Raw genomic sequence first — 72,089 nt, forward strand, 5'->3', positions numbered from 1 at the left:
TTTGACATTATTTTCATTATAAAAGTAGGTAGGGAATTGAACTAAAAACTTGCTCTTCTTTGACGAACTCGATTTCCTGACGTTATGCTGACGGAGAGGACGGTGACACTGCTTGACAGCTGTTATCCTGTATCTTTGAGAGACTGAATTGCGGCCTAACTTTACTGAATAAAGATTTTTTCCCGACCTGACGGACTTAGAGGACGACTTTTAGCCAGATTAGGTAAATATGATGCTCTGCAATGCTGATGATGATTTCTAACGATTTTTGCAATATTTCTTAGATAAAGAATATTTGAATAATTGACAAATGTGTTGTGTCAATTATTTGAAGAAGAGAATTCGGATAAGATGTAGTGTATAGATAGATGAGTTAATCACTAAAATCATAGAGAACAACTAAATGATTCATCTCCTTATGAGAGGAATATCTTAGGGTTGAAGTCAATGTATTCAGAGTAAGGTAAATGTATTCCTTTCATGTCAGCGTTTGGAAGCTTATTTCTCTAGGGAAGCAGATCAACAGAGTGTGAGTATTGGTGTTATGGGCCCCACCAATGAATGTATATGAGTGAATTTGCTGTTGAGGTATTTGGTCTGTGACGAAGGGGGAATTTGATGTTCCACGCTGCAACAATGGCCTCCCCATTGATAACTATGCCACCATTAGCACTACACTTTCAATAAAACTCTTGAAAGATTACAACGGGGCAAGAACCAAAGAGCAAATTCCAGTCACTGATAGTGGTACTCCCTAAACCAGGCCGCGACTCACTAGATGTACGCTCCTAAAGGCTATTATCACTTTTAAACCTGACTATAAGATACTGGGGAAGGCACTAGCCAATAGACTGCTCCCCATGATTAACACACTGATACAAACTGACCAAAATGGATTCATACCTGAACGCAAAACCTTTTGACACATCCGCTGGTTACTCAGCTTGATAAGTGAAGTTGAAAGTAACACGGGTGAACAAGTGGTGGTGTCACTGGACATAGAAAAAGAATCCAACTCTTTACGATGACAATGTCTTCTAGTGATATTAGAGGAGGTGGGCAAATGCCCGGGATGTCTCAGCTGGATACGCACCCTATATGGGTGCCCGGTAGTGAGAGCTAAGACAGGGCAGCTGATTTCCAACAGATTTCCCATATCAAGGGGCACCAGACAGGGATGTTCACTGTCACCACTGATATTTGCCTTTGCCATGTAGCCTCTGGCCTGCAGGCTACGATTGCAGGCACACCAATGGGGAGTAGTGGCCCATCGTGGGTGCCATATAATCTCCCTATAAACAGGCAACACCCTCACCTACCGAGACTAGTACTACACTCCAAGCTCTAATGGAGACGCTAGCTGAATTTGGTACCATGTCAGGCCTCAGAGTGAACTGGACTAAGTCCTGCCTGTTTCCCTTGCACCCAGTGCCAGACCACAACAGGAGGACTTTAGCTTGAGTGGCATCACGATACATGAAAGTATCTGGGCATCCCAGTTTATCATTCAGACAGGAATTTACTGGAGGGAAACATCTATAAGATGGTCGGGCCGATTTGCATCTCACTACCATTGTGGAGGTTGCTTTCCCTATACCCTCTGGGTCAGGTAGCTATCTCCAAAATGCTAATTCTCCCCAGACTACTGTACTTCTTTGCAGTAACACTCACATTCCCCGCAAGTTTCCTCAGAGACCTCTATGGGGTATTGGCGAAGTTAATGTGTGGCATGGGCAGACACCGGTTGGTGCTCTACAGTGCAGCGACCACTCATTAAGGAAGGCCTTGGTGCCCCCAACTATGAGTTATGCTATGCAGTGATTCAATTAAAATGGCCCTTGAGCTGGTTGGGGACAGAGTTCTGTGCAGAACGATCAGATAGCCAACTACTATTCAAGGGGAGCATATATAGACTTGGTTATCAAACCCCTATGTGTAGCCACCACACAAGACTACCACTATGAGAATAGCATGCCAATGTTGGCAGAAGTAAATAGTTGGAAACAGTGCACACCTCTCGTACTCGCCACTGATCCCTATTTGTTGACAGAAATTACCCTTCATCAAAATGTAGAGAAGTAGAAAGAGGCAAAAATAGAATTGATGGGCAACTTCTACCAGGAGGGCATGCTATGGACATTTCAAGACATTAGGGATATCTATGATATCGCAGGACAGTTTCTGACATACAATGCCATACACCATGTGGTCACCAAGAAATGGCGACTGGGACGAACTGAACCACTGTGGCACTGCCGGTGCACACTGCACTCTGACATGGAAACACACAGAAACGTATACCAGCTTTGCACATTTTCCACCATCCCAAGACCACAAGCTGGTCGCAAAAAGCAGGGAACATTTGGGAGGCAGACCTCCAACACAAGTCACTAATAAACAGTGGGCCCGAGCCCTGCAACAAGTGAAGGAGGTGTCATGTAATCCATGATTCCGTTACACACAATTTAATTATCTACACCAAACATATCTCACATGGAGGTGCACAAAACACATATTCTGAGGAACAGCCCCTGAGTGCAGTGTATAAAGAAGGTACCCCCTAAGGAACTTTTTAGGTCCAGGAACAAGGGGGGGAAAACAATAAAAAACAAAACTGACTCCCACTAGACCTGTCTTACTTCTCTACTGGCTTTTGTAAGCTCTATGGGCTAACCGCAAATTAATTTAATACATGCAAATCAAATTCATAAACATACTTGTATTTCACTTATTGCTTTATATTTAATCTTTTTGTTCACTTTGTTGTATTAAAAACCTTTCTGTACATACAAATAATTATCATCAATTCAAAGTACTTAATTCTTATACAATGCAATACATCGAATACAAACCTTTTTTTACAAAAAGAATTTGAAACTATACAACAATGTAGAGACATTTTATGGCCAGTGGCGGCTCGCCGAAGGAGTGCTGCGGGGTGGTGGGTGGGGGAGGAGCAGGGCGGGAGGGTAATAGACTCCGACATACGACGGAACGGAGTAAACCAAGTAAATAAATAAATAAATAAAACAATTTACCTTGCGTGCGCTGCATCGCCGAGTTGGTGATGCAGAGTGCGCAGGGTAAATTGCTCACCGCCCACAGCACTCCCTCGGCGAGCCGCCACTGTTTATGGCACATATCTTGATCTGTCCCCCAACCAGCAACCTCACATGTCCATTCTCTTCTTCCACACATCAGCACACATTCACATACACATCTCATTCATGACCTTCCCAGCCACAAATTACATACACAGGCAAATACCAAAGAGAGAAATCTTCAAATGTAGGCGTTGTTGTGTTGTTCGTTGGCATCTTGTGACAGTTGGTCAACGCATTTTTCGGTGAAGTTTATTGATAGGATCCACCTTCATTAGGACCACCTATTTACATATTTCAAGGCTGGTGGATATTTTGAGGGATATCTACAATATGATAGAAGAACACTCAAAGTGTTTAGCCAAAACTTTTATTTTGTTAGAATTAAAAAAAATGATGAACTCCTAGGTTTATCCTAAACAGAATAGAGGCCACCACCTGCAGATGAAAAGACTTTAAAATAGAAAAACTGACACCAAGGTGTAAATGAAATGCACTATCCGTGATGTACCCTATATCCAGTCATAGAGCTTACATAAGCCAGTAGAGAAGTAATACAGGTCTAGTGGGAGTCAGTTTTGTATTTAATTGCATCCTCCGAGGGCCCTATGTGTAAAACACATGACGCAAATTTCATTCACATGGTTTGAGATTGCCGCGGGATACGCAGGCCTGAGGGGATGGCGGGAATCATCTCTGGCTTGGTTGTGCATGTGATTCCACATACGTCACAATCCTCTCTGCTAAGTATGAGACCCATAGCCAAGTGAGACAAGTACCTACACAGATTCCTTGAACTAGCCTTTGTCCTCTTCAAACGACAAATAGAAAAGGACTGGATGTCCCAGGCACCCACCAACACGCACTGCTGGCTCGACAGCCTGCTGAAATGGGTATGAGACGGATGTCCAAGCCACAGCTCAGACATAGAGTGGAGAGGGAGCCGGAGTCACAACATGAGACATGTACATTAGGAATCTGGGGGCAAAAAATGCCATGAGACCACCCATAATGCATATATAAACACACCTCATCATGTAAATTACTGCTGTCTCACCTGACGAGGATCACCATGGCGACTAACGAATCCCAGACGCAGCCTCAATACCACTAAAACAAGTGGGAGACTCCCCTAGCAGGTATGGATTAGCGCGGTGCACCCCAGCATATAATACACACCTAGCGCTCTACCCCTGAGTTCCCCTTACACAGCCAGCCACATAATGTAATCTTCCTACAACGGGTGGAATGTACTACGTATGGAGGGCAAAACACCCGAGATCCTTCTGTTAATTAGTAGTCCCTCCACACCATACTGGTAGCACTCCAAACATCCTCTCTGTGTGCAGGGACACACCTAAAAATGGCATGATAATGAACCACAGATCGCAGGCAATCAATCACATGATAGGATTTATTGTAACTCCAACGTGTATGTTTCCGGCACCGGGCAGCACCCGGAGATGTTAATGTTACTGTTTTGTGTTGCGAAATTCAATAAAGATATGCAAAAAAATGTATATAAACAGAGGTATACAGATAAAGATGTGTTCATTGTGGCATGGTAGCCATGATATTTAGCCTGAAAGAATGTATAGACAAAAAATGCATATTGATTATTAGATTGCACATCGTTTAAAGGAAGCTATAATGTAGATGTCCAATTTCTCATTGATGAATAAAAAAAATAATCATTTGTAATTAAAAAACAAAAAAACACGTTATGAATAGTTGGCATAACACTCTATTTCTAATAGCTGGGAAGACAAGATCTTAGCACAGCAATATTTTTTAAATGTTATTTTTGGGGTGAAAATGACACATTTTTCCATAGAGCTTTTTCTCTATTTTTGCTGCAAAGAAAGAACACTTTTAGGCCCATTTTAGCTAATTCCTCCAATGTGAGGAAAAAAATAACGGCCATTTGCCCTGGTAAACCTCTGCAAGGAAAACATCGGTTCTTAAAGGGTTAAAGGAACACATCGTTTTAACAAATTTTAGTCAATTATTACGCAGGCACACAGCACAGGGTCACTAATGTTAGATATTCAATACAAGTCCTGTCAAAAGAAGACAGGTGAAGAGGGATTTTGTTGGTTTTCAATGTCGTACCAGAGCTTGACTCAATACACCACCACATATTGTTACAGAGACGGTGGTCAACAGTACGGCACCAATAAAACCATTCGAAAGGAAAACATCATGGCGCTCCTATTTACGTCACAAATGCAGAGCTGTGTTAAGGCAAAACCAAAGTGATCAAAGTGAACACTCGCCCAGGGCCGCCACCTTACAAGGGAAGGGCACTGGCAAAATGATAACAATGTAGAAAACAAACAGATTGTTTACTTTGACAGCCAGGCATGACAAGACTGCCCGTCCTGAACCCTAATTCTTAAAGGCTTTAAGCAATACACACAAATAAAAAAATCTGTCTTTCTGCTTTCGGCTCCTCGCCTCTTCCTTTACCATCCTCTCTCTACATGTTGCCACATATCTGATCATCAACCCACTGTCTCAACTCTCTCTACCTCACCACTCCACAAGCACCTCTCTCTACGACAACCCTTTTTAGTTCCTTGTCACAACTTCACATCTCGCTCTACCACTGTCAATTTTTAACTCTACCTCTGCCTATTTACCTGACTTCTCTACCTCAACTGTCACTTCACCTGATACCTCTCTCTGCACCTCTTTGCTTTGTTTCAATATAATCTCTCTGGAGCGACCCTAAATGTATTTTATCTCTTTCTCAACTCTTCTATTGACCGCACTTCTCTTTCCCTATGTCTCCATCTCACTAGAAATCACTTAACACCTCTTCCTTACCTCACCACTGTCTTTCTTATTTCTCTCTCACTATGTAATCGCCTCCTACCCAAACTCTTCCTCTACCCCGCTTCTTTTGCTCTATCATTACCTTCTCTCAATGCATGCACTTTTCTTGCTGCCTCTTCTCTCAGCCTGTCTACCCTTACCTCTTCAAAACACTCCATTCTTTCTACCTTACCACTTTTTATACCTCAATTTCCAGTGCAACCCAGCTGTCTCCATCTGTCTACATTTCCTTCTCCCTATTTATTCATCTCTCTACCTCATTTTAATACCGTGCCTATCTCTCTCCCTGTCTTTCTTTACCCACCTTTTCCTAATTCTAATTCTCTTTTTTTTTTTAAATACTTCACCGTTCTCTCTTTACCTTTCATCTCTCCCCACCTCACTTACCTCTCCACCTCATCTCTATCTCTTCCTCGTTTCTCCTTCCATATTCTGGGATCATGTGTGTCAACGGAAGTTTTGTAAATTTTCCCACTTGATGTCAGATAGACCTTTGCAGTTATCAAACCATATTGCTAAAGCACAATGTTCAGCATGTCCACAAACAGCCCCTGCTCAGGTCTATTTTTCAACACACTTTTAGTCTAGAAGGTAAATTGTAGTGTTCATATTATCTATGGTCACTCAGCCAATTTTAATACAAAAATATTACTGAGTGCGAATTCTCCATCGGTGATTCGCACACCTTTCTAGAGGAAAAAAAAAATAACCATAACAAGTTATGCATAGTAAATTCCGTGATATGTACATCTGTGCTTTATATATTATTTAGAAAAAGCATAGCAAGGAAAGTTTACATATTTGCATTTCCTTTATATTTGCATTATTCTATTATTTTGTTTGTCATTATTGTGAAAATGTCAAATATTTTAGCACCTCCACATTTTTTGCCTTCTGCTGGGGAACCTAAGATGGAATGGGATTTATGGTATCCCATGTTTCTAGCCTACGTGGAAGTATTAGAGGAGGATGGTTGCTCTCAAAAAAGGAAATTAGACCTGCTGAGGCATTGCTTAGGGGGTCAAGGGATTAAAGAATACGATAATTTGCCTCCTCTCGAAAGCACAGAAGGAGTAAATGTGTTTGAAGTCGCTGTTAAAAAAATGAGTATCAGATTTGGGAAGAAAATAAATATAGTGATGGAGAGATTCAAATTGTATTCTCGCGCTCAGAGAGAAGATGAATCTATTGAGAACTATGTATCTGCCTTACGTTCCCTAGCTGGTTCATGTGCATTCGATACCATTAATTACGAACAGGTGCTCAGAGATCAAATAATGATGAAATCTAAGAGTAAAAAAATACAAGAAAGGTTATGGTTAGGCACTGAATCATCATTAAATGCTGTAATTAATATCGCTAAAGGCATTGAACAATCTGAGAAGTTTGTTAGTGAGATTAGAGGCCAACCCCAAACTATCAATGTGAAAGTACAAGATCCTGTAGCAGAGGTATCGCTTGTAAAAACTCAGTTCACACCAAAGAGAACATCTTTCTTTAGTAAGAAAGATTCAGGATTCAAAGACAATAAATTTGGTAATCGTAGAAATCCTGTGATCTGTTATAGATGTGGTAGTTTCAAACATGTTGGAAATTACAAAGGATGTCCAGCATGGAATAAAATTTGTGTTAAATGTAAGAAAGCAGGTCATTTTGGAAAGATGTGCAGATCCTTACAAAAAGTTATTTGTGTTACTTGTGAAGAAGATGAAATTTCTACAGAGTTTAATGAATTTAAATGTATTTCTTGTGTTTGCGAGAATAACTGTAAAGGTTTTCCATCGTGTTCTATATTGGTCGATCAATCAATCAATCAATCAAGCATTTATATAGCGCACTACTCACCCAGAGGGTCTCAAGGTGCTGGGGGAGGGGGGTCCGCTACTGCTCGAACAGCCAGGTCTTGAGCTGCTTCCTGAAGGCGAGGTGGTCCTGGGTCAGGCGGAGGTGGGTCGGGAGGGAGTTCCATGTCTTGGCGGCGAGGTAGGAGAAGGACCGTCCCCCTGTGGTGGCTCTTCGGATGCGGGGGACGGCGGCAAGGGCGTGGCCGGTCGATCGAAGCTGGCGTTTGGGAGCGTAGAAGTTGAGGCGGCTGTTGAGGTATCCTGGGCCTTGGTTTGTGTAGGGCTTTGTGTGTGTGGGTGAGGAGTCGGAAGGTGATTCTCTTGTTGACCGGGAGCCAGTGCAGGTCTCTTAGGTGTCCGGAGATGTGGCCGCGACGGGGGATGTCCAGGATGAGTCGTGCTGAGGCGTTCTGGATCCGCTGGAGTCTCTTCTGGAGTTTGGCGGCGGATCCGGCGTAGAGGGAGTTGCCGTAGTCCAGACGGCTGGTGACGATGGCCTGGGTGACCGTCTTCCTGGTCTCGGTGGGGATCCACCGGAAGATCTTATGTAGCATGCGCAGGATGTTGAAGCACGACGAGGAGACGGCGTTGACTTGTCTGGTCATGGAGAGGGAGGAGTCCAGGATGAAGCCCAGGTTGCGTGCGTGGTCTGTTGGTTTGGGTGCGCTGCCTAGGGCGGGGGGCCACCATGAGTCGTCCCAGGCGGAGGGTGAGGATCCCAGGATGAGGACTTCCATCTTGTCCGAGTTCAGTTTCAGGCGGCTGTTTTTCATCCATTCGGCTACCTCTTTCATCCCTTCGTGAAGGTTGGCTCTGGCGGTGGCGGGGTCGTTGGTGAGGGAGAGGATCAGCTGGGTGTTGTCGGCGTAGGAGATGATGTTGAGGTTGTGGTGGCGTGCGATGTCTGCGAGGGGGCTCATGTAGACGTTGAAGAGGGTTGGACTGAGCGAGGAGCCTTGAGGAACGCCGCAGATGACTTCGGTGGCTTCAGATCTGAACGGGGGGAGGCGGACTCTCTGTGTCCTTCCTGCGAGGAAGGAGGTGATCCACTCCAATGCCTTTTCCTGGATTCCGACGTTGCTGAGACGCTGCACTAGTGTACGGTGGCAGACAGTGTCGAAGGCCGCGGAGAGGTCTAGGAGGATGAGGGCTGCTGTTTCTCCGCTGTCAAGCAGTGTACGGATGTCATCGGTGGCTGCGATCAGGGCGGTCTCGGTGCTGTGGTTGGCCCGGAAGCCAGACTGCGAGAGGTCGAGGGAGCCGATCGTCTCGAGGAAGGCGGCCAGCTGTTTGTTGATGGTCTTCTCGATGACTTTTGCAGGAAACGGGAGCAGTGAGATGGGACGGTAGTTCTTGAGGTCGGTGGGGTCGGCTGATGGCTTCTTTAGTAGAGCGCTGAGTTCGGCGTGCTTCCAGCTCTCCGGGAAGGTAGCGGTGTCGAAGGAGGTGTTGATGATGTCCCGCAGGTGGGGTGCGATGACAGCGTCGGCCTTGTTGAAGACGTGGTGAGGGCAGGAGTCGGTGGGAGATCCGGAGTGGATGGAGTTCATCGTGCAGACGGTGTCTTCGGTGCTGATCGGGGTCCAGGTGCGGAGGGTGGTGGTGGGGGGCGGTGGTTCGGTCGTGGCGTGCATCGGTTGAGTGCTGAAGCTGTTGTGTATGTCAGCGATCTTGTTGTGGAAGTAGGAGGCGAGGGAGTTGCAGAGGTCTTGCGAAGGGGTGATGTCGTTGTTTCCGGCGTTGGGGTTGGAGAGCTCTTTGAGGATGGTGAAGAGTTCCTTGCTGTTGTGTGCGTTGTTGTCCAGTCGTTCCTTGAATGCGGTTTTCTTGGTGGCGTGGATGAGTTGGTGGTGTTTTCGGGTGGCGAGCTTGAGGGTGGTTATGTTGTCTGGTGTCGGGTCTCTGCGCCATGTTCTCTCGAGGGCTCGGCAGTTCTTCTTGGAGCTCTTGAGTTCGTCGGTGAAACATGGGGCTTTCTTGCTAGCGGGTCTGCTAGGCGGGGTCTTCAGAGGGGCGAGGTCGTCTGCACAGTTGCTGATCCACTTCGCGAGGTTGATGGCCGCCTGGCTTGGGTTCGTTGCGCTGGTGGGAGGGTTCATGCTCAGGGAGGTCGCGAGCTGGTCGGCTGTGATCTTGTTCCAGCTTCTGCGTGCAACCTGTTGCTGGTGGTGGTGGACCGTGGTCCTTCTGAAGCTGAAGTGGACGCAGCTGTGGTCCGTCCAGTGGAGTCCGGTGGCCTGGCTGAAGGCGATGTCCTTGCTGGATGAGAAGACGGGGTCGAGTGTGTGTCCGGCGTAGTGGGTGGGGGTGGTGACCAGCTGCTTGAGTCCCAGGTTTGCGAGGTTGTCCAGCAGGGTGGTGCTGTTGCGGTCGTTGTTGTTCTCCAGGTGGAAGTTGAGGTCCCCGAGGAGGATGTAGTCAGCAGAGGGGAGGGCGTGCGGGCTGATGAAGTCGGCGATGTCTTCGCTGAATTGTGTACGTGGTCCCGGGGGTCTGTAGATGAGGGTGCCTCTGAGGGTGGTCTTGGGGTTGATGTGGACCTGGAAGTGCAGGTGCTCGGTGGGTGCGAGGGTGTCATCGGTGTTGGTCGTGATGCGGATGGTGTTCCTGTGGATGATGGCGATGCCTCCTCCGGTCTGGTTGATGCGGCCCCTTCGGATGACCTTGTAGCCATCTGGGATGGCTATGGCAATGTCGGGCGGTCCAGGCGCGGACGGGCGCAGACGGGCTTACCTTTGGCGCACCTTCGGCGCTCAGTCGGCGCGCCCGCAGCGTGTCAACGCTGCGCGTCTGCACGGTCGCCATATATGGCGAAGTGTGAGGGAGGGAGGAGCTGGGAGGCGGGGAGCGGGGAGGGTACACAAAGGAAAGGGGCGTGGCCGCTGGCACGGCGGCGGGAAGCGGTGCGGGGGGCACAGGGGAAACACGGGGAGGAAAAGAGAATTAGATCGCAGGCACAAGGGGAGAAAACACGGGCAACAGTGGACAAAGCAGTGACAAAAAAGCAAGCACAGAAGAGAAATTAGCGTGGCAGCACACAGGTGGGGAGAGCGATCCCGTTGGGGCTGCAGAGGGCGGGGAAGAGGCGGCAGGCTCAGCGAGGCTGAGAGAGGCAGCGGGCAGGGGGCACACGCAGCAGCTGGTGGCCGTGCGGTGCGGGGGTGTCCTGGGAGCAGGTCGATAGGAAGGAAGTGACAATGATGAGAGATTCTTGTGCCTGGTATTCCATTATCGGCAAAGATGTATTCATGGAACTGTGGGATGATAGAAAATGACTACCACCTGGGGGCGTGGCTTGGACGCCGAGTAAGATGGCCGCCTGAGCTCAGAGCTCCGCTGCGCCGCGGCGGATTCTTCTTTCCATCTCGCCAATCTGCAGCCATTTCGTCAGGCTTCCTTTGGTCCCAGCGAGCGGAAGATTTCGTGTTGATGATGTGACCGCCAGACTTCTCATGCATACAGTTTTACCCCGTTTTCGTTGCTTCATGTAAGTGCCTCAGCGCGACCGCCATTTTACGATCGGCGCGACGCGCGCGCGAGGCTGAAATGGGCGCATGCATGTCTCCTCAGAGCGTGGGATAATGATAATGTTTGATGGCTTCTTCCTCCTGCCTCCAATGCTCCTGCCTTACCAATCCTTCAGCTTTTCTTCATTTCGACACCAGCACGGCTTTGTCTTCTGGTCTATGCTCTGAAGGAGCAGTTACCTCATGTTGGCCATACTAGTGGAATACTTCCCTTCTGCTCATCACTGCTGCCTCATGAGAAACCCCTACTTTCATATATCCCACACAAAACGTTGCTCCTAATGTGCTCTTTTTGAGGAATTATTCAGTATTTATTTTCTTTTTTCCTCCTCAAGGACTTTATACTTTTTGGTTTGTCCGGCAGAGTGAAGTTCACTCCATCCCTACTGCGTTTACTGTGATTATTCTTCCTCTATGGTTATGTCAAAGAGATATATCTTTATCTGGCAGCCAGTGACTTATCCTTTACAACCTTTTTTGAGCACTAGTGTTGGGATTTCGTCCGCAATATACAACTAAGATTTAGCGCATAAGAGCTCCGCGCTGACTGGTGGTCTCCCCGTCACTATTGGAGGAAGATTTTAATAACTAGTTGGAACTGCCTCTGAATCCTGGATTTCCATGGTTTTTACAGTTGTCTTTTACTGCTCCTGCTGGCCTCTTTGTTTCCTTACTAAGCATCTTGAAATCTTTGTATTCTGTATACGAAGTACATCGGTGCTTTAGTTATTAATCATTCCATCATCTGCACGTTCAGGTCTCTATGGGCAAACTACGTAACCCAAAGTTTGTCTTTGTACCTTCGAAGAACTCTCCTACAGCCACCTCTTCCTCAGTGGCAGATTGCTCTCCTACCACAGATCAAATGGCGGCAGCATCTTCCAGCCGTTCTTCTCCATCACAGTCTGCCTTAAACAAATCTTCTCCCTCTACTTCCTCGTCTAAGCGCTTGAAACAGGACTCCCCTCCTCCTCCACTTGAGAAGCCACCATCCCCTATATCAATGGAAATATTGCTGGAGGAGATACGCGCTTTACGTCCGTTTGTGGAAGAGACCAATACTAAGATGCAGCTTCTTGAGGCAAAATGGTCGACTATGGAAACTCGTGTATCCTCCATGGAACAGCAGGTTACAGAAATTCACACTAACTCTCAGCGTATTTCCTCCTTGGAAAAGTCTCTTCTCACCCTCCAACAACATACTGAGGACTTGGAAAATAGAAATAGGAGGAATAACTTGCGTATTTATGGCCTGCCGGAATCCTTGGAGGGAGATGATCCTGTTGCGTTCTTCTCCTCATTTCTTTTGAAACTTCTGGACATCCCTGCTACTACTTTTCTAAGTATCCAAAGAGCTTATAGACTTGGCCCTCGTTCCTCCTCTTCTTCTAAACCACGAGGTGTCATCATCCTCTTTCTAAAATTTACTGATCTCCTTCTGGTCCTTTCTGCAGCTCGATCCAAGCGCCATGTCTCCTGGATGGGTCAGAGAGTATTTCTCTCTCAAGATGTCTCTAATGCCACTGCTGCCAGAAGGAAGGAGTTTTTGTCTCTTCGAGCTCCTCTACGCTCTCTTGGGGCTAGATATGGTTTATTTCACCCTTGTACCTTCAAAGTGACTCACCAAAATAACACCTGGACTTTTCAAGACCCTGCTGAACTCAAGAATGTTATTCATATCCAGACTAATGCTGGCATGGACACCTCCAACTCTGCTAATGGTTGATTATTTAATCTCTCCGTTTTCTTACAGGTTTTACTGATATGTTCTTGTATTGGCATCTGCTTTGACTCCTTGATGTGGTTCTTCTTAATTGGTTGCTGGATTGTATTCCCCTTTTTCATGTGTCTTTTGCCCTTGTGTTGTTTTGTTTAACATAATTTTTGTATCATCTGTCTTTTTCCTCACCTAGATTGATCGTTGTGTTCCTTTCCATCCCATACGGTTCGTCTTATTCATCTTCCGTCCTGGTGCAGTCTGTTCTCCTGGCTTGGGAGGTCACTCTTGTCGAATCCTTCCAGAACCCCATTATCATCTTCTTCCCCCCCCCCTCAGGTATGTTTCTTTCAGTCATCCTATTTGGATATGTACTGTCTCTTCTTGTACTTCTTTTCTCTTGCCCTTTCCCCTCTTTCCTTTCTCTTTCTTTTAATGTATCTCTCGACTCTCTTTTTTCTCGTTCTTTTTTCTCATGTATCAATTGGCATTCTTTTCTTATTTCTTGTTTTCATGGCTTTTCTTTTTTGCTTACAATTTTACTGTTTTTACTTTCAAAGTTATTTCATGGAGTGTGAAAGGTTTTGTTAACCTATTAAGCGACAGAGAATCCTTTCCCACCTAGCTTCATATAATCCTGATTTAGTCCTTTTACAGGAAACCCATCTTTCTGAGGCTGAATCTCTTAAGCTGAAGAGAGGCTGAGTGGGAACGGTCTTATTCTCTCCTTCATCTAATAAAAAGAATGGTGTTGCTATTTTATGTCACAAGAAACTAAAATGTAAAGTTCTTTCCCAAGATACCGATACTGAAGGCCGATGGGTTCTAGTTAAGTTATTAATCAACTCTGTATCTCTGACTGTATTCAATGTCTATGGCCCTACCCACCCTGATTGCAACTTTTGGCCTTTAATTACTTCGAAATGTTTTCAGTGCAGTGATACCATGTTTATCTTAGGAGGTGATTGTAATCAAATTGTTGATCCGTTTCTTGACCGCAAATCTTCTGCCCGCTTTACACCTCACAAATCACATACACAATTTCTAGACACTATTTCTAAGTCACATCTCATTGACTCATGGAGACTTTCCCATCCTGACACTCTAGATTACTCCTTCTTTTCACCCCCATGCCTCTTTTTCTCGGATTGATTACATCTTCCTCTCTCAATCTCTCTCTCAAAATCTCCTATCTTCTTCTATTGAACCAATAGTTATCTCAGACCATGCTCCTATTGTCACAACCCTTGACCTTCTTCCTCCGCATCCCAAATCTTCCCGCTGGCGTTTTAATAACTCCCTTCTCATGGACCCTCTTTTTTCTTCTTCTTTTCTCTCCTTTGCTACAGAATTCTTTTTACTCAACTCTGATCCCTCTTTAGCCCCTCATGTTATCTGGGATTCTTTCAAGGCAACCGCACGTGGTTTTGTAATAGACTTTGTTTCCAAAAAAAAGAAGCACTTCCTTAATAAACAGAAAGACTTGTTGGCCCGTATTAAATCCCTAGAACACAAATTCTATACTTCCTCTAGCAACTCTGTTTTGCCAGACCTCATACGTGCCAAACTTGATTTCAACAAAACTACTACCGATAATGCCTCTTCAATCTTACTACGGAGCAGCGCTCGTTACTATGGAGGTCGCAATAAATCGGGTAAACTTTTAGCTAATTACCTCAAATCTCGTAAGGAGCGTAACTCTATAGATTCTATTTACTCTGCCGATAATCTTCTCTTACACAAAGTACAGGATATACTTACCCAATTCCAGATTTTCTACCAGTCTCTTTATACTCCTGAATCGCCTCCCTCTGTCTCTCTTATTCACTCCTATTTCGATAGACTCCCTACCCCCTCCACCTCTCATCTCAACTTTCTTGGTCTTGAGCATGATCTCTCCATTACCGAACTTGACAGCGCTTTAAAGACTCTTACTAAAGGTAAATCCCCGGGTCCTGATGGCTTCTCTGTGGAATTTTATGTGCATTTTTCTGACCTTCTGCTTCCTAAACTTCTCACACTCTTCCAATCCTTCTTTATCTCCAGCACTGCGGCTAGTACTTTCCACGAGGCTACGATCTGCCTTATACCCAAGGAAGGTCGTGACCCTCAATTCTGTAAGAATTACAGACCAATATCTTTAGTTAATGTGGACTATAAATTATTTGCTAAACTACTCGCTTTACGTTTAGATCCTCTTCTGCCCCATCTCATTGGCAAGGAACAGTGTGGTTTTGTTAAGGGCAGACTTACTTCGGATAACTCGCGCCTTTTCCTCAATGTCCTAAATAAAGTCCCATCTCTCTCCATCCCTTTAGCTGCTATCTCTGTCGATGCTGAGAAAGCGTTTGACAGAGTGGACTGGTCCTTTTTGTTCGCCGCCTTGCGGTGGCATGGCTTTGGCCCTAATTTCATTTCTCTCATTTCTTTACTTTATTCAGCCCCCAAAGCGTCTGTTTTAGTCAATGGTCATCTATCCCCTTATTTCCCCCTCCAACGTGGGGTTCGCCAAGGATGTCCTTTGTCTCCACTACTTTTTGTTCTTGCCCTTGAGCCATTTCTTACGTCTATCAGGAATAATATATCTATTTCTGGTTTTCCTTATGGCAAGACCCATTTGAAACTCTCTGCATATGCAGATGATATTCTCTTATTTATTTCTGATCCTGAAAAATCCATTCCCGCCCTATTACTTGAATTTAATTCCTTTTCGCAAGTCTCTGGTTACAAGATCAATTCTGATAAAACGGAGATTCTTCCTCTTACCAAATTTTGTCTCCCTCATCAGTTCCCTTCTACTGGTTTCGCATGGAATTCCTCCAAAATCAAATATCTCGGAACATGGTTCTCTAAGTCCATTTCTTCATCCATTCAGTTGAATATGTCTATTGTCTTATCCCGTATTGACAAATTGTTATCTTCTTGAAATCCTCTTTTTCTTTTGTGGTGGGGTTGGCTTGATTCGATTAAAATGATGATATCGCCCATTCTTATATACATTTTTTCCATGCTCCCCATAAATATTCCTGATATTTATTTTAAACGCATTGACTCCTGTCTTTCTAAGTTTCTATGGAATCATATAAAATCAAGAGTTGCTTTAGTTACTCTTCGCAAACCAAAATCTAATGGCGGAGTCAATTTTCCGGACTTTCGTCTCTATCATAAGTCTTTTTTCTCTCCGTCAGGCCTCTAATTGGCTCATTCCAGAACCTTCTCCTCTTGCCCCTCTTTGGCTCTCTATTGAACGTTCATTGCTTTCTCCGTTTTCTCTCCCTGAGGTCATACATTTCTCTGCTAAGAACTTATCCACTTCTCTCCCCTTATTCAAATACACGTCCTCTCTTCTACACGCTTTGGTCCGTCCTGATCCAATTACTCGTAAATCCTTTTTAGCCTCCCCCATTTGGTACAACTCGCTTATTCTCCTAAACAATCGACCTATTTGCTGGACTGCTTGGAGATCAAAAGGTCTGGTGTGGGTTAAGCAACTCTTTGATGGCCTTCTCCCGTGCTCATTTCCCCGATTCCGACTCTTGTTTCACTGCCCTCAATCCTTTTGATACAAATTCACTGTCCTCATAGCCCTTATCCTTGATGTTTATTATTCCCTTCCTTCGTCATCATCTCCCATATCCCATTCTCCTCTACTTCAGATTTTGTCTACTCTTCCCAAAGCTTCTCTTATTTATAGGTTTTTTTCCTCCCCTAATCCGAACCGTCCGAAATCTAAATTGGAGTGTGCTTGGGAGTCAGATCTGGGCTGTGATTGGTCTATAGCTCTTTGGGATAAAACTTGGTCCAGATCTTTAAAAATTTCTCGTTCTGCCTCCCTGACCCAGTCTATGTTTTTTCTATATCACAGATTGTATCTTTCTCCAGTTTCTATTTCTCGCTTTTCTCTTGTTAAGGACTCTAATTGTTGGACCTGTGGCTCCCCTAAAGCTGATCTTCTTCACCTTCTTTTTCTTTGTCCTCCTGTTGTTACACTGTGGGGTCAGGTGTGGTCCTATGTCTCTCGCCTATTTTCGATATCTACTCCCTACTCTACCCCTCTTCTCTTTTTAGGTAGTGTTTCTGATACTTTTGATATTCCTCCACACTCCTCTGGCCTATTAGATCTTATGCTCGCTCTGGCTTTCCAACACATATCTTTTAACTGGAAAGATCTTAACAAACTTTCTATACAATGCTGGTGGAATTCTCTCTGTCATTGCCATAGTCTTGATGTGCGCTTTGCTGCTGCCTCCACTCCTACTCTTAACAGAGATTTATTTTGGTTACCCCTCACAACATATCTCGACCGCATGGCTCTGAGACGTACCTCTCATTTATCCTCTGAGAACTTTAAACCTCCATGAGCGACTCTTTCTCTGTCCTTCTTCTTGTATTTTTCTATTTACATCTATTTTCTCCTGCATTCAAATATTCTCTATTCCAGACTTTCTACTCTTTCTACTTTACCTCTTCTATTTGTCTGATTTTCTCCCTATTCTCTCTATAATGCCTTCTGCCTATCCTTTTTGCTTTCCCTTCCTTTCTCTCTCCTTTTCTTTCTCTCTTTTTTCCCTTTTCTGTCTATACAAAATTTTTATAAAATGCTTTTTATGCTTCTTTTGTTAGCGAGCATTGATATACTGTTCTTTAATTCAAAATGGACAATGTTATTTGTATGATCAGTATCTCGTTGTTCTTTCCTAATTTTCTTAAATAAAGCATTTCAAACTAAAAAAAAAAGAAAATGACTACCTCCTGATATTAGACCTGGTAGTTACTCAGGGCATAAAATTGATTTGGAAGGTTTTGTGTGGGCAGATTTGACTTTCAAAGGAAAGAAAATTAAAGGCAAATTGTACGTAGCCACCAAAGGTGTATCTATACTTGGATGGCCTCACCAACAAGAGTTGGGTATAAAGTTGGATCCAAATGCTTCTCCACCTGTATACAGTGTGGAGCGGAATTTAATTATTCCACAATTGAAAGGGAATTACTTGCATGCACTTGGGCTGCTCAGCATTTTAGGCAATTTTTATGGGGGACAAAATTTCAAATGAGGACAGACCATAAACCACTTATAAATATGTTGGCAGCTGGGGGTGGTAGAACTCTTACAGCCCGCTTGGCTAGATTAGCTGCTAAATTGCAAGAATATCAATTTTCAGTTGTGTATATTCCTGGCCGTATGAATGTCCATGCTGATGGCATGTCTCGCTTATTATTATCTGATGGTCCAAACGTCATTAATAGTGCAGAGGAGTGCGATATAGCATATACCATAGAAGATGTTCATCATAGTATAAGCTCGGATGCTATCTCGGAGGAGATCTGGGCGAAGGCAATGTCTGAAGATTACATTTTACAAGATGTTGTAAAATATCTACAAGGTAGCTGGCCTGAAGAGAGGAAGTTGAGTGGAGAAATGAGTTCGTTCTGTAAAATCAAAGATGAGCTTATGTTTTCACACGGGTTCGTAATTAGAGGTGATAAAATTGTTCCGCCTCGGAAAATTAGAGAACAATTGATTAATTTGTCCCATGAAGGACACTTGGGTATGTCTTCCACTAAGCGACGTCTGAGAGAATTTTATTGGTGGCCTAGTATCGATAGTATGGTAGACAGGTGGGTCAGAGAATGTGTCCAATGCTCGAAGAGTGACAAATCTGTTAAACCTCTATCTGGGGAGGTTTCTCCCATTGAGTACTCACAAGGTCATTGGAGGAAGCTAGGCATTGACATTATTGGTCCTTTAAATCTTCCTTCTGCTAAACATGTTTTTGCTTTGGTGTTAGTGGATTATTTTTCAAAATGGCCAGAAGTCAAGGTGGTTGATAAAATCACTTCTAATCAAGTTATAGAATTTTTGGATAATATCTTTAGTCAAGAGGGTCTCCCTTCTGAGCTTGTTTCAGACAATGGGCCACAATTCATCAGTAATGAGCTTGAAATGTTCCTATATAAGTGGGGTATCACTCATAAAAGAGTCTCTAATTATAATCCAATGGCCAATGGCCAAGTTGAACGCTTTAACAGGGTTGTAAAGGAATCCATACAACTTGCTATCAAGAGCAATATTGATTGGAGAAAAGCTTTATGGGCGACTTTACGTACATATCGGATGTCTCCTAATTCAGTCACGGGTTGTTCTCCATTTGAAATGTTGAGAGGGAGGAGACCATGTTCGAAGCTTATGCCGTGGTGGTTGAAAAAGAACAACATTCATGATCCCATATTGGATCTTAAAATAGTCAGAGAGCGTGTTCAAAAATACCAAGATAAAATGCGGAGGGTCAATTGCAATAATCGTTCTGTGAACTGCAAAATCAAAGTGGGTGATTTTGTACGTGTTAAATTTGGTGGTCTGGACAAAAGATGGTCTAAATGGTCTGACCCAGTTAAAATAATTGAAGTATTCAGCAAAGCTGTTAGAGTACAAGGGGGAAAAATTTTGAATTTTAGACGAGTATCTATGTATAGATCCAAGGATGCTGGTGGTGAATCATATGTCCCTCCACGAAAGAGCCACTAGTTATTGATGAGAATGAAGAATTCCAGAGTTTTCTAGATACTTTGGGCTGTTCTAACTTTGAATCTGAGGTGTTGCTTCCAGCTCCTAATACTTACGTCCTTGATACTTGTGATAACATTACAAAACCTATTTTGACTCCGGGTGCTGCTATGACACCCAGTGATGTTCCTGTTGTGAACCAAGATGTTAGTCCTGTAGAAGGTGTATCTATTCAATGTGAAGAAATATCTGCTCAAAGGAAAAGTTCTCGTATTAGAAAACCACCTGTTAAAATGAATGATTTTGTTAGATTTTGAGTTCTATTCATAAGAAATTTATTTTGTAATATTATTGTACTTATTTATTTATTTATTTTTTTCAAAGGGGGAAGGTGTGTAGTGTTCATACTATCTATGGTCATGCATTAGTATGGAATGTTATTGGTCTTCCTGGGTTCTAGGTTCCATGGTGGGTCGTTGGGAATTGGCTGCTGGGAACTGACTTGAGTGGTTGTGTAAGCTGTCTTCTCTGTACAGAATAAAACCATCCTGGAATCCACTAAGCGTCTACCTGTGTTACTTCATAAATCTTTTGAAACAATGTCTCAGTGAGAGGACCACAACACTTCAGGCTCCTATGTGACCCTAATGCAAAAATCTAGCCTTTCGGCTGGCAAATGATACCACTACAGCTTTTGCTGTTTATTTTGTTAAACATTTATATTAACAATGGCAAAGCACAGTCAGGTAACATTAAAGAAATATACACAGGTGTTGGACTTGGCCTTTTCTGCAATGTCATTCCCAAACGTTTTGGTGAAATTGGTTTACACCCAATTGGTGCATTTAATTCCCTAGTAAAGTGGTAACCTCCAGAGCCTTCTCCTACTTCAAAGTGGGCACCAGGTTTACATTTTGGACCCTCAGACCCAATTCTTGAGCACACCTGTTAGAAGGTGGTTCTGACCATCTGAAACGATTTTTCGGTTTATGAACACCTAATTTTTGAGCTTTTACTGTGGGAGATCCTCAGAAGGTGGGACTCACCCTCAGTGAACTCATGTTGAAAGAGACTGCATGTGGAATTTACCGGTGTCCCCCTGGTGAGAGTGGGCTGCTGCACTGCAGCCGGAGTAAAGGGCAATGGACTGGTTACATGCAGACATGTGTGTACATGCATCTGCACACGTGTAGGGGCTGCTCGGGGGAGATTCCTGTTGTGCGCAACCCTAGAGCAGGTACAGATAGAATGGTGTGGCAGGAATTATGCAGAATTGGATGGTGACATGGAATAGGCTTTATACTATGGTAAGACACATTTGAGGGAGAGTCAGTGTGCTTTACTGTTTCCACTGAAGGGACACTCCATTATTCTCCCATGAAGATGGGGACCACATTGGGTAGTTTCACTTCCCTAAGGTCTACAAATTCCAGACACTGTAAGTGGTGTAAAAAGAAGTATTCTACTGAGTCCAATGCCATATCTGAACTGCTTATGGGTCATTCAGAAATGCCATATTCCTCTGACTCAGCTCATAACCAGAGCCTGGCTGGGTGTGACCCTGCCAGGCTGGATTAATGACCTTCCTCCCCAAGCTGTAGCCTCAGAGGCCTAGCCCTTCACTGCAAGCATTCCAAGGGCAAAGGTCTCCTCCCCAAAAGGGAGAGATAAGGGTCGAGCTGCAGGTTATCCATCAGCAGCTGTCACCTTGTGCCAGACACCAGACCTAGAGAGAAGGCAGCAAGGGGGGAAGGGGGCTATTCAGAGATAATGTTGCATGAGATCCCTGGACGACGCCATTTTGAACTATCCAAGAGGCCTGTGCAGGAAGAAGGGAGCAGGGGCCGAGAGGTGATGTGTCGCTGCAGGATAGGGCAGCAAAGCCTCCCTGCCCGCCCCCTTCAAATTCTTTTAAAAGGTCTTGGACAGGAAGAGGAGCTCTTTCTTGGGTGTGGTCTGCAGAGGAAGACTGGTGCTGGAGCCTGGTGCCATGGGAAGTTGGAAGGAGGAACCCCCTGACTGTCCCAGGACCCTGGTTGCACCTGTGGGGGAGTCCAGGACCAGTGAGCAGAAGCCTGGGCCTCTGCGCAAGGAGAAGAGAGACCCAGAAGGAGAGCCAGGTGAAAGGCTGGTGCAGGAAGCCAGTGAAGACGGCTCCCTGCTGAGTTCACCCTCTTGGAGGCCAGGAGGGTGAAGGAAAGTTCTACAGATGGTTAGAGCTGGTTATCCGGAGCAAGAAGAGGCCAAAATGGTGAAAATCAGCCGCCTGGGGGCTGAGATATGTCCCCCAGAAGGTAGGCGACATTTGACCTCTGAAGAGGACCAACGACGAAGCTCGTGGGGCTTCACTGCTGGTATTAGATGTACCTCCGGGGTCAGGTCCCGGAGGCAGCCCCACAAGAAGTCAAGTTGGAGAGCACCGTCGCATTCCCTGTGAAACTGCCCCAACAGGGGTGCCAGGAGCCCAACCTGGCCCCCAATAGCACTGGAGTTAGGGGGGCACGGCAGGGTGGAGCAGGAGAAGAGAAGCCGGGGAGTGCCATTGAGCTCCCAGTGTAGAATCCCCTGGGGCCCGGGACCCCCAACTCCTGTCCCCATCACCTAGACGAAGTCGTGGAGTGCCGTCGCGTGCCCCGTGAAGACGTCCCTGGGGCCCCAGAATCCCCAACTCCAGGCCCCGGAGTGCCCCGCGAGGGAGGAGGAGTGCCACCGCACTCCCCTGCTGCTGGAGGAAGAACAGGGGAGTGCCGTCGCAGGAGCGGGCAGACCACAATAGAGGTGCTGGCTCCCACAGCAGCATGTGAGGGTGCTGGCCAGTGAGGGAGCCGGCGGGAGCCTTCGGGGGTGAGATCCCTGAGCGGCTCTCCAACAAGCCTGCAATGCGAGGTGCCAGGGCTGGACCGGGCCCCCGAGGAGCAAAGCGGCAGGAGCAGCCGGGAGTGGGACCCTCATCTTCCATAAGGTATCCGGGTGGGACCGGGCCCCCCGACGTGATCAGGCAGCTGCGTGAGGCCACCCAAGATCGAAGTGCGACTCTCCCCAAGCTGTGGGGTAGCCGCTGCTATGTTATGCACACGCTGAGGAGAGCGCCCTATAATGCCTTGCAGGCCCGGACCGGCCTTCAAGGGAGAGCAGCTTGTTCTCCGCTTGTGGTGGCCCCAGAAGGACGGGGTCACCACCTGCTGTGTGCAAAGGTGCAGGGGGAGCTGCAGGACAGTGCAGTCTCCCCCAGCACGAAGATGTGAAATCCCTCCCCAAGTCTCGGGGGGACTTGAAAGAAACAACCTCTCAAGGGCTCAGCCATACATCAAGAGCATCCTGTGGCTGGAACAGCGCGTCTCAAGACTCAAGATGCGCTGACATCCACTGACTTTTTGCCTGGATTTACTTTGAATTATCTCCCGTTGCACTGATTAACTTCCAACTCTACACAGGACACGGGCCGGGTTGTTTCAACACTGTTATGTTGTTGTAAGGTGGATTTACTCATATAACCTAATCTCAGAGATTCCACTTACCTGAGCCTTCGTGACAAGTGCAGATCTTTCAGGCAGCCCCCACTCAGCGAGGGATGCCAAGGGATACCTCCCACTTGCTGGGCTGTCTTTTTGTTCTGAAGAAGACACACTATGACACCACACTAACACATTGTCAGGGTCGAAACGTCAATGACAACACATGGCTCAGTCTTAACAAATCTCTTGGTGTATACTATTGAGCGGTCCTGCCACAACCTGAGATATTGTTTCAGTTGTTGTTCTGACCATTCATCAACTTGTACATTCTTGTATATAGCTTCACTATTGTATATATGCACTGCACTACCAGCACTGAGCACCAATTGTCACTTTGAAACACTGGTCACTTTCCAATTGCGCCTCACCATGACAGCCCTTGAAATATATGTTTCTAAAAATGTTTTGTGGAAATTCAAAAGTATCAAATAATAATTGTTGCAAGCAATTTTGAGTCTTTTGTTGTATTGTTGTGTCCCAATATTTATGCTGTTGCGCGCTGTGATTTATCCCATTTGTACTCTCTGACATATTGGTTACGTAGAGAGTCACATTAAGTATTCTTAACAAGATTCGTCTTTATTAGCGATGCAATTGCTTTCTTCCCGACAGAGCCATTGTAGCTTTACCTATACCTAAATTGAGGCCTAGTTAACAAACATTAGAAAAGCACACTGCTAAACATCAAAGAGAATATGTTTCAAAAGCAACAATATTGTGTTAGTATATATATGTGCAATCAAGTGAGAAAATACATTCTACCTGTTAATAATAGTGTGCAAAATATATGCATATATAAATCTTTAACACAAGCCAGTAACATAAGAACAGAGAAAACAAAAGTAGAATATGTAGAATGTCCCTTCCACTCACCTGCATCACAAACAGTTACAATTAGGACTCAAATTAAAACGGTAGAGGCTCTGTGCCATCCAGTACCACCCGTAAGAAAACCTTAAAGAAGTTAAGCTTCAACGTTGCTGCTCTCAAATCCTACCAATGATGGTCTAGGATTGAGGTCTACTCACCCTCCACTCCGTATACTATTGCGAGCATCTCTCTTGCATGTGTTGCCTGAGTGCAATAGGTATGAGGGCAGAGACCAAGGAATCAATGTTTGACCCATCAAGCTGGGGCACTACAGCCTAAAATTAATCCCACGTGTTGAAATATTTTGAGATTGGGGATAGAAGGTTACATGGATTCAAAACAGATTTAAGACAGTGGGAGTTTTGAACATATCAACATCTCTGCCATATTTCGCATGGATTTCCTTCAAGGATTTAAGGCTTCCTTCAAATGCCAAGTCATGGATGCATCCATTGTCTGGTACAGATCAAGTCCCACAAAAGAACAAAAAGCCCATTTGAATGTACCTTCAGCAACTATTGTCTGGAAGAGTTTGGTACAAGGTTGCATGACCCACCTGAGCCCACGATGCGCCCATAAAGAATCCAAGAGATCACATGTTTTTCTATCGTCATTCAAGCAGAGACATGGCCCTCAAGATGGAATATTGAAAATAAAGTGGAAGCCTGGAATCCAAATAGTAAATGCACATATGATTTAACCTCAAACCACCAGATTTGTATGTGATGCAAAGCTTGGATATTTTACGTTTTGGTCTCATCCCATTACAAATAAATCTTTTCATAACAGAGTCTATTTCCTCAGTAGAGGTTTAGGAATCACCATAGCTAGCATTCCAAAAAAGATTATTGAATCGGGGCGCCACATGAATTTTTATCACCTGCACTTTCCCCAGAGCCACAAGCTAATAGATTATCATCTTTGAAGTTCACCAGTTACCTTGTATAGAAGTGTTTTGATATTATCATCAGACATATCTGGTAAACTTCTACTGACAAGAATTGATATGCCCCTATCGAATCCTTCACCATACATATGGCAGCATGTCACTTTTGTTTCAGTTGACTCTGTAACCTGAAAAGAGTGAAAAACCTATGACGGCCATCAAGGCTGATACAGAGGAGTGCGGATTCGACAACACAAGGCGAATATTGTTGATGTAGAGGGAACAGCTTTCAGACACCCGCTGCCATCGCAACGTTCTCCACCCTTGCAGCCTGTTGTATAGCCGCAGCCAGTAACTCCAAGGACAATAAAAATAGCCAGGGGGATGGGGCAACCCTGTCAACTACCTTGTTTGAACCCTTAACTGCTCTATTTTTGGGTATTTCTCACCTAAGCTATCATAACATGTTTTCCACAAACAATATACAAGCCAAATCTATGTCTTTATTTCCCTACATGGAATTCTAAAGGTATCCAGGGTTTGTGGATTCCCATGGAAAAATAGAACAAACATATCTCATATTCTTGGTTTTATTTTGAAAAATAGGAAAAAACTGCTGTGCAAGAATTGTGTGTTTGTATTTCAAAAAATGTCAACAACAAAAGAATTGATGTGCTATGAGCACTCTCCAGTTTTCAGGAATAGGTAGAGTTATAAAAAATTCATTTTTTAACACAGTTAGGATTTTTTTAAGTGGTTGTCCATTTTTTTCAAATGTGTGGGTTTTCTACCTACTTGCAGTTTGTTGTGGAAATGGGTGTAAAATTAGAGCTGGACAAGCCACTGAAGCTGGCACTGGCTCAACTTGATGCCCTGTTGGAACCTCAAGCCCATAACGAGCTGAGCTTTCATTTGGCTTCTGCCTTTCTCTTTGAATTTGGTGTTACACCCAGAGCTTCAGACTGTGGAACTTGTGAACCAGATTCGAGTCTCAGTGTTGTCTCAACATTCTGTGATTCTGGGCAAATCACTTAAGGTCTGATTATTAGTTTGGCGCTGCAGGAGCTGACGGCCTTGCCAGCGGCTGCCTCCCACACTGCCAAACTCGTGGGCGGGCCGCCTTCCAGATTACGAGTTTCACTGTCTCTGGAGGGCTGGTTTTGCCATTCCCACAGCGGTGCCTCTGTAAATGGGCACAGCAATGGGAATGTCAAAAACAGTTCCTACACAGCATGGACTGCAAAGTCCATGCCGTCTAGGAACTGGGGTGCATGCACACAGGGGAGCACAAGTTGTGCTCCCCTGAATGCGCCCCCATGAACATGGCCAACAAGGGGCCCTTTAGGGCCCCTTCTGTTTCCTCTCAGCCACAGTTTTCATGGAGGAGGAACCACCAAGAAAACCATGGTGGAGAGGAGGAGAGGAAACTCGTAATATGCTTGGCGGGATCACAGCAGTCCTTCCAAGCATACTGCTGCCTCTACACTGCCTCGCCACTGCCAGGTAGCGGCGGTTCCCTCGCAGCATCTGCACAACAATGGCGGTCCGACTGCCCTTGTTGTTATAGGGAGGTCGGAGCGGCAGTGGCTGGCAGGACTCATAATCAGGGCCTTAATGTCCCCATACCTATAAACAATGCATGTGACTGTGTGTAATGTAACTGATGCTCATGTAAAGCTGCAACTTATAGTATTGTGCATTGTGTACTGAATATGCAACAATTGATCTTGGAAAATCTATTGAATAAAAAATGGGCACGAACAAACCTAAGTATTTTTTAAATATGCCTAAAACACTTCGTTTTGAGATTGTGGTTATTTGTTTAAGTCTGAATTTGGAGATTACTCATAATATCATGTGATTCCGAGGGCATTTTGCAAAATGTGTTCATTCTTGCAAAATTGCTTACATCTGGAAACCATAAATGGAGCAAAATTAAATTGATAATCTCAAATATTTTTGTAATTAGTTTCTACATTTCTCCTGAAAAAAGCAGTATGTGTGGTTGGTCTGATTACCTGCAACAAGAAAGGCCCAAAAACTCAGGGGCAGATTTACTTAGCCTTTGTGCCGCCATTTACTTTACGCAAGGTTATCCTGAGCAATTTAAAGGCTTATTTGTGTTTAACAAAGCCGCCGAAAGCCTGATTGCATGGCCTTGAATGCCTTTGTAAAGAGTTTTAACGCAATGCAGCAACATGCGCTGCATTGTGTACATGTCTTATTGGTAGTCGTTCCATGGGTGTAGCATGGGCATCCCTGTGCATCCACCCATCAATTTCATGCAATTCCAGATTTACTAAGGATTGTAAATCTGGAATTGCATGAAATTGGTACACCGAAAATGCTGCATAATTTCCTCTTTGGTTTGTTTTATTCCCTGCAGAAAAACAATCCTGCATGCAAAACAGGCAAGGGTGGTGGTGTGGACGCTAGGCAGCCACTACTGGGCCAGTGAAGGGAGAAAACTGAAGAGCACCATATCTTAGTGTATATGGCAATATTCAGGTCTCCTCCATTCACACAATGCAGCACAGCAACTTGCCTTGCGTGTATTTTTAATAAATCTGCCTCACCATGCAAAGACATCAAGATTTGGCCTTGAAAATTGTTCTATTGTTGCAATGTGGGTATGAGTGATATTAGGGCCCAGGTTTAACTGCCCCCCCCAAGAAGTCTACTAAACCCAGATATTTCGGAAACCTAGACATCTAGAAGAGTCCAGAGTGGTGTGCCTCAGCTCAACAAAAGCTGCAAGCAACCTGGCACAGCAGAAGAAAAAACTCCCCCTTCCAAAGGCAGAGTTGCCCATTGTTTTTTGCAAAGTAATGCTTTGCTGCTAAATCCAATGTATCTTTGCTACTCGTGCAGTGTATATTAAATATTAATTTATTGATTAAATAAATCATTGTTTTATCATTGCTCAGCCAGCTGTCTGTTCTTCCACAGATGTAGAGTGCAGAGAATATGTACAGTGCTTTTTAAATTATTGAAAACATTAAAAGTAGGCAGTTAGTCTTAAATGAATGGGATTCTCACAAGAAGCCAAAGGAACAAGACCATAGTAAGAGAGATTCATAATTGTATTATTAGCGTTGGCTTTACCTGCCCTTGCCAGACTCAGGTAATCACACAAATCTAGGAGTAAAAAATACATACTTAGACAGGCTCCGGTTCAATCCTTTTAATACATTGGTCTGGTCAACTGACATTCCCATTTTACTTCCTCCCACCACAGCGCACCACATAGCGCAATGAGTTAGACCACATCATTGGTTCTCTTGCATCACAAGTGACTGATTTTTTCCTGGTCAAATGTGCACATCTACTCAAAAGAAGTGCACTTCACTGTCAGGGCTGGTGGACAATACTTTACTTTGCCAGTGTTTGTTTTTCCCCATTTTTATCCTGTTTCATTTTTTATTAGTCACAGTAAAAGTGTATAGTAATTCAAACCTTACAGTATATTGTTTGCAGCAATAAGAATCATATTTTCCTGTCACAAATTAACACTAAAGAGGATTTCTGTACCTGGTCTAATCAGACCTGCCTGCCAGGAACCACTTGTACTGTTAGTGTAGATTAATTGGTTATTTTTAAATTACTGGTTATATTTTATATGAAAAGGTTTTAATGTACACATATGGCCACCATGTCTAGAAGGCAGCACATTTTCTGTATTTTAATTATTTTTCTATGCTTACCATAACAAACTACAAGTTGTCTAGGCCAAACATATTGACTATGTCAGTGTTTATTTGCAATGATTCCATGTAAATTATATCTGACCTTTGGATTATCAAGACAAGTACGAGAATGCAGATAGCTAAGAGAGATAAAAAATATGGGAGCGTTGAATAGGTCTTTGCCTGCATTAGTCTTAAAACAACTGATTTTACTAATCTGTGCGATTCCGAGGACAAGCCTTGAATAACATCCTGAAAGGCCTCCCATGTGCTTGGAGATGAGAGTGTGTAATGGGGATCTGTTAATTAACTAGAAGCAAGCTTGGCACGGTGGGGGTCAAACAGTGGATGAGTGCTGAGACTCCCACAGAGAAGATGAAATGCAGTGGAAACTTTAAAGACTTCTTGTCATTAGCTGAGGCCTTGGCGGCTCCTGGCCCAGACCCCTCCTGCTCCTCAGAACAATGAGGACAACGGTGCCAGAAATGAAATGGTGCAGAGAGGAACAAAAGAATTAGCTGTTAACCCGCGAAACATGGTGGGTGGAGGGAGGAGAGCCCGAGCTCATTTTTGCTATGGCTCCTGCTTACTTATAATTAATTTTGATGTGCCATGCACTTGCGTCCACAGCACGATAATGACGGGCTAATGTAATAGTCGAATATAGAGAGCAGGTTGTGTCTACTTGTTATGAGAGGGTCTAAGATGGAAAAGGAAGTATGAAGAAGGATGTGGCAGATATGATCCTAATGTTCCCTATGATTATTTTCTTCTTTTGGGTTTACTAAATGCGCAATATAATAATGAGAATATGGCAAATGACAACACAGCAATTATTTATTCCTTGCACAAAAAATGAGATAGTCAATTGCAAAGGAGGAAAATCGCAGTGTTTGTTCTGGTAGGGACATATTCATTAACATGCATATAGATCTCTACAAACAGACAATACTCATTTCTTGAAGCATTCCATCTTTTGACAACCAATTGTACATTATGACTCTTTCAAGCATTGGTGTTCTCCGTTTTCTGCCCTTTTCCCAGGATACACTGGTCCACCAGTATGCAGGGAGGTTTATTGCAAGTTAACTTTCCTTAGCTTTCAGTGCATAACTTACTGAAGGATCAGTCAATTAGTGAAGTAGTCAAGGTGGACAATGGTGGGATATTTGTTTAGAATACGCTGCGACCCATAAACATTGTCAAAGATCACCATTAGCTTGCTGCTCCATGTCATCCACCAATCTTGCGGGTGTCAAGAATTCTTAATTTATTGACTTTCATTCAACTCTACTTCAAGATGATTCCCCGATATCTCCACACAAGGTGGGTATGATAGTACTCTCTCTTACAGTTTCTGGCTCCATGTTTTACCTACATTCTTTATGGTCCTGAAGGAAAGTGTCTTTTGATTGCGAGGTGAGGCTTAATGTGGAAGGACTTACTGTGAAGATCCACTCCAACACAGAAGTAAAGTTGGTTGTCTTTATTGGTAGTATGCAGGTACAGGTACCTCCAGCTTACTCTTCCAGCTTCACAGCATCAACTACTCTTACTTTAAAGAGCAACATTCCATCCTCTCATTGAGAAGACTCCACATATCTTCCCCCTTACATGTAGTAACAATAAAATAAATAAGAAACGTACAGAAGTAACATTAATCATGTATAACCAACTAAGGAGCATGGCATTTAGAAACATTCCCAGTACTCCAAGCATACCCATCAGTTAAAATGAGAATGTTCTTCTTCACCGCCTTAACTTGTATAGGTTGTGTAAATTTGCTCTCACCTTTGACGGCAATTCCTCCTCGCATTACAACAACCCAATCCCCCTCTTTTATGTCGGGAGTCTTTTTTATTATTGTAATAATCTGCAGCAGCCATTTTTTGCTGTTTAATAGCATCATCCTCCACTGCAGCACGATTAACCCACACACACTCTTGCTTTTAAGCCATCCAGGGACTTCTTTTACACCAGGCTCACGCCCCTTGAGAGAGACAAATGGAGATACTCCAGTTACTGAATGTGGTGTCACTCTATACGACCACATCAATGTTTTAAGTTCCTTAAACCATGACAAGCCATTAGAAATTGAAAGCTGAATATTTTCCATTATCAGGCAGTTAATTCTTTCAACCAAACCATTAGCCTGAGGCCTGAACATGGCAACCCTCTCATGATTAACTCCCAATTTACAGAGAAACTCTTTCATTCTTTTGGAGACTAGTTGAACTCCATTGTCCGACACAAGTGTCTTAGGTATTCCTTCATTCATGAACACTCTCTCCATGAACCCGATTACTTTTCCAGTTTCAATGCAGTCAGTTGTTTCAACAACAAACTTTTTAGAGTGGTAGTCCACAAGTACCATCAAAAACTTACTACGCGAACCAAGTTTGGAAATGAGACCAAGAAAATCAATCGCCACCCTTTCCCATGGACGCTTAGGAAACACCACACACGCAAGGGGAGGTTGCCTTACAATCTTCATTTTATCACTCCTTGCGCAAGCATAGCACTCCTTAACAACCTCCTCAATGTCATTGTCCATACCCGGCCACCAAAATGACTGGCGGACATGCCTCTTAGTCATGTTTCTGCCCAAATGCCCCTCATGAGCTATGCTCATTATCTTACTTGTAAGACTAACCGGCGGCACCAATTTCTTCCTTCTCCACAATTTACTTCACTTACGCTCAATTCAGTCTCAACATGGCAGTAGCTTCGGAAACGAATATCTTGGCAATGATTCCCTCTCCGTCCTTCCGACACACAAATCATGACTTGCTGCAATACCTCATCATTCAACATACATGGCAGTGTCCCACACCTCCTTATCAAAAGCTTGTTCTTCGTTACAACTGATGACATCCACTCCATCTTCCAAATCCTCCTCAATAACATCTACTGGCATCCTAGATAAATAATCATCCACCACATTTTTCAAACCTCTCATGTACTCCACTTCGAAGTTATACTCAAGCACTGATAGTATCCATCTGAAAATCCTGGGAGTTACACTGCCTTCCAGGACTCCACCCCCTTTAAACAAATGCACCAGATGCTTGTGTTCAGTGCGGACCTTAAAAGGCAATCCCCAGCCAAAATATCATAAATGCTTAATGCCCCAACAGCACGCCAGAGCCTCTTTCTCAATCACAGAATACAACACTTCTGCTCCTTGGAGTCTTCTAGATGCAAATCCAATAATCCTTTCCACTCCATTGTGCACTTGGGTCAAAACAGCCCCAATACCCACAGCACTAGCGTCAGTAGTGATAAAAGTTCTAGCATTAACATTGAAGTGTCCAATAGTGGGTGCATGGAGGATGCAACTTTTCACACTTTTGAACGCCCTGTCACAGACGTCGTTCCATTCAAATGCAACGCCATTCTTCATTAGTAATCTTAACGGTTCCTCTATCTCTGTAAATCCATTTACGAATTTAGAACAGTATTCTGCCAATCCTAAGAAAGATTTTAGCTGTTCCTTATTGAGAGAAGTAGGACCATCATTAACAGCCAAAACAATACTTTCTTTTGGTTTAATTCCTGCCTCAGATTCTCGTGCCCTAAATAGGTCACACAATTCTTCTTTAATTGACATTTTTCCTTTTTTATAGTCAATCCATGACTCTCCATACGCTTCAAGACCTCATTCATCACTCTGTCATGATGTAACATGTTTCAGGGTCATAACATTAATGTATTATTTTAATTTCTTACTTTCTTTGACATCGTTTTTTTTCAGGTGGACTTCAAATTATCAACAACTATTCTTGTTGCATATTTTTGTTTTCTCCTGGTTGTCATATTACTTAATATGGCTGATCAAGGTTTAGCTGCTCCTCCTTCTTTTCTCCATACTCCTGGTAAGCCTTCCATTCCTTGGAAGGAATGGAAAACGCTTTTTTCTAACTTATATATTAGCAACCGGTGCAGATAAATATGGTCCTGTACGCAAGCAAGCTATTTTGCTCTACCATTTGGGTGTTGAAGGATGTCGTCTGTATGAGAATCTTCCTGAAATTTCCCTAGGAATGGGTGATGGACAACCAAGTAATGTTCATGACATGAGCATGCAAATGTTAGAAATGAGGTTTGTTGCCAAGGTTAATGTTGTGTTTGAAAGGCATACATTTTTTAGTTGTGCGCAAAAAGTGGATGAAGACAGTGCAACTTATGTTGCTGCACTCAGGGGACTTTTTTTTAACTTGTCGCTTTGAAGGATTAGGGGGTTCACTCATACGTGATCAGATTGTCAAATGTACCAATAACAAGAGAGTGTGTGAAAAGTTACTTATTAAAGACTCTACGTTAGAGGAGGCAATACAAATAGCTAAGGGTCTAGAACATACTGATTTATGGATAAACGAAATGGACAAGTGTAGCAATTCAATGATACCAAAGGAAGTTATGTCAAAAGATTTGGGGTCAAAGGACTTAGCTTCTAAAGGATCAGAAGTCCATGCATGTGTCAATGAAACTAAAGCTGTAAAGCATGTGGGGAAGTTGCAATCTAAGCCTCCTAATAAGTCCTCATCGCCAATGTAAAGATCCACTCCAGCACAGAAGTAAAGTTGGTTGTCTTTATTGGTAGTATGCAGGTAAAGGTACCTCCAGCTTACTCTTCCAGCTTCACAGCATCAACTACTCTTACTTTAAAGAGCAACATTCCATCCTAGCAACAAGCCTTACAGTCTACCATTGAGAAGACTCCACATATACTTTCCTGGGATATTGGTGTCTGGTCTTGACACTTTCTTCTGTTGCAGAATCTTTGGTATTTTTCACCTGTAACCAATTCCATTAACATTGTGAAAGAAAAAGAAAATATACCAGAGAAGGGAAGGTTCATGCATGCACAATATAAATTGAAATCTCTTAAGAAAAACCTTTAATCAAATTAAGTGAAATAATAGGACTAGAACTAACAGATTTGAGGCTTCAAAGTTTTTCTGGAAATTTATAACATTAATCAATCAGAGGTTTATATAGCGTGGCTACTCACCCGTGAGGGTCTCAAGGCGCTAGGGGACCGGGGGCTGCTGATCCGTCTGGGTGCAGGGGTTCAGTCGAAGAGCCAGCTCTTGAGATCCTTCCTGAATTGGGTCAGCATCGAGGATTGCCAGAGGTGGAGAGGCAGGGTGTTCCAGATCTTGGTGGCAAGGTGGGGGAAGGATATTCCTCTGGTTTTGGTCTTATGGATCTCTGGGACAGTGGCCAGGGCGAGTTGGGCGGAGCGAACATGTCTGCCGGGTACATGGAAAGAGTCGTTGGTTCAGATATGCTGGTCCTGAATCGTGAAGAGCTTTGTAGGCATGTGTGATGAGGTTGAAGGTGATTCTTTTGTCACTGGAAGCCAGTATAGTTCTCAAAGGCATTCAATGATGTGGCCGTGGTAAGGAATGTTGAGGACCAGTCTGGCTGCAGCAGTTTGAACGTTATAATAGTTTCCTGAGGAGTTTCTGGGTGACACCAGTATAGAGTGCGTTGCCGTAGTCGTGTCTGCTGGTGATGAGTGCAAGGGTGACCGTCTTTCTGGATTCTCTGGGAATCCATCTGCATGTCTTTTGAAGCAGGTGGAGTGTGTGGAAGCAAGATAAGGATATGGCATTGATCGGCAGTTCATTGTGAGCGAGTAGTCCCGTATGGGGGTTCCCAGTGTGGTGGGCCACCTGGAGTCGTCCGAGGCTAATGGCGTGGTTCCCATGATGAGTACTTCAGTCTTGTCCGAGTTGAGCTTGAGGCAGCTATCTTTCATCCAGGTGGCAACAGCCTTCATCTCACTGTGGAAGATGATTCTGGCAGCTGTGGGTTTGTTTGTGAGAGAGAGGATCAGCTGGGTGTTGTCTGTGTAGGTGACGATATTGGGTCTGTGATTCCTGACGATGGCATCGAGGAGGGCAATGTAGACATTGAAGAGGGTGAGGCTCAGGGAGGAGCCCTGGGTACCCCACAGCTGATATCTGTAGGTTTTGAGAGAAACAGAGGTAGTCTGACTTGTTGTGTTTGGATGGTAAAGAAGGAGTGGATCCAGTTCAGGGCCTTGACGAGGATGCCGTTGTCATGGAGTCTCGTTATTAGGGTGCAGTGGGAGACAGTATCGAAGGGGGCCAAGAGGTCCAGTAGGATGAGGGCTGCTGTTTCGCTGTGGTCGAGGAGGGTGCAGAGAAGTGTGGTCTTGGGGCGGTGGTTGCTTCGGGAGCCGGACTGGGAAATCTCCAGGATGTTGTCCAGGACATTAGTTATATTCTCAAGGACTGAAGCATTGTTGAGACTTTGCCGGGAATTTATACTAATTGCTACTTTTTGGAAGTTTTTTGAATGACAAAAATCAAGTTAAAAAAGGAGAGTAGAGACGTAGATCATAAAGAAACTCATCAACAGGTGGTTAACAAATTAACTTGCAAAACAATCAGTTATAATTCAGGCAAAGAAATTTAGAAGTATGGATCTAAAAGTGTGCAGTTTTTTTTTAAGGAGATATAATCCGAATGTGACAATGATGATGACTTGTATATTGTTTAGAATATTTTTTTGTACTTGTGATTTATAGAATATCTTACTCTGTGTTTCATGTAATTTCAAGCAGTATAAGTTCCACCACCCTTCAGCAGTAGAATCATTTCTGAGTGTCAACTAAATAATTCTAGCAGTAGGGATAAAGATAGTGGGTTGAGAAAATTGGATATTTCAAGAGTATTTAACTGAATTTAGGTCTCTTCTCCACAGATTAGTATGCCTCGATACAGGGAGTAATTCCATCAGACCTGTAGTAGAAAGCACTGCAAGATGTCATCCATTTATTTTCATTATCCTTACTCCAGTTAAGTCTATTTGAATTTATATTCTTGGCGTTGGCTGAGGACTTCACCTTAGTGCATGCACCGCATTTTCTATAATTTGAAAAGAATGCAAATCCCAAGTAAACTTTTGCACTAGTGGCATGGAAACCTTAGTTCACACTCGGGATACCCAAATTCTATGCTACAAGATATCACCCGTGGCCGGTCCATTGGAGCTGAGGGGCCACGCCACTTCACCTCTTGCCCCTGAAGAACAGTGTCTATCAGGCTGATCAAACATCGGCCTGACAGACACTGTTCATATTTAGGTCAGGCAGCCAGGAGCTAGACAGGCGCTAAATGCACAGGCTCTTTGCTGCCTGAGCTGAACTTTTCTGGGCTGAGGACGTCACAGCTCCTGTGGGCGTGATCTTCTCAGCTCAGCAAAGGACCTTGAGGCCCTTCCTCTCAGTGATGAGGGGTAGCGTCATTCATTGCCACACACCTGGGCACTTCAATTTTAAGCCCTGAAGCGCCCAGGGTCGAGAGTCAATCTGTGACCCTTCATCACAGAGTGGGGCAGGGTCAGTGGTCCCACTGACCCCATCCCACTCTGTGACAACAGAGGGACTACTGCCTTTCCTAAGGTCAGACGATGAGGGAAGACAGCAGTCCCAAGCCTCCTTGGACTGCAGGTAAGTGTGATTTCTTTTTTGTTAAATTAATGTTTGGTTCTTGTGTGCGTGTATAGTTGAATATTCGGTAATGAGAGTTGTGAAAGGATGGCCCATGGACTGTTAAACTCATAATTAGGCCCACAATGTTAAAATATAATAACAATGTAAAAAAAACTATGCAAAAAGCCTTAAACATAATATAATAAATAAACATTATAATTATTAAAAACATTTAAATAATTAGGATTCAATTATCTAATAACCAATTAACAAATGAAAACGTATTACCATATTTTAAAAATTATCTAGTGAATAAATTAAAAATACATAATGAATGATTTAATTATCAAATAAAATTGTATAAAAAAATGAAAATATATAATTAATTCCCTTTTCACATTTTCCTCTCAAAACCCAACAAACTGCCAGAATAAATTGACATAAAATTAAATTCCAAAATCTCAAAATATATGTTTCAATCAAAAACCACAATAAAAATAATTAACCTCCTAAGGTGCCGATTCCGATCCGTTAAAACAAAATACCGTACGACTCGTATCCGTATTTTCTGACGTACGAATTGTACAAGTCCCGTACAAACAGCGAAGTACGATTCGTATGTGAAAAATACATACGAATCTCTTCGGGAAAAGTCTAGGAGACGTCCCCGGACAGTTTTACATACAAATCGTAAAACTGAAGTCCGAGCACGCAAGTACGATCTGTACCGCCCGTCCGGAAACACAAGCGCATGGAAAAGACCCCGTACGGAGCGAACTTTGTACGACCCCTACCCCGAGTACACTTGTGCCCGGGGTACGAGTCGTACGGCCCCCCCAGCCTCCCACCCTTTCCATGCACGTCCGCACCATAGTACCCCCCCACCCCCTTATGTACGGGCTGTACCCCCACTCCCCCGTTTGTATGGACCGTACCCCCCACCCATGTATGTCAGCACCGTACCCCAGGCGTACCACCCCACCCGCGTATGTCCGCACCGTACCCCAGGCGTACCCCCCCACCCGCATATGTTCGCATCGTACTCCAGGCGTACCCCAATCCTCGCGTATGTACGGACCGTACATACGCGAGGATTGGGGTACGCCTGGGGTACGGTGCGGACATACGCGAGGATTGGGGTACGCCTGGGGTACGGTGCAGACATACGCGGGTGGGGGGTATGCCTGGGGTACGGTGCGGACATACGCGGGTGGGGGGGTACGGTCTGTACATATGGGTTGTGGGGGGTACGGTCCGTACTAACAGGGGGTGGGGGGTACGATCCGTACATATGCAATGTTGGGGTACGCACCGTACATGATGACACGTACGATGTGGGTGATGGCGTGTATGTCGCGTAGCGGGCCCCCTTTTCGTCGTGCATTGCAGCGTACTTAGCTTTTCTGGCACTTTTTGGCTCCCGTAAAAATATAGCCGTGCGGAGTGCTGTAGGTATGAATCGTACTTGCTGGTCCGTAAAACGCTGCCTGACTCCGTGCGGACGTCGCGTACGCGCTGTCCAGGATCAGAATTGTATGTATTTTTTAGCCGTACGGTGTTTTTTACGATTCGTACGCAAATGGTATTTCTGGACGGATCGTACTTGCTGGTTTGTAAGGTGGAATTCCCGGGTACGAGTCGTACGGAGAAAACGCTCCATACGACCATTCGTACCCGGGTTTTACAGGATCGGAATCGGCACCTTAATGTTAACATATTATCAACTTATAACGTAAAAACTAGTAAAAGATCAACTAAATAATTTATCTTATGAATGATATCCTTGTCATCAATATTCAGTCTCACGGATTCGTTTTGTCTCATGATATTTTTTAAATTATATTTTGACAGCATACCTTTTTGGGGGGCATTCTTGGTCTTGTTGTGCTCACTGGCAGCCATAAGAGACATATTGTAAGTATGACTGACCTAATTTTGACCACCTTGACATGATAAAGGCATAGATGACGAATTGTGAGCATCCTGGCCATTGGAATGTCCTGCCAGGGCTCAGTAGTACCTCTGGGCATTATTGGTATTTTAGAGGCATCATTATATCAACAAAAATTGAGGGGTGTCAAACCTGGAACCCGCAATTCCCAACATGCTATAAATTTGATTTTACTCGCCTTACCCTCAAGAGTGGGACAGACTGCTAATCCCAGAAACACAGGTACATTTTTAACAATATAAGGATAGACAATGTATGAATTTATACTGAATATTATATATATATATATATATTCACTGAAAAAACCATAGGTTTCACACACCTTATAGTTAGGAATTAGCATTTAAAAAACCTTGAAAATTCACTGAAAAAACCATAGGTTTCACACATGTTATAGTTAGCTGGACATTTTACTGATAAAAAACCAATGAAATTCCCCCGTTATAGTTAGTGCAGGCAACTATAACTCACGGGACCGCAATCCTCTGCTGATGCTAATACTGTATTTAGACACTTATTTGCCCATGTCTTCTTCCATTAAATTTTAGCTATACATATATTACAAATATTTTTTTTTCATAAAGACACATATGTCATCAGCAGAGGATTGCGGTTGCGTGAGTTATAGTTGCCTGCACTAACTATGACGGGGGAATTTCATTGGTTTTTTATCAGTAAAATGTCCAGCTAACTATAACATGTGTGAAACCTATGGTTTTTTCAGTGAATTTGCAAGGTTTTTTAAATGCTAATTCCTAACTATAAAGTGTGTGAAACCTATGGTTTTTTCAGTGAATTTGTACGTTTTTTTAAATGTTAAGTTACTTTACGACATTCGTGGCGTGCGCGGCCACTTAACGCAGTTCGTTCCGTGCGCGGTGCGCTTCGCGCACCGTGCGCGCACAGTGAGCACGCGGTGCGCTTCGCGCACCGCGCGCCCACTTTACGCAGTTAGTGCCGTGCACGCACGGTGGGCTCGCGGTGCACTACGCGCACCGCGTGCCCACGTTTCGCTGGATGGGCCATGTACGCACGATGCGCTTCGCGCACCGTGCGCACATGGAGGACATATTATGCGCTTCGTTGTGAAAGCTAATCTTTTATATTTTCATTAATTTGATATGCCATGCACAAATGAGGCCCTTCAGGCACCATTTGCACACGGGGTGGGGAGAGTGTGGATAATCTTTTAACTTTTCATTCAATACATATGCCGTGCACAAAAGGTGCCCTTCGGGGACCATTTGCTCACGGGGTGTGGAGAGTGTGGCTAATTTTTTGCACACGTCACCTCAGGCCCCGTCACCCCGGCCTTCACCACTGTGTAAATGCGCCCTGTGGCCGTTCTAAGTTGAGAGATTAAGTCCCCTTGAATCCTAAGGGTCCCTAGGGTCAAACTAGCCCACTAGGTACCTCCAGTAAGCGCCACAGAACTGCGTTGCAAAGAGGTGTACAAAGGGGCGTGGCCTCAGAACACCTGTCTGCAACACAGCTCCCTGGCGCATACTGGAGATACCTGTTGGGCTAGTTGGCCCTCAGGGACCCTCATTATTGAAGGGGAATTAATTCCCCAACTTATAACTGGCCAGGGGGCGCGTTTGCAGAGTGCTGCAAGGAGGGGGCGTGGCCTCCAGCACGATGCCGGTCTTTTATTTATTTTATTTTTTTAAGAAGGAGGGCTGTGTGGCCCCCCTTCTTTTCTAATTTATTGGCCCTGGGGACCCCATCACCCAGGGCCTGCACCCTAATTTTTTTTGTTGACAAAAATTTATTTGGAAGGGGGCCGCGTGGTCCACCTCCCAAGGCCTTAATCGGCCCTGGGGATCCCATCCCCCGGGTCATGGCCTTTTTCTTTTTTTAATTCTTTAGGAGGGGGGCTGCGTTGCCCCCCTCCTCAGGCCACTTATGGCCCCGGGGCCGGCCTTTGTTTTTTATTATTTAAGAAAATATATATATTTATAGAAAGACCTAGGACATGCTGGACAAACCGTATGTACCAATCACCATGACGATTTGTGTGATATTCATTAAAAGGCGACTATGCATACAATGAATCCACGTGGAATGTATTTACACCGCTAGTGAAGCTCTGACGTGTCTGATGCCCTACCATGCCTAATCCCGGCGCCCCCGCCGGTGGGTACTCTCCAAGTAGACACCCTTGTCGTTTATTTATACAAACAAGGGTAGCTATTGACGGGCACATTTAATACACACGCACACCAAGCCATTCAAAGGGGATTCGACAAAAATTCGACCAAACTATGCAAGAAACCCCCCTCACGGTTAATAAAACACACATCCACCGCCGGATGTGTAATACTTTTTATTTTACTCTCTGGAAAGGAGACAAACCTCACTTGAGAGTCACAGCGTGCTCCTGGCTGAGCCCAATGCTGTGCTACACCCACCACTGCCCGCCGAGTGCCACACACCTCTGTGTTGTATTCCACCAGCTAGTGGCTATGACACTCTCTAGCCCATGTGCACTGTAACACCACCCCGTGAATATGTCATGCCACACTTGCCTTCGCACGGGTTATATTGCCCCATATAACGTGCCTTCCTCGATGCCTATGTTATAGCACACAGCGCTATGCCATACATATTACAATCTGGGATCCATATCTTTGTCACAGTGCATATGCAACGTTACACTCCCCAGCACATATTTTATATTACAACTTTAGAGACTAGTTAGGTTACACAACACTGCCCTGTGCATATTACACTCCAAGGCGCATATCGCATAGCACGCGCAAGTGCCTGTGCTATCTCGCGCTCTCCAATGAATCTGTCATTGCGCACAATGTATTGCATATTATATTTCACACCCCGGTTCATCTTATATCACACTTTTTGGTGCATAGTATATACCATGTACTATATCTAGTTTTCATTTTCAATCGTGCTCTCAGGACTATGTTCTATATAACACTGCATCCACCTAACATTTTCACGGGCATTACATTTTGCGATGGGGGGTGGAGGGTCAGGGGGTGTTTCTGCCAAGTGAGCCCGGAGTCACAGTCACAAACATCCTCTTCTTCCTGAATAAAAGTGAGATTATGCTGCATACTTGTTCATTTTTTAAGTAGTTCACACAGACACAAATTTTAAAAACAGTAAAGTTCCTAATACCCACCTTCTCTGAACAGTTAGCTTGCTGCCCCATCCACCTCCTCCCTATCCTCTGTTGTCTGAATCCATGGACTAGCCTCCTCCCTCTTGCCATGCATGGTCTGATGTGCTGCCACTGCCCTCCATTTAGCATGATGTACCAGTCCACTCCTCCTGCACTCCATTGCCCAATTCTATGGCCCATCATTGACCTCCTGCTTAGCCTCTGTGCTTAGCATGCTGCTACTATTCTCCTTCCCCCTGCCCTCCGATGTCTTTGTGCATGCCCCTGCTCCATCCTTTTTGCCCACCATGTCCCCTGGACCTGCCACTCCTATCTACTCTGAGTGTTCTGTTGAGCTGCCACTCCCCTCCCACCTGCCTAGCTTTGTCAGATGACTGTAACCTGTCCCTGCCACCTCCACCCTGCCTTTCCACATGCCATGCCCCTATCCCCTTCCTCCTGTCCTCCATGGTCCATTTTACTGCCACACCCTTCTGCCCTCCCTGGTCTGTTGTGCTGCAACGGCTCCTCCTGCCTGCCCCACGTGGTCTGTTGTGAGGCTCCTTCCCCTAAACTCTCTTGTCTGGTCCTTCATGGTCCTTTGTGCATGACCCTGCACCCTCCTTCTTGCCCATCATAGCCATTGTGCTGCCACTAACCCTCCCGCTTGCCATGCATGGTCGTCTGTGCTGCCATTGCCCCTCCCACCTTCCTTGTGTGGTCAGCTAGCTGCCCCTGACCCCCTCCCACCTTCCCTCCATGGTCTATGTGTATGCCATCATAGTCTCACTGTTGCTCTCCATGGTGTGTCTTGTTTCTAGTGCCCATCCTGCCTGACCTCCATGGTCATCTTGCTGCTCCTGCCCTGCCCCCTTGCCCCCAGCCCTCTGTTTCCATGTGCAGACCCCTATTCCCTCCCCCCTGGCTTGTCTGTTCCATTGTAATGCCCCTGATCCGTCCCTCCTGCCCTTTATGGTCTGTTATGCTGCAGCTTTCTCTCCTGTCTGTCCATTATGGTCAGCTAGCTACCATTGCCTCTTTCCCCTCTGTTCTCTGTTGTCCATGTGCATGGTCCTGTCCCCTCCCTATTGCTTTCTATGGATTGTTGTGCTGCACGCCCGTCCTGCATGCCCTGTGTGGTGTATTGTGCTGCTGCAAACCCTGATGCCTGCCCTGTAGGGTCAGTTTGGTGCACCTCTCTATGTCCCTCCTGTCCTCTGTTATCTGAGTCCATGTCCCTACCCCAATTCCTCATGCCTACCATGATCCAATGTACCATACTTGCAAACATTTTGAACTTGGTAAGAGGGAGATTTTGAAAAAAAACTGGGGTATTGATTTTCCCCTTTAAGTTACATTGAAAAAGAGGAGATTGTAGACAGGAGACAGATCAAATAAAGCCCATTTGAGCTTAAAAACATTGGACGTTTCCTGGCTGAAACGGGTCTGTTGGCATGCATTGATTGTACTACCACTGCCTCTTCCTTCTGCCCACAATGATCTATTATATTGCCACAGCCTCTCTTGCCAGTCCTGTATTGTTGGTTTGTTGCCCCTGCCCCCCTTTCCACTGCCCTCCATAGTCTGTTGTGCTGCAACTGCCCTTCCTGCCTGTCCAATGTGGTCAAATTGTTGCCTTTTCACTCTCCTACCTACCTTCAATTTTCAGAGTCTGTGCCCCTGGCCTCTGCCTCTCAACAGTATCCCAATGAACAACTAGATTGCTAACATTCTATATTTATTACAAAAGTGTGGAACGCCTGACGTCATCTTGATGTAATCAAAAGTGTAATACCTAGAGCATTTCCTTTAGAAATTACATATATGAGAGGGTCTTATTTGCATCAAAATTATGGTTAGTGCTCTAAAAAACTAAAATGAGGACATATTTTCTGAGTTTTCAAATAGCGACAAAGAACTTTTAAATTATTTGTAATCTTTATGTTTTTTTATCCAGTTGACCACGTGATTAAATGTTGCACCTTGGCGAGAGGATGTGTGTTACTTCCAGAGCTGCAGACTTTGCAACTGGGGAACCAGGTTGGAGTTTCTGCTTCAGCTCAACATTCTGTGATTCTGGTCAAATCACTTAATCTCCCCATGTCTACAACCAAAATGAATTTGATCTTGTGTGATGTAACCAATGCTCATGTAAAGCACTCCAATACCTGACAAGTCTGCACTATATAAAACTGCAAATACACAAAAAATAAGTGTTTTGCACACTTCTGTCATTGGGCTACATTTGGTCTACATCTGGGTGATGTTTGTGCTGCATTTGAGCTCTTTTGTCTCTGGTGGCCATCTTGGGAGATTTATTTGTTAGGAAATTTCCTAATTTCCTCATTTATTGCAGTCTCCTCAGTAGGAAATGCTTTCAGTTTTTTACTTTGATTCCATCAAGAAGTTATTCAGATATGTCACACATTTGCCATAAATTCTGAATGTTAGCACTCTAGTTGCTCATTAGATCACTGTAGTAAACCTACTGCTCACCACGGAAGTCTGCTGCTGGTATTAAAAGTGCATGTTTCAGTCTGCAGATCAGAATTTTTTAATGAAATAGAAGAGGATTTGAGAAGTCACTCAAAATGTGCCCTAATTTTCTTTCTTCATCATTAATCATAATTTCTATGGCAAAATGAACCCCCTCATTGTGTTCCTTTTTAAATTAAATGTTTTAAGTGTTACCAGTTTATTCCAATCAAGATGGCTATACTTGGTTGTGCCATACTTTTGTCATAAGTAGGCCTGGGCGAAGCACTACGCTACGCTCGCGTAGTTTGCGAACTTCGCGCTACTTCGCACTACGCGAACTGCACGTAGCACAGTGCGAACACGCGTAGCGTAGTGTTGCGTAGTGCTGCGGTCATTTTTTGCTTGCTCGCGGTCCTCAACGTCAAGTTGGCGACCGCGAGCAAGCAAAATGACATCCCGGCGAGACTTTTTCCTTGTTCGCGATCAGCAACTGCAAGTTGGCGATCGCGAGCATGGAAAATAAACCTCCCGGCGAGATTCCCAATGCGAGGAGGTCAGGTTTCTCATTGCGAGTGGTCGCGTATGCTCGCGACCGCTCGCGATGAGAAACTACCAGTTCGCGTTGAGAAAGCTGAAGCTCGAGTAAAAATCTACTCGAGCAGCAGAAAACTACAGCTCGCACTGTGCAAGATGCCATTTTCAATGATTGCACAGTGCCGGTTGCTTGTCCGCACTGTGCAATCATTGAAAACAACATCTTGCACAGTGCGAACATGTTACTACGCAGTTCGCGAAGTGCTACGCGTAGCTCGCGTAGTGCGAACTTCACTTTGCGTAGCTTCGCGAAGTGCTACTTCGCGAACTACGCCCACCCTTAGTCATAAGTAAGACAGTAAGCGCTCTAGTTGTTCTTAAGAATACTCTAGGACATTCTGTCATTGGGCTATACTTGGGCTACATCTGGGTGATATTTGGGCTTCATTTGGGCTCTTTTGTCTCTGGGGGCCATCTTGGGAGATTTATTTGTTCTGAAGTTTCCTAATTTCCTCATTTACTGCAGTCTCCTCAGTCGGAAATACTTTCAGTTTTTACTTTGTTTCCATCAAGAAGGTATTCAGATGTGTCACACATTTGCCATAAATTCTGAATGTTAGCACTCTAGTTGCTCATTAGATCACTGTAGTAAAGCTACTGCTCACCAGGGAAGTCTGCTCCTGGTATTCAAAGTGCATGTTTCAGTCTGCATGTCAGAATGTTTTTATGAAATAGAAGAGGATTTGAGAAGTCAAAATGTGCCCTAATTTTTCTTTCTGCAGCACTAATCATAATTTCTATGGCAAAATGAACGCCCTCATTTTGTTCCTTTGTAAATTTAATGTTTTAAGTGTTACCACTTTATTCCAATCAAGATGGCTTCAGGTGTGCCATACTTTTGTCATAAGTAAGACTGTTAGCGCTCTAGTCGTTCGTTAGAACACTCTGGGACATTCTGTCATTGGGCTATACTTGGGCTACATCTGGGTGTTATTTGTGCTACATTTGGGCTCTTTTGTCTCTGGTGGCCATTTTGGGAGACTTATTTGCTATGAAGTTTCCTAATTTCCTCATTTACTACAGTCTCCTCAGTAGGAAATATTTTCAGTTTTTTACTTTGATTCCATCAAGAAGGCATTCAGATGTGTCACACATTTGCCATAAATTCAGAATGTTAGCACTCTAGTTGCTCATTAGATCAATGTAGTAAACCTACTGCTCACCACGGAAGTCTGCTGCTGGTATTGAAAGTGCATGTTTCAGTCTGCATGTCAGAATGTTTTAATGAAATAGAAGAGGATTTGAGAAGTCACTCAAAATGTGCCCTAATTTTTCTTTCTGCAGCACTAACCATACTTTCTATGGCAAAATGAACCCCCTCATTTTGTTCCTTTTTAAATTAAATGTTTTAAGAGTTACCACTTTATTCCAATAAAGATGGCTTCAGGTGTGCAATACGTTTGTCATAAGTAGGACTGTTAGCGCTCTAGTAGTTCTTTAGAACACTCTCAGAAGCTGCAGTAGAACACAAAGGAATCAACTGACAGCCTCTGCCCTTGTTGGATGTACATGTTTTACTGAGAATGTCAGACTTCATTCTCACATGACTGAGAAAGATAATGTGAATTTACAGAAAATATGCTCTCAGTTTAGCTTATAGATCACCTTCCAAACCTCTGTGGGAAAAGCATGAGAAAATAGTTTTCTCTCAAACATGATTCATGATATCACAGCAGAAGGCTTTTTCACATGGTAAAATCACATTAGAACACACCACAATTCCTAAAATGAGTATGATACCATCAACAAATGATTTATAATGTAACTGAATTCTTAAAACCTTCTATTAACTGCAATGCTTTTTAATGAGGTGCTATCATGTATATTGGTCCCAAGATGGCTGCCAACACTTCTTGGATGAAGAACTGACAGCCAATCAGATCTCACGATGAGATGTGTGGTTAGGCTCCGCCCAGATTTATCTATCTTTTTAACTCTAATTTTCTCAGGAACTACTGAACGGATTTACACCATTTAAGCAAAAAGCACGAGTCTATACTGAGGACTACCTCTTTGCCAAATTTGGTGTAATTCCGTTCAGCAGTTCGGGCTGTAGCTGCGTCAACAGGTCCTATGGGAAAATGCATGGGGAAAATGCGTTTTGTGACCCCCCTTTTTTCCCTCCCCCTGCTTGACGAATCACCGTGAAATTTTCAGGATAGGAGCGGACCGGAGCTGGCCAAAAGTTTGGAAAATTTTGCGAAGATTCGTCAATCGGCGCCAACGTTATTCCAAATAGAATGTTGCGGATTTCCTATGGAAAATAGGTCCTAACTATAACTACCTACTGGCGACTATGTGTGTTAGATAAATGCCATTCACGGTGATTCTCAGTGCCAGGTGCTTGACAATCATCGGGAACGGCACCATGCACAGCGCAAGCGGGCGCTGCTTCCTTTCTGCTGCTCAAGTAGATTTTTACTTAAGCGGTAGCTTTCTCAACGCGAATGGATGGTTTCTCAACGTGAGCGGTTGCGAGCATACACGACCACTGGCATTGGAAAATCTGACCACCGTCATTGAGTAATCTCACTTGGAGGTTGATTTTTCACGCTCACGCAAGCTAACTTGATGTTGACGATCGCGAACGAGGAAAAATCTCGCCGGGAGGTGGATTTTCCTCGCTCGCACTCACCAACTTGACGTTGACGAGCACGAGCGAGGAAAAAAACTCTGCGAGCTCCTCTTAACGGCTTAACGCGGAGTGCGGAAACTCTGCAAATCCACAAGCGGAGCGGAGTTCACCGCCAAGACTTACCTATAACATGAGCTGAACCAAATAGTGCCCTGAAACATATAAATGTGCAGATGTGAGAGACTATAAGTAACAGGGCCAGTAGCCATGGGTGATAACAATACACCAAGAGGCAGGACAAATGTAAGTGATGCTTCACTGAGAAACAAGGATTTTTGAAAGGCACACAAAGGAACAAATCAGAAACGATGGGTGCACTTTTACCCCATACACTAGATACAGCAGTCTCGCAGAGCAGCGCATGTGCGCTGACTCTAGGCTCAACCTAAAAAAAACAACATGGGAAAAATCTACTTTTGCAATCAGTGTGGATCTTGATTGATGCTGTATATTGTTTTGGTGATAGCCAGCAAGGCACCATACACCCCCAGTCACCAGGAGTGCGAAAAGAGCTGATCAGGATAATAGATCCAGAATAAGATGATCCATGTGGAAGCTGATGCAAAAACTGCTTCTAGGAAGATAATAGCAAAAAAAACAAAAGTTACACCAGCCAGCAGGGAAACTTCACAAGTAATGATCCTTATCTATTGAGAAAAATAGCCCTAATATATAGAAGGGGTGTATGAACCACGATGAAAATCCAGGGAACGAAATATGTTGTGACTTGTTCACCCTTTCCAATTGCTGCTTTTTACTTTTCAATGTTTCTTATTGATTTATTTTACAGCATAAACAATTATCATAGCAGCTTTCAGTGCAGGTAAACAGCCTGTTGCCCTCTCCCAAATTCCCACCACCCAAATATTAGGTATACAGATTCATTATACATCGATTCCAATGCTACAGTGGATCGAAATCGAGGAAGCAAAATGGGGTTGATCAGTCCCAGTTTCCTCAGTTTGTGGGCACGTCACGCACCTGTATCACACATGCAGATGTGCAACAATAGGACCCCATAGTTTATTAAAAATGCTGGATTAACTGCAAGATCGTATGCTACTTTCTCATGTCCCTATAGCTGCCAAAGTGTGTGCAGTCTAAGTTTGTTGGTTGGTGTTGTTGGTTTTCCACATAAGGAGAGAATGGTATGCCTGGCAGCTAGGAGAAGATGGGATATTTTTGACCTGCACTAGAAGGAGTGGGTATCACGGTGCCAACTGTCTACCAAGCAAGGTGAAATTCAGGGAGTTTGTCCAGGGCTGATCCTGGATCTGTGAGACCTCAAGAAAGGCACTGTTAGTAAGCATCAAAGTAGGGCTGGGTAATGCAGTGGCGATGTGGGGTGAGATGCCAATGAAACATCATTTGGTGGAGGTTCTCCCGCCCATGGGCGTGGCAAGCAACATTATTAGGGTAAAGCAATGCTGCTTGCCATTGTTTTTTGTCCAGTGTTATGTCATGGTCTTTCCCCTGTTTTAATTGAAAGGGTAATTTACAAGAAGATGATGAAGTGTTAAGGATGATGTAAATGTTAGAAAGCAGGTGTTTAGATGAGGGAAGGCACTGTAGGAAGTTTTCCAAGGTTGTAAGAGTAGTGGCACATGATTAACACTACTGTGTGTGACTCACTGTTGGATTTCAAGGCAACGGAAGCATTCGGACTTGGGAATCCTGTATATTAAGTGCTTCATTGTTTATGCCAAAAAGAGGAAATGACCTGAAAGAAAGACATATTAGCCGCTGCCACTGTCAAAGTGAATTTAACATTAACAAATGAAGTGTGCTTAGTTAACATGAATAGATCATAACTAATATATTCGAACTTTATTTATCATATCAAAGCTTTTTAAGTTAAGACTAGGCTTCAAATTCACTTCAATTTGTTGTACTTTGCACATTTTAAAATGAACATGGTTTCTGGTTTTCTCTGTCTTTGCAGCTCTAGTTAAAAATGCATCCTTCAGTATTTAGTAAAATACCCTTCATTTACGTTAAAATATATTTTCTTTGTGTCCCTGATGTCCTCGAGGAAGGAGCAAAGCGTGACTTTATTTTTACAAGGCCACTTCCTCTGAGTAGTAGATTGTGTATATAATCTAACTGTGCTTTTGTTTTTTTCTGTGATATATGATATAGTACTACTCGTAGTAATAGAGCAAAAGTCATTTTCATGTGATGTGTGTGTTTTTTTCTTTTAGGACTGGATATTTTGATATAACTTTTGTTTCACACCATATCAACAGTGTAATTTATCTGATGAAAAAAATGTATAGCATGCTGTTTTTGGGATGTCTGCTGGAAGCTTTTCACCTTTACTTAGAAGAGCAGTCTTCATATTGGTCTGCTTTTTGAAGCAATACCAACAGATGTTCATGGTTCAAGTTCCTTTATTATGATTTTTGTGAAAAATCATATGCAATCAATGACAAACAAGAGCGTCATAGCACCCCAAATTCTAACAAGAATTCAGTTACAGCCAAGGGACAACATTTCTCCCCCCCACACCCTCCCCACCTGGGAAGCCTTACGGATTTCTGTATCATAAGGCACTAATCATTAACCATGGGTTAATCTGGGCGGTGTTTATCTTGAGATATCAGACTCTGTCAAGCATAGTAGACAGAGATATTTGAGGCATATCAATTCTTTGAACTCCGAGGAGACGAGAGAGCTATATAGGGGTGCCGGAGGTCTTTGTAGGAGTCTCCTTGGTCAGTTAGGACTAATGTGAGTTTCTCCATTACCAATACATGCGATAGCTGATGGAGCTTCCCCAGGCTTGTCAGGAGTTTATCTGTGCCCCAGTGTGTGAGGGTATTCTGGAGAGCCACTTCCAGCACTAGACCTAGGTGTCGTCCTGTATGTGATTTGAGTAGGAAACTGAGAGCATTAGGGAGGCCTGAGATGGTGTAGGCGGGGAATCAGGGCAATTGAGTGTTGAAATGAGTGTCTATGTCATTTAGGATCCCTTCCCAGTATTGCTGGAGTTTAGGTCAGTCCCATTGCAGGTGTACCAGCGTGCCAGGGGACGGGTGTGTTGCGGGGCTATTTAAGGGCTCCGGCAGGCTATAGTACAGGCAGGCAGCAAGGCCTTGTGGTGGTGGGGATGGATGGACGAGAGAAAGCGTTCTACCTGTCCGCCATTTCGGCCATCTACTTAGAGATTTTAAGAGACTTTTTCTGTGAGTACTATCAAGCATATGCTTAGAACAGTACGCTCTTTGACTCCATATTCAAAATACTTAGCACATTATTTCGTATTTGGTTCTGGCTATTTAACTAGAATAGGGATTGAGCCTATGCTAATTCCCATTATTATTGGATTTTGAGAATTTATTGACATTTTGATTTGAATGGACTAATCAATTATATTTTTGCATTCTGTAACGAATTTGAATTAAATTAAACTTTTATGGTTTTGCCTTTGAACATTGTCTGGTGTAACTTTGATTAGATTTGGTTTACCCCTATTCCAGGGTCATCGTCCTTTGAAACTCACAAATGGCCTCCTAACCCAGAGTGCTTAATTTCGTGTTAACTGTTTTAGAAGAATAACTTAGCACCAACACCACCACCCACTGCTCACAAGAAGCCCCTCTGGACTCCCACAGAGGTGCCAGACAGAACACACAGAAGGCCCTGCTCTGAAAATGGTGCAGTAAACCGTGTCATGCTGAAAGGAGCATGTCTAAAACTGCCTCTCCTCTTCCTCTGAAAGCTGTATGTGCTTGAATAAGTTCTGATTCTTTTCTAACCCTGCCCATAAGCAATTGTGTAAATCCACTGAGAACCCAAATCACCCCAGAGTCTCTGCGGGGGTATCAAAAATGTTAATAATTCACAAGAGAAATAAGGGGGAAATGGGAAAGCTGAAGAGAAAACACAGAAATGGTTTCCATGCTAGTGTGTCATACAGAATAAACACAATGGACTGGCATCTTCTAACATAATGATTTGTTAAATGTTTCTCAGGTGATTTACAAAGTGAATTCTAGACTGCTTCAGTAAATTCACATAATAATGCCAATTAATAATTGTGAGTTCAAGAGTTAGCCACAAGGAGGACAAATGGCATACCCTGATCCTGGGTGGAGGAATTTGGATACAACATACAACATCAATAAAGATACCTGTGCTGATCCCCATGATACCAAGTAGAAGATTCCTTAAGAATAGAAAACAGATTGTAAGACAAACAACATCCAAAGAACCAAGGAACAACAGTCAATAATGTTCTAGGAGAAAAGACTACTTGCAAGAGAACGGAAAATGGAGAAAAAGGAAGATTCTGTCCCCACTACTGTTGCCAATGAATCCTGCAGTGGAAAATGAACGTGTAAGAAGAGGTGCCCAGTCTGCATGAGAAAAAGAGAATAAGGGCTAAATTAACATAAGAGAGAAGGAGACCGACTTGAGGCAGAGGAAGAGGCTGGACAAAAAAGAATAATGCAGAGAGGGAAGGAAGCAGTCAGTTAAACAGGGAGAGACGTCTGACCAAATGGAGGCGCACCAAGAGAAGGGGCCCCACACGAGACAGTTAAGTAAAAGGGATACTGGGATCCAGATTGCAAACCTATCCCCACAATTATGACTGGTGGTTGCCTGGATTCTCTTAGGAGTCAAGAGGATGGAGTCCACCAGGTAAGTAGCAGAAGGGAGCTCGATGGGAAGAGTGAAGGAGTGAATTGTTTGTTTATTTTATTTTCTTAAAGATAGCCTTTTTTATGGATGACATTATTTGGAACACAGGAGATGTCTTTTCTTGTTTTCTCCCAACCACAGAGAAGGTTAAAGAGAAAGCCTAATATAAAGGCACATTCAAGATCTTAAAGCCCTTGTTTTGGAATCTTGGGTGATCTCTCTTGGTAGCCAATTTGTAAGCTAGTGATTAGACAGAAAGCTCCAGTGTGCCTTGTAAGATAACAGTAATCTGGAGAAAAATGCCAGTGGAAAAAAAACCTCCAATAGGGAGCTGTAGGTGACAGTAGCACAAAAGTGATGGGTATGGACAGACCATCCAAGGCTTGAACAATAATGTTGGATAAAGGCGAGGATCCAAGGCAAAAAATGGAATATCTTCATGAAATCCGGAACAGGAAAAAACATAATAATGGCAGGGAAAATCCGAATCCACAAACCACCAACCAGAAAAAAATAACTTGAAGCACAGCAACAAGCAAATATAAGGTCACAGTGACTTAAATATTTTACTCACAGGATCGGAGCAATTCATAGTTGATATAGATTAAAAAAGCAGTGGAGGCTTATCTCTTGCTAAAGTTTCAGTTTAATAGGCTATGTATTCTGACTGTAGTACCCTTCTAGGGAGAGCCTGGTCTATATATTGTTTGTCCTTCTACCATTGTTTGGTTGGTTTGGTTTGACTTAGCACGAAGGTGCCTCTGTGAATATGCACATAATAATAATAACAATAATACAAATAATTAGAATATCAATATTATTGTCGTTATCATTATTATTATGATTATTAGTAGTCGGAGTAGATGTATTAAAATTATTAGCAGTAGTACTAGTAGTATTAATATTATTATTGTTGTTATTAGTAGTATTAGTAGGAGAAGTAACAGTATTAATATTATTGGTATTAGTATTATTACTGTTATTGTTATGGGTGCTGGAACTAGGGAGCATATATATGAGAGGCATACATCACTGTTGCATCACTTTTAGTGATATTTAGTTATTAGGATGTGGTCTAACGACTATAGCGGTCGACCTCGAAGCTGGGGAACCGGGTTCGAGTCTCGGCAGGGATGCTCAACATCCTTCGATTCTGGGCAAATCAGGTAGTCTCCCCGTGCCTAATAAAGTGAATGTGTATGTAACGCAATGGGTGCTCATGTAAAGTGCTCTGATACTTTCGGGTCCAGTTTGCACTATATAAAACGATAAAAATATTTATGATGCCACGCAAAGACACTTTGTGTGGCTTTAAATGGCCTCATAGATATAAAGCTAGGCAGCGCAAATCGTGCGTTGCCTTACTCTGCGTTAGGAAAGCATTGCATGGGCGTTGCAGTGAGTGCTCCCAAGCAACACCCATGGATTTCGACGCATCCGCAGATTTACAAGAGCCTGTAAACCTGGGGATGGGCCAAAACCTTTATTTATCTTTTTTTTTCCTCGTTTCTTTCCTCTTTCTATTTGTGCAGAATTCTGCAGCACACATAGCAAGAGGAAAAAGCCTACCAGGATTGTTTTTGTGCAGGATGGTGCCCTTTCTGCAGAAAAACAATCCTGCCTGCAACGCAGGCACCCTTGCACCATGATGCCAGGGTGTCTTCGTTGGCGCTAGCAGTCAATTCAGCGCCAGTGCAGGTGGAAAGGACAGGAATGTGCTGTATTGCATAGATATGGCACAATCCTGCCCTTTCCTTTTAACACAGGGCAGAGCAGCAATGTGACTTGCTGCACTGCCCTGCGCCAAAAGTGCATACATCTGGGCCTAGGTGTGCAGTAGGTACTGCAGCCCCCATCATAACCTGGAAGGAGTGAGATGACAAAGCTAGCAATAAAGAGGCTTCCTGTCTCTTTTCTTGGGACATTTATTTTGAGTTCAAAGACAGGCTGTGAAAGTTTGAGGGAATTCCTTCGGACAAACTGTTGGGATTTATTTCAACGTGTAGATTCATCTATACTTTTCCTTTCTCGGTCTACTAAAGGCCTAGAGGCACGGGAGTGTGAAAACTATATAAATAGAAGGTTTTTTTATAGACATATTTTTAAAGAAATATACTTGCTTCACAAACATAAATACAAGTATTTTAAAATACACTTCAGCAGTGTTACTTATAAGGTAAATTGCTCAGTTTTAAATATGCCCCTTTTAATTTACAATTGATGCAATTGCAAAACACAATGACACTAAAATCAGGGTATTTTGTAATGAATTGATTCACCTTGTCATTTATCATCCATCTTTCTTTTTTTTTTTATGTTTGAAAAGCTTTATTCAAGAAAATGTCACTACAAAGATATCAGCAGAGGCTTAAGAAATAAGCAAATAGAAGCAAAATAACAGTAACAAGCTAATATCATATAGAAACGAGCAAAAGCATTTTATACAGTTTTAGGGAGAAAAGGGAAAAAGGGAAAGAAAGGAAAGGATAATGAAATAAAAGGGGGGAAAATGTCAACAACACATTATGAAAGTATAAAAGCATGGCATGTCTGAAGATTAAATGCTGTAAGCAAATCAATAATCAAATACAACCAAGAAGAACAACTATAACATTAAATACATCGTATACTGTGGATATAATAAAAAGAAGAGGCAATATCCTCAAGGAGGCTCAAAATTTTCTGAAGTGACACGTGATACATTCTTCCGAACCAACCGATCTAAATATGAGGTAAGAGGTAACCAGAAGAGATCCCTATTATGTGTAGGATTACAGGAGGATGCAAAAGCAATATCAAGCCTATGAAAGTGACATAGAGAGTTCCACCAATAATGGATGGAAAGCTTTGTGAGGGATTTCCAATTGGAGGAAATGTATTGAAAGGCGAGAGCAAGCATAAGGTCAAAAAGACCGTGAGAATGTAGAGGAAGATCTAAAGAGTCAGATAAACTGCCTAGAAACAGGGTAGAAATCAAGTACTGAGACGAGAGCGTGAAAATACGAGAGATGTATAGCCAGACATTATTCCAGAATTGAGAGACAGAAGGACACAAGAATAAAAGATGAAAAAGGTTAGCGTTAGGGGCAGAACATGTCCAACACTTGGACTCCGAAGAAGAAGAAAAACGAGCTAGAGAAAGTGGAGAGAAATATAGTCTGTGGTACATGTAAAAGAAAGATTGAGTGAGGGAAGCAGAACGAGAAATTTTCAAAGATCTGGACCAAAGTTTATCACATAGAGCAACGGACCAAACACATCCCAAGTACGCCTCCCAAGCGAGTTCCGTTTTAGACTTAAGGCGATCTGGATTAGGTGATAAAAAGAATTTATAAATGACTCGGAGGGAGGGGAAGAAGGAAGAGAATAAACAATATCAAGGATAAGTGAGATCAGAGTAACAAATTTTTGCAAAAACGAGCGAGGACAACCATAGGACATCTGAAATTGGGGAAAGGAACAAGGAGATGTCCCGTCAAAAAACTGGTTTACCCATATGATGTCCTTAGATCTCCAAGAATTCCAGAAGATGGGCCTATTATTTATAAGGATGAGTGAGTTATACCAAACCGTTGAAGCTAGAAAAGATTCCCGAGTAGTAGGTGTAGAATTGAAAATAGGCTTTAAGAGAGAAAAAGTATGTTTAAATAAAGGAAATGACATGTGCGGAGCTTTGGCAGAAAAGCGTATGAATTCTCCAAAAGAGAACGGTAACAACAACGTTCGTTCAATGTGAAGCCAAAGAGGAGCAAAAGGAGAAGGAACTGACGCAAGCCATCTGGACGCCTGACGAAGAGAAAATGATTTATGGTAGAGACAGAAGTCTGGAAAATTGACACCACCATTAGACTTGGGTTTACGAAGCTGCGCTAAAGAGATTATAGATTTCTTTTTGTTCCAAAGAAATTTTGACAAACAAGAGTCAATGCGTTTAAAATAAATTGCGGGGATATGAATAGGCAACATGGACAAAATGTAAATTAAAATGGGTGCTATGATCATCTTAACTGAATCCAATCGCCCCCACCAAGAGAGAAAGAGGGGGTTCCAGGAGGAAAACAATCGTTCAATACGAGACAAAACCACAGACATGTTTAGGGTGATTGACGAGGAAATAGAGTTGGAAAACCATATTCCTAAATATTTAATTTTGGAGCTGTTCCAAGCAAATCCAGTAGAAGAAAAGGCATGAGGAGTGCAAAATTTTGTAAGAGGAAGTATTTCAGTTTTATCCGAATTGATTTTATATCCCGAGACCTGTGAGAAAGAATCAAACTCAGCTAGCAGAGAGGGAATAGAAGTGTCTGGAGCAGAGATGAAAAGAAGAATATCATCTGCATACGCAGAAAGCTTCAACTGATCATTACCATAAGGAAAACCTGAAATGGAGGTATTGTTACGGATAGAAGACAAAAAGGGTTCAAGCGCGAGGACAAAGAGTAAAGGAGATAAGGGGCAACCCTGACGAACGCCTCGCTGAAGAGGAAAATATGAGGAAACCTGACCATTGACCAAAACCGAAGCTTTAGGGGAAGAATACAACAAAGAAATAAGAGAGATGAAATGAGGACCAAAACCATGCCAACGCAATGATGCAAATAGGAAAGACCAATCAACCCGATCAAAGGCGTTCTCCGCGTCGACAGAAATAGCCGCTAAGGGAATAGAAAGAGAAGAAACCACATTTAAAACATTAAGGAAGAAGCGAGAATTAACAGAGGTAAGCCGACCTTTAACAAAACCACATTGTTCCTTACCAATGAGATGGGGCATTAGAGGATCTAAGCGTAAAGCTAATACTTTAGCAAACAACTTATAGTCCACATTTACTAAACAGATCGGACGATAGTTCTTGCAGAATTTGGAGTCGCGACCATCCTTGGGAATAAGACATATGGTAGCTTCTTGAAATGTACCTTCTGCCTTACCCAACAGATAAAATGATTGAAAGAGAGAAAGAAGTTTGGGAAGTAAAAGATCAGAGAAGTGAGAATAGAATTCAACAGAAAAACCATCAGGGCCTGGAGTTTTACCTTTGGTAAGAATCTTCAAAGCTGCAGAGAGCTCATGTAAAGAAAGATCAACTTCCAGGTCTGGGAAACTAAGATGAGACGACGAGGGTTTAGGAAGGTTGTCAAAATAAGCTTAGATAAGAGAGGGAGAAGGAGAAGATTCCGGTGTGTAAAGATTACGATAAAATAACTGAAACTGGTCAAGAATATCCTGAGACTTATGCAATAAAGTGTTGTCCGAAGCACGAATAGAGTCAATGAAAGAGCGTTCCTTGCGTGACTTAAGATAATTAGCTAGAAGCTTCCCTGCCCTGTTACGACCGCCATAGTAACGAGCACTACTACGAAGAAGCATCGACGAAGCATTATCCGTAGTAGATTTATTGAATTCAAGCTTGGCACGAATAAGATCCGGAGAGACGGAATTATTAGGGGAAGAGTAGAACTTATGCTCTAAAGATTTATTATGGGCAAGAATAGATTTCTGCTTTTGAAGAAAACGTTTCTTCTTCTTGGAGACAAAATCAATAACAAACCCTCGAGCGGTAGCCTTAAAGGAATCCCAGAGAAGATGAGGGGAGATATCAGAAGTATCGTTTAACAGGAAGAAATCAATGGCAAAAGAACGAAACGAAGAGGAGAAGAAAGAATCATTGAGAAGAGAATTGTTAAATCGCCAACGAGAGGGCTTGGGATGCGGAGGAAGGAGATCAAGATCCGTAACAATAGGAGCATGGTCCGAGATAAGTATAGGTTCAATAGAAGAAGAAAGCAGGTTTTGTGATAAGGAGAGAGAGAGAAAAATATAGTCGAGACGAGAAAAAGATGAGTGAGGAGGAGAGAAAAAAGAGAAGTCAAGAGAGTCAGGATGTGAGAGTCTCCAAGAGTCAGTGAGACGTTCTTGAGAAATGGTGTCTAGAAATTGTTTGTGAGGTTTGTGAGGTAAAAACCGAACCGTTGACTTACGGTCAAGAAAGGGATCCACTATCTGGTTACAGTCACCACCTAGAATGAAGAGGTCATCTTTATGCTGAATACATTTGCTCGTGATTGAGGGCCAGAAAAGCAAGTCAGCTTGTGTAGGGCCATAAACATTAAGTACAGTCAGGGAAATAGAATTGATTGAGAACTTAGCTAATATCCACCTACCATCAGAATCTGTTTCTTGTAGCAAAACCTTACATTTTAACTTTTTATGACACAAAATAACAACACCATTCTTCTTATTGGTAGAAGGAGAAAATAAAACCGTACCCACCCATCCACGCTTTAACTTGAGAGACTCAGCCTCCGAGAGGTGAGTCTCTTGTAAGAGAACTATGTCAGGACTATATGAGGCGAGATGGGAGAGAATCCTCTGACGCATAATGGGATTGTTAAAACCTTTTACATTCTAGGAAATTACTCTGAATTTAAACACTGGAGAACATGAACAGGAACAATACCTACAGCAACAGATAGAAGGAAAGATAATGACAAAAAGTGGAAAGAAATAGAAGCTAGACAAGAAGGGTGAGTGAAAATAGATGAAAAGAAGAATAAAAAGTTCAAAACTGAAACATAACCACTAAAAAGAGAGGAGAATAAGATAGACAGAGGAAGAGTAGAAAAAAATAATAATAAATGGAGCAGAGGCAAAGGGAAAAGAAGGGGAGGGTAAACAGAAAAAAACACAAGAAGAGACAGCACAAATCCAAAAAGGACGACTGAAGATAACATACCTAAAGGGAACATGAAGAAGACAACGGGGCAATGGAGAGACGAAACAAGAATGACCTTCCGGGACCAGGAGACCACCAGACCGCATCAGGACGAGAGAGGAGAGGACGAGCCATATAAGGGAGTAGGGGAGGACACCAATCGATCTGGATAAGAAAAATAAGTATGAGAAACGCTATAATGACAAGACAAACCATAAAACAGGTAACAAAAAATGATAGTAAGAACGGAGTCTAAGGGAGAATGTAAAAGAATGAGAACCAGCAAAATAGGAACAGACAATAAAAAACAGCATATAGAAAGTCTGAAGAATTGGACAAAAGGCGAATTAACAATATAATAAACAAAAGCATTGTAAAAACATTATCAGAGAAAACCTGCAGGAAAAAAAAAATAGAGTTAAACATTCAACCACAAGCAGAAGTAGAAGTATCCATGCCAGCGTTAGTCTGAATATGAATAAAGTTTTTAAGTTCAGCAGGATCTTGAAAGGACCAAGTCTGATTCTGATGAGTGACTTTGAAGGTGCAGGGGTGAAATAAACCATATCTGGCACCAAGAGAGCGTAGAGGGGCACGAAGGCTCAAAAACTCTTTCCTTCTTGCTGCAGTAACAGTAGAAACATCCTGAGAGAGAAAAACCCTCTGACCCAACCAGGAGACTTGGCGTTTGGAGCGAGCCGCAGAGAGGACAAGAACAAGATCTGTGAATTTCAGAAAGAGAATAATGACTCCTCGAGGCTTAGTTGAAGTTGATGAACGAGGACCAGGTCTATGAGTTCGTTGGATAGTAAGAGAGGTGGTAGCAGGCATGTCCAACAGTTTCAGGAGAAAGGAGGAGAAAAACAAAACAGGATCGTCCCCCTCCAAAGACTCAGGTAGACCATAAATGCGTAAGTTATTCCTCCTATTTCTATTTTCCAAATCCTCAGTATGTTGCTGGAGGGCAAGAACAGACTTTTCCAGAGAGGAAATACGCTTAGAGTTAACTTGGATCTCTGAAACCTGATGTTCAACAGAAGAGACTCTATTTTCCATAGTTGACCATTTCGCTTCAAAAAGTAGCATTTTATTATTGGTCTCCTCAACAAACGGTCGTAAAGCACGTATCTCCTCCAGGAGAAGCTCCAAGGAGATAGGAGATGAGGATTTATCCAGCGGGGGAGAGTCTTGTTTCAGGCGCTTAGGTGACGTGGTAGGAGGAGAGGACTTACTTGAAGTTGACTGGGATGAGGAAGGGCGACTAAGAGCTGGTGACGCCATTTGATCCGTGATAGAAGAAGAGTCAACTGTTGAGGAAGATGAAGATGGTACTGAAGGAGAACTCTTCGAGGGCACAAAAACGAACTTTGGATTGCGTAATTTGCCCATAGATACTTAAATAGACAGACAATAGCCTAGGTGGAGGAGGTATTGCAGCGCAAGCACATGCACAAACGTGACTAAAGCACACAGCAAGAGCAATTAGGTGGAATATGTAGGAGCCACAATATGGGAGATGAAAGCGTGCAGCATAGAGAATTGCAAGCATGAATATGAAAGAGCTCCTCCAGACAGGTACGTTAGCCTTGCATGAACCTAACTAAATCGCAGAGTTGGAGAGGCGTAACACAGCAAAACAGCAAGAACTGTGCACTGAGTTGTCTAATAATGGCAACTGAGGAAAGACATGTTAGAAAACCAGGAATCATCAGAAAGACCAATGAGACAGCGCAGAAACCAGCATGACTGGAGAAACGGATGTTAGTGGTCTTCTGAACCAGTGCCAAAGATACGCTTCTGGTAAGGTGGTGCAAAGCACAGGCGTTATCCTTCACAACATTTCAACTGCGCTGCGCCTCAGCGAAAATCAAAGGCTATTAAAACTCGGAAATGTTAGCAAAATTCCGGCTGAATCCATAGAGAACTGTCAGGTACACAATACTGGCTGCCAGCGCAGATGTCACAACGCCTCCCAGTACGTCAAGGAAAAACAAAAGACCTTCAGAAAAGCTGGCATTAATAAACACACCACATGGAGCCAAATGACATATCCCCCTGATGCAGTCACCAGAAACAGTTCATACAGGATTGGTGGTTAAATAACATTGCCCAATAGTAGGTTTAGCGCCATGTGAGATTTGACTGAAAGGAAACAAATTCTGTGGTGTTTCATTAAAATTGCGCAAATGTTACAGCAAGAGAGTCTCTGGTGCAGAATCTATCTTTATGCTCCCACATTGTGTGGAAATCAATTTAATTCACCTTTCAGGAGCGTTGAAGCAGACGTGACAGACTCAGGAAACAGCAGTGAGTCACAGTAGAAGCAATCCCCTCAAACGCGGTGGCATCGTAAATCATCACGATGCAGACAAAATGGCGGACGCGCTGAGGCGCTTAGCAAATTCGCCGAAGATGAGGCATTTTCCACAGAAGAGGGGCCCCCCAGACCTCAACAGGAGCACATTACACTCCGATGCTGGAAATTGCCAACAGAAACGAAAAAAATGCAGAGACGCCTCCGTACGGGTTGAAAGTCCGTCCCGGTGCGGCGGAGCTCCAATGTCAGGCGGCCATTCCGGTCGGCGTCCAAGCCACGCCCCCCTATCTGTTATGTTATGTTATGTTATGTTATGTTAAAAAGTATTTGTAACGCGCGCTATCACCATTGGTTTCTTGGCGCTCAAATTGACAGATAGCGTGATCCAGGATGAGAGTGTTAGTCATACGCAGAATGGAAAAGCAGAGTTTTTAAAAGTCTGCGAAAACAGTCATACTGTGGGCAGAGACGGAGTGAGGGTGGCAGAGAGTTCCAGGTACAGGAAGCCTGAACCGAAAAACTCAGGCCACCATGCTTTTTCCTTTTAAATTTGGGGACCTCAAGAAGATTAAGAGAAGCTGAACGAAGAGCCCTAGAAGGGGTATAGCGGATCAAGCACGAAGAGATGAACGCAGGGGCGGCATTGGAGAGGGCCTTGAAAGTAGAACATGCCAGTTTGTGGGTGCAACGTTTGGAGATAGGGAGCCAGTGCAAACTATGGAGGAGAGGAGTGACATGCTGATGTTTGGGCTGGTGGAAAATCAGGCGAGCTGCTTGATTCTGCACCAACTGTAGTCGGTGAAGGAGACAGGCCGGGATACCCGCGTACAGTGTGTTGGCGTAGTCTAGCCTTGAGGTGATGAGTGCAATAACAACTTGGGTCAGGGCGTCTTTGGTAAGAAACCTGCTGATCTTACGGATCCGCCTGAGGTGGAAAAAGCAGGCTGAAGTGACCGAGTTGATTTGCGGTTTCATCGAGAGATCTTCAGAGATGATCACCCCTAGGCTTTTGACTGAGCGCACGGGAGTGGGTCCTGTCCCCAGAGATGTTGGCCAGTAGGTGGAATTCCATGGGTGATTGGGACCTCCTACCAAGACGAGCTCAGTTTTGGTAGGGTTCAGTTTTAAGTGGCTGTGATACATCCACTCCGCAATGGTCAACATGGTGGTCTGGAAATTAACGCGGGAGGAAGGAAGGGAATCTATAGGAAAAATTAACTGGAGGTCGTCCGCATAGTTGAAGATTGTGACCGGGGAGTTGCGAAGGGAGGCTCATAGGGGTTGGAGATACAAATTAAAGAGAAGCGGGGACAGTGCAGAGCCCTGAGGGACTCCGCAAGAAAGGGATGTGTAGGGTGCGGACAGAGTGGAAAGATGGACGGACTGTGATCGCTGGTGGAGGAAAGATCGGAGCCAGTCGAGGGCCACTCCCTGAATGCCGGCATTGTAGACACGGTCGATCAAGGTGGTATGATCGACCGTGTCGAATGCCGCTGAGAGATCTAATAGGACAAGGGCCTGGGGGATGTTATTGTCAGCGCCCTTCCTGAGGGTGTCCAAGACTGCTACTGTGACCGCCTCGGTGGAATGGAGGGGTCTGAAACCCGCTTGCTGAGGATCCAAATAGGAGGATTTCTCTATAAAAGAGCTCAAGCAGCGGGTAACGTAGGTCTCCAGGATCTTTCCTAGGTAGGGGAGGAGGGAAATAGGTCTATAGTTGCTGAGTATGGTAGGATCTGCGTTGGATTTCTTCAGGATAGGTAGGATGGCAGCTTGCTTGAAGGAGAGAGGGACCTCCCCCATTGCAAGAGAGTTGTTGAGCAGAGCCAGGGGGGGGGCTGGACATGCAAGGAAGGCCTCTCTCAAAATCTGCGGGGGGCAACAATCATTGGGGGAACCTGACTTGACTTTGAGAAGGAGTGAGGCGAATTCTTGGAGAGAGATAGGTGGAAACTCCGACAAAGTACTAGTGTTTCTGGGAGGGAGGAGAGGAGAAATAGAAGATGCCGGGTTCGGGATATTGTTCCTAATGATTGTTATTTTCTCTATGAAATAGGAGTTTAGCGAATCACAGAGGGTTTGGGTCGGCTGGGGCTGAGGGGTGACCCTGTCCGGCAGGGAAAGCTCATTTACAATTGAGAAAATGTCTTTCGATTTGTTATTGGAGTCCAGGATTAATTGTGAGAAGTAAGCCGTCTTGGCTGTAAGGATCGATTGTTTATAGGATTTTAAAGCCCCAGTATAAACAAGTTTTAGCTGTGGGTCATAGTGGCGGCGCCAGCGGCGTTCAGCTTGCCGCAAAGCAAGTTTGTCTGCTTTCAGTTGGTCCGTAAACCAACGTTGTGTGTCGTGGGGGCGCTTAGTTTTGATCTTGTTTAGAGGGGCTACTTTGTCACTGGCCTGTCGTAGCCATTCATCAAGATTGTCTGCTTGTCCCTCCAGAGAGGTCAGCGATGTGGGAGCAGTAGAGACTAGAGTGTCATAAAATTCAGACAGGTTGGCTCTTTTCCAATTTCGGGCCATAAGATTCTTAATGCAAGGGGGAGGACACAGTATGTGCAAATGAAGGTAGAAGGAGATAAAGTAGTGGTCAGACCAGGAGCAAGGGAAAACTAAAGGAGATGAAATGTCAAGGTCGGATGTCCAGACTTGGTCGAGGATATGGCCTTTTTGATGAGTGGGGGTGTGAATGTGTTGGGAGAGATTCATGCCTTTTAAAAGGTCAGTGAATTCGACCGACAGTTGGCTTTCATGAGCATCAGAAGGCCAATAATTAAAATCACCAATCACCACAAGGTTGGCGTGGTTAATTGCTAATTGGGCAACAGAATCGCTAAAGAGTTTGGGAAAGAGAGGCATATAATCGGGAGGTCGATATACAAAAACACAAGTAAAAGACGCCTTAGGGGAAGTGAATTTTAATGCCAAGTGATCAGTTTTAGGGATAGCAGTCGCCGTGACCTCGGAGAAGGTATGTGCCGAGCGGATGATGGCCGCCACTCCGCCACCTGTCTTCCCCGCAGGCCGGTTTGTGTGCATAATATAGTATCCCATAGGGATTGCTGCAAGAATGTCCGGGGCTGAATCTTCAGTGATCCAGGTCTCTGCTAAGAGAAGGATATCTATGGTGCTTTGATGCAGTAATTGAAATATCTCAAGCTGATGGCGGATAAGGGAACGGGTGTTTAGATAGTAAATTAATAAGGAGGCGAAGGTCTGCGGTGGTGGGGGGGAAGGGTCATACAAAGAATCAGATGCCGAGAAGTCAGAAGGAACAAAAATGCCACATGCCTGGGCCGCTCTGACAGCACGGGCGGGAACGGGTCCTGAGGATTTGAGACTCATAAGATCGGAGGAGGAATAAGTCAAAGATTGGGCATTACGGCAGGGCCCTGGGCCTGGTCGGCCGCGGACGGGCGCAGACGGGCTTGACTTGTGCGCGACTTCAGCGCGAAGACGGCGCTCCCGCTGCGCTCGTCCGCTGCGCTTCCTCCATATTGCCATTATATACTTGAGGCGAGGGAACACTAGACCGCTAACCTGCGAAGATGACGTGCAGGGCGGAAGTGGTTTTGCGAGCAGGGAGTGAGATTCCTCGAACTGACCCTCCGCACAAACGGCACAAAGCCGGGACGGAACGGGGTCACGAGGTAGCGAAAAACAGGTCAGTACACAAAATGCAATATACTGTTTTAAAAATGCTTTTTCAGCGTGCTCATTAAAATCGTCAGCAAGGTACAATTTGCATAAGCAGAGTCCACATCGACAAACAACACGCAGCCTAGATCGCCGCGTTAGTCAATGGGCAGGGAGCTGCAAACGGAGTCTAAATACTCCTCAGGCTCGGCAGCACTAGACCGCTAACCTGCGAAGATGACGTGCAGGGCGGAAGTGGTTTTGCGAGCAGGGAGTGAGATTCCTCGAACTGACCCTCCGCACAAACGGCACAAAGCCGGGACGGAACGGGGTCACGAGGTAGCGAAAAACAGGTCAGTACACAAAATGCAATATACTGTTTTAAAAATGCTTTTTCAGCGTGCTCATTAAAATCGTCAGCAAAGTACAATTTGCATAAGCAGAGTCCACATCGACAAACAACACGCAGCCTAGATCGCTGCGTTAGTCAATGGGCAGGGAGCTGCAAACGGAGTCTAAATACTCCTCAGGCTCGGCAGCACTAGACCGCTAACCTGCGAAGATGACGTGCAGGGCGGAAGTGGTTTTGCGAGCAGGGAGTGAGATTCCTCGAACTGACACTCCGCACAAACGGCACAAAGCCGGGACGGAACGGGGTCACGAGGTAGCGAAAAACAGGTCAGTACACAAAATGCAATATACTGTTTTAAAAATGCTTTTTCAGCGTGCTCATTAAAATCGTCAGCAAAGTACAATTTGCATAAGCAGAGTCCACATCGACAAACAACACGCAGCCTAGATCGCCGCGTTAGTCAATGGGCAGGGAGCTGCAAACGGAGTCTAAATACTCCTCAGGCTCGGCAGCACTAGACCGCTAACCTGCGAAGATGACGTGCAGGGCGGAAGTGGTTTTGCGAGCAGGGAGTGAGATTCCTCGAACTGACCCTCCGCACAAACGGCACAAAGCCGGGACGGAACGGGGTCACGAGGTAGCGAAAAACAGGTCAGTACACAAAATGCAATATACTGTTTTAAAAATGCTTTTTCAGCGTGCTCATTAAAATCGTCAGCAAGGTACAATTTGCATAAGCAGAGTCCACATCGACAAACAACACGCAGCCTAGATCGCCGCGTTAGTCAATGGGCAGGGAGCTGCAAACGGAGTCTAAATACTCCTCAGGCTCGGCAGCACTAGACCGCTAACCTGCGAAGATGACGTGCAGGGCGGAAGTGGTTTTGCGAGCAGGGAGTGAGATTCCTCGAACTGACCCTCCGCACAAACGGCACAAAGCCGGGACGGAACGGGGTCACGAGGTAGCGAAAAACAGGTCAGTACACAAAATGCAATATACTGTTTTAAAAATGCTTTTTCAGCGTGCTCATTAAAATCGTCAGCAAAGTACAATTTGCATAAGCAGAGTCCACATCGACAAACAACACGCAGCCTAGATCGCTGCGTTAGTCAATGGGCAGGGAGCTGCAAACGGAGTCTAAATACTCCTCAGGCTCGGCAGCACTAGACCGCTAACCTGCGAAGATGACGTGCAGGGCGGAAGTGGTTTTGCGAGCAGGGAGTGAGATTCCTCGAACTGACCCTCCGCACAAACGGCACAAAGCCGGGAAGGAACGGGGTCACGAGGTAGCGAAAAACAGGTCAGTACACAAAATGCAATATACTGTTTTAAAAATGCTTTTTCAGCGTGCTCATTAAAATCGTCAGCAAAGTACAATTTGCATAAGCAGAGTCCACATCGACAAACAACACGCAGCCTAGATCGCTGCGTTAGTCAATGGGCAGGGAGCTGCAAACGGAGTCTAAATACTCCTCAGGCTCGGCAGCACTAGACCGCTAACCTGCGAAGATGACGTGCAGGGCGGAAGTGGTTTTGCGAGCAGGGAGTGAGATTCCTCGAACTGACCCTCCGCACAAACGGCACAAAGCCGGGACGGAACGGGGTCACGAGGTAGCGAAAAACAGGTCAGTACACAAAATGCAATATACTGTTTTAAAAATGCTTTTTCAGCGTGCTCATTAAAATCGTCAGCAAAGTACAATTTGCATAAGCAGAGTCCACATCGACAAACAACACGCAGCCTAGATCGCCGCGTTAGTCAATGGGCAGGGAGCTGCAAACGGAGTCTAAATACTCCTCAGGCTCGGCAGCACTAGACCGCTAACCTGCGAAGATGACGTGCAGGGCGGAAGTGGTTTTGCGAGCAGGGAGTGAGATTCCTCGAACTGACCCTCCGCACAAACGGCACAAAGCCGGGACGGAACGGGGTCACGAGGTAGCGAAAAACAGGTCAGTACACAAAATGCAATATACTGTTTTAAAAATGCTTTTTCAACGTGCTCATTAAAATCGTCAGCAAAGTACAATTTGCATAAGCAGAGTCCACATCGACAAACAACACGCAGCCTAGATCGCTGCGTTAGTCAATGGGCAGGGAGCTGCAAACGGAGTCTAAATACTCCTCAGGCTCGGCAGCACTAGACCGCTAACCTGCGAAGATGACGTGCAGGGCGGAAGTGGTTTTGCGAGCAGGGAGTGAGATTCCTCGAACTGACCCTCCGCACAAACGGCACAAAGCCGGGACGGAACGGGGTCACGAGGTAGCGAAAAACAGGTCAGTACACAAAATGCAATATACTGTTTTAAAAATGCTTTTTCAGCGTGCTCATTAAAATCGTCAGCAAAGTACAATTTGCATAAGCAGAGTCCACATCGACAAACAACACGCAGCCTAGATCGCCGCGTTAGTCAATGGGCAGGGAGCTGCAAACGGAGTCTAAATACTCCTCAGGCTCGGCAGCACTAGACCGCTAACCTGCGAAGATGACGTGCAGGGCGGAAGTGGTTTTGCGAGCAGGGAGTGAGATTCCTCGAACTGACCCTCCGCACAAACGGCACAAAGCCGGGACGGAACGGGGTCACGAGGTAGCGAAAAACAGGTCAGTACACAAAATGCAATATACTGTTTTAAAAATGCTTTTTCAGCGTGCTCATTAAAATCGTCAGCAAGGTACAATTTGCATAAGCAGAGTCCACATCGACAAACAACACGCAGCCTAGATCGCCGCGTTAGTCAATGGGCAGGGAGCTGCAAACGGAGTCTAAATACTCCTCAGGCTCGGCAGCACTAGACCGCTAACCTGCGAAGATGACGTGCAGGGCGGAAGTGGTTTTGCGAGCAGGGAGTGAGATTCCTCGAACTGACACTCCGCACAAACGGCACAAAGCCGGGACGGAACGGGGTCACGAGGTAGCGAAAAACAGGTCAGTACACAAAATGCAATATACTGTTTTAAAAATGCTTTTTCAGCGTGCTCATTAAAATCGTCAGCAAAGTACAATTTGCATAAGCAGAGTCCACATCGACAAACAACACGCAGCCTAGATCGCCGCGTTAGTCAATGGGCAGGGAGCTGCAAACGGAGTCTAAATACTCCTCAGGCTCGGCAGCACTAGACCGCTAACCTGCGAAGATGACGTGCAGGGCGGAAGTGGTTTTGCGAGCAGGGAGTGAGATTCCTCGAACTGACCCTCTGCACAAACGGCACAAAGCCGGGACGGAACGGGGTCACGAGGTAGCGAAAAACAGGTCAGTACACAAAATGCAATATACTGTTTTAAAAATGCTTTTTCAGCGTGCTCATTAAAATCGTCAGCAAAGTACAATTTGCATAGGCAGAGTCCACATCGACAAACAACACGCAGCCTAGATCGCCGCGTTAGTCATCCATCTTTCTTGAAGATGCTGGTAGGGAGTAAGTGTGGAGACCTGATTTCTGCACACATTAGCACTACCGTGCGGCGTGAGTTTGGGTGTAGAATCATGTATGTGCTTTTATTTAACCACATCACTGTCAAGATAAAATAACCCCATAATAACAAGCAAAACCACTGCAACAATGCACAAGTAAACATCGTCAAACCCATGACATAATGGTGTTATCAAGCGGAATGCTTTGCTTTTATCATTGGAATTAAAATGCTGAGTCAGAGAGTAAAGTCCAGTTTAACCCTTGTTTACACTTGTCACTTTTCCTACCGACTTAGCACTGTTGTCTAAGTAATCTACTGTTATGTTTCTTTTACTTTATTTATTTATGGGTGTAAAACATTTCTAAAGCGCATCTGTCACCCAACAGGTATCCTGGTGCTGTTTGTGACAATTTGAGGGCCTTTTGCATTTTAACTTCTTAAATTTGAGATCGTGATTGTTTCACTGCATGGGATGCCACACTGGTTATATTTCTTTATTTTTAGATATTTTGGGACCTTCGCACAAGTAACATTAATTGGTACTCACCTGCATGACATTGCACTCTTCAATAAGTAGCACAATCATATAAAGCATATTGGGCCATCACAAGTTCCAAATTGAATCATACGCACATAAATGAGACATCAGGTAACTTAAGTTATAAATAATATCACACAAAAGTGAAAACAGCAATTATACATTGATCAGAAGTGAGGTGGGATGTGGGTAGGATGGGAGGCGGGCAGTCTGCTGGTCTGTGCTCAGCTCACCCTCCCACAGCAGGGGTCTGGTGCAGCCAGATATCAGCCATTCTTAGGATGCCGCAGAGGCATTTGACAAGAGTTCTGCTTAGCATGGGCTTTACATTGTAAGGCTGTACCCAGCAACAGCCTTACCGGCGCGTGCCAGTGTTAGCTGTATGGATGCCAGATTCTTCCCTGTTTCCAGGACACTCATTCATTCAACACATCAATGCATTCTATGAGTATAATTAATTTGCTTTTGATCGGACTATGTGGACTAATACAACTCACAGCAACAAGAAAAGATTGGAAACAAGGCGGATGAGATGGCATATACCACAAAATGGCGCTCTGCTGGAACCTGACTTCTGTGTGCCTGGCTGTGCCTGGTTATTCCGAGAACCACAGTATCAAGGTACAGTATTAAGGGCCATTATTGTATGAAGAGACCCTCCTTTCTTAAAGGCTGTTAAAAGGTTAGGACACATTCCCCTTGTCAAGGATGTGAAAGGCATCGTACAACATGGCGGATTGGGTGATAGCCGTTACTCAAACAGACAAGGCACACTAAAATCCAGACAGAGCTTCTTACTGATCTGTCCATGGATTGATCATCAGTAGAATTATGGATCGATTCGCATTACGCGGGGGGAGAAAAAACCTGTCATAAGTTATGAAGACCAACTAAGTTCTTGCACTTCCATTATTAAAATGGAGGCTATAGTCCATCTGTCAGTACCCGCGATTTAGTTGCACTAAATATGTGATACAATTGCTTTGCATGTTGTATGTAATGGTTCGCAATTCGTATTTACTCATTTATTTCACAATTTCATACATCAAAATTCTACCTTATGTAAGTGTCAGTGCTTTTAACATAGGGAACGGTGGTTATGAAGCTGGAATTCTTATGTGGTGGTGACCAGAATCTCCTGACGTAAACATGGGAGAAAAGTTAGAGCCGGCAATGAATTAAGCATCAAAGTAAGAGAAGAAACAGCTGAGCGGCGAGGGTGTCAGCATAGAGGAAGGATATTCGAGTGAAGGCACTTTCCTGTCATCGAACGGCCAGCAGCCCCCACCCCCCAAACTGTTCCCGCACCACTGATCATGAGGATCATTATTATTATTGTTTATTAATTGACTTAATCACTCACAACGAAATGTGAATCACAAGCTTCATACACAGGGAGCACGATTGTGAAGCGAGGCTGGAGTGTCTCTTAGGACAGCTCCCCAAACCAGAGGTGAGTCGTTTCACTCTTTACAGTGCTGGGAATCCTGAAAATTGAAACCGTTGTAATGTACCACCTCAACAAGTTTGCGGGGTGGTTAAAGTGAATACATCTGCGCAGGTGTGGGTTCTGGGTGGGTCCCGACTGACGTGGGGATCCGATAAATAAACAAGGGGGGGCCTGCTTGGCAGTCAGGTAGCAGCCCCGGAGACTAGTATACATTGTGTGACGTCATAATTATCTCTAGTCCCCATGCACGTCATACACTACCAACACACCGGTAGGGGGGCAACACACTACAGCCATCTGCTGTTGAAACCCAGTAACTGCAAAGGTTGGAGCGGAAGGAGTGACAGCAAAAAGGGGTGGAAGTCAGTGTCGCTGAGGCACTGGTGGCTGGTGATGTTTAGATTCTTTCCAGTCCCAATTATACTCTGCACATGTATGCTGATCAGAACAGACGTCTTGCTTTAGCATCAACAGGTATGCTTATGTTGCCGATCAGCAGATATTAGGACAGGGTTATGTCTGTACTCTGCTGCACTCATTACCTATGCTAAAGCTCCCATCCTTATATGTCAAGTTATACTCAGTTACACATCCATCCTAATTATGCATCATTCAATGGGTTGACTCAAGACGTCACTTTCCATTAATAGTACCATTTATTTTCTTTGATAAAAAATGCTTATTCAAATCAGAACTTAATGAATTATTATTTTCTTTAGACTGTTATATTTGCCGGCTACGCTGTTGTGATGATGTATTCATATGTCATAAATAAAATAAAAGTTAAATGTAGCAAATGACCCCATCAAAATTTTAAAAAAGACCAAATACAGAGAATAGAACCTGTGTAGGAACTGAGGGCCAGATGTCTGAACTGCAAAATAGGGCCTCGCAAATTGCATTGCATTTGCGACTCTCAATTTGCAAGGCGCTATTTGGCATGTACAACATTGTGTCTAACACTGTTTGCGATTCCCAATGGGGTCTCAAATTACGAGGCTCATGTATATTGATGAGCCTCTCGCAATTTCTATCCAATTGGGAATAACAGGCCCTCCCAGGGATGGTGGCCAGCAGGGACTGCTTTTAAATAAAGCAGCTTTTTTTTAAAAATTAAGTCTGTTTTCCTTAAAGGAAAGCGGAATACATTTAAAAAATAAAATGAAATGTTTTCGTTTCATTTTTTAAGAGCAGGCAGTGGTCCCTGGGCCTACCCTTAAAAAAATAATATTGCCTTTAGGGACCCCTTCCCATTTGCGAATGCATTACACCTACTTGAAGTAGGTGGTAATTTGCGAGTGTTTTGCGACCGCAATTGTGGTCGCAAAACATTGGTACATAGCTTTGCAGTCCCTTCCATATAGCGAGTCGCAAAACAGTATTTTGCGAGTCGCAAAATACTGTTTGTGCATGGGCCCATGCTTTTTAGCGTGCGCAAACGGGTCTAAGACCCGTATGCGCACGCTAAAAAGCATCGTACATCTGGCCCTTAGTAACTGAATGAGGTCAGTTTCTGAGATAAAGAATGCCCTGTTGGCTTACTGTTGGGCCTGGCCCTTTTTGCAGCGCCACACCAGATATGTGCCCTCCTCTGCCTTCTTTTGCTGAACCCATGTTTGTGGGTTGTTAGGACTCTATGCATTTGCCCTTGCTAACTTAAGGCTAAGTGCCTATGCTCTCACCTTGAAACATGGCAAAATTGGACTACACCAAATTGGTACATTTAATTTACTTATAAATACCTAGTAGTGAATGAAACTACATGACGGAGTACTTGCGCGCAAACGCTGCACCCAGAGGCCTCTGGGTCCACAATGCTCCTAGAATTTTTCTGCAAGATTTAGCCTTTAGAAAAGACTGGTCAGCCATCTCATGGAAGTGCACCAGAGATTACCTCGTCCTCATAATTAAAACCGCGACAAGACTAACTGAAGCCCTCACGATCAAAATCCAACTAAGTGAGGCGAAACTCAAAAATATGGTACATATTACTGTATACAAAAAGAAATTAGAATAAATTAATCGTGAGATGAACGAGACGAAGGAATATTTGACGCAAAACAAAATTCAAAAACTGAGTAAAGATCTGAAACGCTTTTCCACAGAGAAAATGCATCCATACAGTAGAGACGATTTTGTAGCACCTAACTACCAATCTGATAACGAATACAGTGCCAACTCTTCCAACAATTCAGATTACAGTGGAGAAGACACCACACAACAACGTAACCATAGAGGTTCCAACAGACGTCAACTGAGACGCAGACCCAACACCTGGCGCAACCC

Source organism: Triturus cristatus, chromosome 4_1, assembly GCF_964204655.1.
Source record: "Triturus cristatus chromosome 4_1, aTriCri1.1, whole genome shotgun sequence".
NCBI lineage: Eukaryota > Metazoa > Chordata > Amphibia > Caudata > Salamandridae > Triturus > Triturus cristatus.